This window comes from Pseudorca crassidens, chromosome 9, assembly GCF_039906515.1.
Source record: "Pseudorca crassidens isolate mPseCra1 chromosome 9, mPseCra1.hap1, whole genome shotgun sequence".
Classification (NCBI taxonomy): Eukaryota; Metazoa; Chordata; class Mammalia; order Artiodactyla; family Delphinidae; genus Pseudorca; species Pseudorca crassidens.
Window position 1 is genome coordinate 5,542,549 of NC_090304.1, and position 63,320 is coordinate 5,605,868.

At 56.5% G+C, this 63,320-nt stretch overlaps 6 protein-coding genes across 6 annotated transcripts; 4 read left to right on the forward strand and 2 right to left on the reverse strand.

The window, feature by feature from the left end:
• Positions 1-5,243: 5,243 nt before the first annotated feature.
• On the forward strand, positions 5,244-8,005 carry ALDH3B2 (aldehyde dehydrogenase 3 family member B2). The gene is made up of 4 exons (XM_067751031.1): positions 5,244-5,770; positions 6,474-7,105; positions 7,138-7,201; positions 7,438-8,005. The coding sequence occupies exons 1-4, from the start codon at positions 5,374-5,376 to the stop codon at positions 7,620-7,622; spliced, it is 1,278 nt and encodes a 425-aa protein (XP_067607132.1). The 5' UTR covers positions 5,244-5,373; the 3' UTR covers positions 7,623-8,005.
• Positions 8,006-12,146: 4,141 nt separating this feature from the next.
• ACY3 (aminoacylase 3) lies at positions 12,147-15,129 on the forward strand. The gene is given in 5 exon segments (XM_067751036.1): positions 12,147-12,245; positions 13,041-13,252; positions 14,214-14,264; positions 14,266-14,293; positions 14,863-15,129. Coding segments are annotated over 5 exon segments (657 nt in total).
• A 9,351-nt stretch (positions 15,130-24,480) lies between these two features.
• Positions 24,481-26,603, forward strand: NUDT8 (nudix hydrolase 8). The gene is made up of 4 exons (XM_067748077.1): positions 24,481-24,770; positions 25,410-25,542; positions 26,116-26,193; positions 26,294-26,603. Exons 1-4 carry the CDS (start codon positions 24,577-24,579, stop codon positions 26,519-26,521), a joined length of 633 nt encoding a protein of 210 aa, XP_067604178.1. The 5' UTR covers positions 24,481-24,576; the 3' UTR covers positions 26,522-26,603.
• A 71-nt stretch (positions 26,604-26,674) lies between these two features.
• On the forward strand, positions 26,675-32,667 carry LOC137229888 (double C2-like domain-containing protein gamma). The gene is given in 15 exon segments (XM_067748078.1): positions 26,675-26,731; positions 28,439-28,527; positions 28,625-28,884; positions 28,887-29,000; positions 29,163-29,181; positions 29,397-29,457; positions 29,532-29,603; positions 29,821-29,878; positions 29,881-29,923; positions 30,011-30,146; positions 30,236-30,289; positions 31,650-31,801; positions 31,909-31,990; positions 32,173-32,269; positions 32,347-32,667. Coding segments are annotated over 14 exon segments (1,410 nt in total). The 5' UTR covers positions 26,675-26,731; positions 28,439-28,507; the 3' UTR covers positions 32,589-32,667.
• A 341-nt stretch (positions 32,668-33,008) lies between these two features.
• Positions 33,009-38,487, reverse strand: NDUFV1 (NADH:ubiquinone oxidoreductase core subunit V1). Its single transcript, XM_067748076.1, has 10 exons — positions 38,324-38,487; positions 37,139-37,221; positions 36,895-37,065; positions 36,005-36,188; positions 34,970-35,159; positions 34,320-34,532; positions 34,010-34,176; positions 33,618-33,699; positions 33,264-33,409; positions 33,009-33,159 (listed from the first exon to the last, which is right to left on the reverse strand). The coding sequence occupies exons 1-10, from the start codon at positions 38,393-38,395 to the stop codon at positions 33,073-33,075; spliced, it is 1,395 nt and encodes a 464-aa protein (XP_067604177.1). The 5' UTR covers positions 38,396-38,487; the 3' UTR covers positions 33,009-33,072.
• Positions 38,488-51,060: 12,573 nt separating this feature from the next.
• On the reverse strand, positions 51,061-53,890 carry LOC137229889 (glutathione S-transferase P). Its single transcript, XM_067748079.1, has 7 exons — positions 53,763-53,890; positions 53,533-53,568; positions 53,131-53,231; positions 52,935-53,022; positions 52,453-52,556; positions 51,508-51,615; positions 51,061-51,329 (listed from the first exon to the last, which is right to left on the reverse strand). Coding segments are annotated over exons 1-7 (627 nt in total). The 5' UTR covers positions 53,764-53,890; the 3' UTR covers positions 51,061-51,140.
• Positions 53,891-63,320: the final 9,430 nt, after the last annotated feature.

Genomic DNA, 63,320 nt, shown 5'->3' on the forward strand with positions numbered 1-63,320 from the left:
GCCGAGGAGCGCCAGCAGCCACAGAAGCCAAAGGGGCCAGGGAGGACCCTCCCCTGGAGCCTGCAGAGGGGGTGCAGCCCTGGCAGCACCTGGATTTCGGACTTCTGTCCTCCGGGACTGGGAGACAGTAACCCCGCCGTTTCCAGCCTCCACGGTTGCGGCCGTTTGTTAGGGCAGCCGCAGGAAACTCATCCGACGGGTTTGCAAAGCGTCTTACAATCGTTTTATTCTGCGTTTCGCAATTGCTCTGGAGGTTTTTGGACATATTTTCATTGGCTTGCGGGTTATTCAGGCTGCTTACCGGTTCCATTCAGTTTAGTTTGTTTCGTTTTTTTGTTTGTTTGTTTGTTTTTTGGCCGCGAGGTGAGGCTTTCGGGATCTCCCCGACCAGGGACTGAACCCACGCCCTCGGCAGTGAAAGCGCAGAGTCCTAACCGCTGGACCGCCAGGGGATTCCCTAGTTTGTTTTAACAGGTTTACTGAGATACAATTCACCCCTTTGAAGTGCATAATCCGATGGTTCCAGGGAGGTGGGCCTCGTCGGTCTCTAGCCCCCGCGCCCTGCTCTTAGACTGGACTTGCCAGCCCTGGCTTCCCTTCTGGTGTCTTGTGTGGCTCCCGCTGGCCTGGTTCCAGTCACAGCCAGGGATGATGCCCACGATGCCAGGGGGTTCTCACGCTCTGCCTGGAACAGCTCTCCACAGCCCTTGGCCGCGGGTGTTTTGGTCCCTTGGGACAGGCTGGGGGTTGCTGGGGGGACAGGGTCAGACCATACATGAGGGATAGCGGTGGGGCCTGAGCCCCTTCTGCTGCTTCCCAGAACCTAGCAGGTGCTCAAGAAAGGCTCGTGGAAACATTAGTAGCCAACACTTAAGAGCGCCCGATTTTGCGCCAGGAGCTATGAAATGTCTTGTCTATTCTTTCATCTTCTCATGTGATCCTCTCAAGAACCACGACAATTAAGTGCAAATGTTACCCCAGGGAGGCTCAGGGAGGTTAAGTAACTTGCCTAGGGTCACACAGTAAACAGAAGAATAAGGGAAAAAAGGAATGAGGTGTGCCGCCCTGCAGCCACAGGTTCCCCAGCCTGTCCAGGCTCTCTCTGCAGCTGCCAGGGCCCCTCCCTCTGCCCCAAGGATGCCAGTCGGGCACATTAGGAGCATGCAAATGAAGGAGCCCTGCAGGGTGGGGATGGGGGCATAGACTTGAGGACCTGGTGCAGGGGCTTCGGTGGGCCGCTGAGGGTGCAGGCTGAGGGCGTCCTGGAGGAGGCTGCCAGGGTCCCACTGATATTTTCATCCTGTAACCTTTCTCCTTATCAGGTAACTTTCTGCCAGGCCCTCCCCAGTGATCACAGAGCAGCCTGGAGTTGCCAGACCTGTTCCCAGGCCAGCTGTGCCAGGTCAGGTGAGGCAGCTGCCAGAGGTGCCGATGTATAAACCAGGAGGAGGCCAGACTAGCTGGAGCTTCGGTGAGGTCAGCCCGGGTGCCACGCCACTGCCAGACGTGGGCCCGCGACATCTGGTGGGGGGCTGCGCAGGCTCCTGGGAGGATTGGCCGTCAGCAGAGGCAGGGGTGAGATGGGCCAGGAGCAGAGTCAGCACATGTGAAGGCAGCATGTCAGGCAGAGAGCAAAGGCTCAGCAAAAGGGTCCAGGGTCGGAGCCCACACCTGCGGGGTACCTGGGGTCCCGGGGTGAGGGCCAGCAGCACGAGGTGCGGGGAGATGAATGGGATGTGAGTCCACAGGGTGGGGGGCCATGGTCCTGGGGCCTGGCTCAGCACAGGGAGGTGGGTGCTGCCCTGCCCCAGCTGTGTACGTGACCTCCGGCCCGTCATGCTGTCTAAACCTCACTCCCCCCGCCCCCCCCCACAACCCCTGTGACAACCAGGAGTACCCTCGGAGGAACCCTCCATCCCTGGCCTCTGCTGGCCTGGCCCCGGGGGTAGAGGCAGACCCTGTCCTCCCTCGAGAGGCTCCCCAGGCTGGGGGAGGAGGTGGCGTGTGGACAGACGGGGGCCAGCCAGGCGTGGCCCGGGCTGTGATTGGGACGTGCCGGGGAGTTGGGACGAGGGAAGCTTCTTGGGAGGTTGTAGAAGCAACACTCACTGTTCATTTCTGATTCTGGAAGCATTGGATGCTCACTGTAGAAAATTTGGAAGCTGCAGAAAGATGCTGAGAAGTCAAAAAAAAGTGCAGGGCCACATTGATGCTGGTGGGGAGGTGCTGCAGGGCCACCAGACCTGGGACTGAAGCCACCACGTAGCAGCTGTGAGGAGGGCAAATCGGATCACCTCTCAGAGCCTCGGGTTGCTCTTCCTTAAAACGAGGTAACAAAAAGACCTTTGAGGCTTAAATGAGACGATGCACGCTGAGCACTGGGCCCCAGGCGCCAGCTCTGCTTCCCCTCCCGCCTGTGTTCTCGTGCCCACAGAATAGGTCCCAAATCCCTATGTGAAGGTCCTGTCAGGCTGCTGACCTGCCCAGTTGCATCTTGTTTCTCTAAATCTGCTCCCACAGGGCCTTTGCATGTGCCGGCCCCTCTGTCCCGACGCCTGCCCTCCGAGGGCCCTGCCCTGCCCCTTTCCCACTGCAGTCGGGGCCTCTGCCGGGTCTCCAGCCGGCCTCTCCCAGGGCCTGCGGCACCAATTCATTTATTTGTTTTTGTTTTGTTTTGTTTTTAGTATTTATTTATTTGGCTGCGCCAGGTCTTAGTTGCTGCACGCGGAATCTTTTAGTGGCAGCATGAGGGATCTAATTCCCTGACCAAGGAGCGAACCCGGCCCCCTGCACTGGTAGCACAGAGTCTTAACCACTGGACCACCAAGGAAACCCCACCAGCTCATGTTTATAATTGTCTTGTTTTCAGTGTCATTATTGTTCCATGTCTAGACCGTGAGCTCTGCACAGGCTGGCTAGGTCTGCCGTGGTCACCTCTGTGGCCCAGGTCCAGCCAGGCCCTGCCTGGTCAGCAGCCAGGGTCCCTAGTCAGCCCCACCTCAACGAGCACCTGGGATAAGGAGCAAGGGCCAGCCGTCCCGCTCCAGGGCCCCTGGGTATGCGGCCAACCTCAGCCCCATTCAGCCGTCTGCCTCCTCATTTGACTGGGCAATGGTGGGGCTGGGATTCGGCCATGCACAAGCTAAGCCTGAGGCTGTCCCCAGGCACTCCAGGTGTGCACAGTGAGGACACAGACAGTGACAGTGGAGAAAGTCAGGGAACCCCTGCCCTGCTTGCCTCACCTGGGAAACGTATGATTGAGCTGGGGCCAGGGTCCCTCGACAGACCTCAGGACACCTGGATGCCATAGCTCACCCCAGACTCCTCCACTCTGGGCCTTGATTCAGCCCTAGAGAGGCTCTAGGGAGCCATGGACAAAGTCAGAGCAGGGCTGATCGGACCACGAGCCACTTGACCCCAGCCCGGAAAGCCAGGTGAGAGAGGTGATGCTGGCACTGCAGGCAGAGCTCTGGGTCAGCCCTGCAACTTGCAGGCCTGAAGGGGCTCCAGGCAACCCTGGACTGAGGGTGGGCGCTGCCAGTGGTCAGAGTTGGGCCCAAAGCAGCCCCAGCCAGGCCCAGCTCCTCCAGGACGCACTCGGGAGGAAACGGCCCCCTGCCCCTCTCGGCCCGGAGCCGGGGCCTAGAACTGACTTCCCTCTGCCCCTCTGCAATCTGGGGCAGGGGTCTAGGTGGGGCCACCCCTGGGCCCGGCTGTGGGTGGGCACAGCTTGGGGCCCATTCCAGCCCAAGACATGGTGGACAAGTCCTTACTGAACACCTACTGTGGGCCACGTCCTCCCCCAGGCCGTGGGATGGGGGGAGGGGATGGACAGTGCCGGGAATGAGGGCCTCACTGCCAGGCGGAGGGAGGTCGTTCTGCAGGTGTTGCCCAGGAACGTGCCCAGTCTCTGTTCCTATCTCCCCATATTCCTCAGCTTGGGTGGCCCCCTGAGCCGGGCACCAGTGCTTTCCCCGTCTTATGGTTCCTAAGAATAATAAGCTCAGCGGCCAGGCCTGTGCTGTACACGCCCATGGAGGAGTGCTGTCCCCACTTCCCAGATGAGGAGCCTGAGGTTCAGACAGGAGGAGGGGGAGGTGCCGATGGGGCCCCCGGCCCACAGGGTGCCCACGGGGGACGTTGAGACCCATCTCACTCCATGGCCAACGCTCTGAGGCAGAGGTCCTGGGCTCAGGGCCTGTGGGATGCTGCTGGACTCTGAGGGCGACTCACGTCCACACACAGAGAAAGAGAGACAAACAGACAGACAGACAGAGACGCAGAGGCACAGGCAATGGTACGGTTTCGTGGCCTCAGCTGGGGTGCTCAGAGCACTTCCTTGCTCAAGGTCCAGGCAGTTCCCCCCCAGAGGCCCTGCTGGGCTCCTTCTTCCCACCCCCATACCCCATCCCTCTCCACTCTCAGCCCCACTGGGGCTCCCTTGGACGTCAGGCCAAAGCCCAGATGGGCTCCAAGGCCGCAGTCAGCCCTGCCGCAGGCCTTCCCATGGACGCCCCGCCAGGGTGAGCCCACGGGCCAGGCAGGGGCAATTCCAGGGCAGCTCGGCCCAGGCCCAGGGAGAGTCGCTGACTTTCTCGGGACCTCTGTCTCCTTGTGGGGACTCCACTGCACAGGCAGCTCGAGGACTCTGGGGGAGTGGGCTTTGGGGTGATCCTCGGTGGGGCCTCATTGTCCCAAACCCCGGCTCATGCCGCTGGACTCGGCCTTCATCCGGAAGGAGCCCTTGGGCCCGGGGCTCATCATCGCCCCCTGGAACTACCCCCGTATCTACCCCTGGTGCCCCTGGTGGGCGCCCTCGCGGCAGGTGATAGAGAGCCTCCTCCTTCCTGCCCCCTGCCAGTCCCCCCAGCCTCGTGGCCTCACAGCCACCCACAGAGACAGGAAAGAGGGGCACCAGGTGGCTAAGAAGGCCTGGTTCCCATCTGGCCCACCATCCTCAGGCTGTGTGACCTTGGGGCCGGCAGGGCAACTCTCTGTACCATATTCTTCCCCTGAAGGTGGAGTAAGGCCGGCACCTGCCCTGCAGGTGTGAGGACTGAATGGAGACGGGGAGTGGCTACAACTGGCCACACCCTCTCCCCACCCCGCCCCACCCCACCCCCTCGCCCCGCCCCGCCCTGCCCCACCACCCCTCTCCCCGCCCCGCCCCGCCCCTCAGGGAACTGCGTGCTGCTGGTGGCCAGTGGGGTGAAGCGTCCCAGGTGGCAATCAACCCAGGCAGGAGGGCCTGGCACGGTGGGATCCGGGGGCAGCAGGGCAGGGGGCATAACCCAGTGGGTGAGCCAGGACGGGCTGGGAAGGTGGTGCCTGAACCATCTGGCCAAGGGCAGTTGAGGCTTGGGGTCAACTCTCATGTCCCCAGGGGGCCCCCGAGTAGGCAAGGTCGTCATGGCTGCTGCCACCAAGCACCTGACACCCGTCACACTGGAGCTGGGGGGCAAGAACCCCTGCTACGTGGACGACAACTGCGACCCCCAGACCGTGGCCAACCGCGTGGCCTTCTTCCACTATTTCAACTCCGGCCAGACCTGCGTGGCCCCCGACTATATCCTGTGCAGCCCCGAAACGCAGGCTCGACTGCTGCCCGCCCTGCAGAGTGCCATCACCCGTTTCTATGGCGAAGACCCCCAGAGCTCCCCAGACCTGGGCCGCATCATCAGTGAGAAGAATTTCCAGCGGCTCCGGGGCCTGCTGAGCTGTGGCCACGTGGCCATCGGGGGCCAGACTGATGAAAGCGATCGCTACATCGGTGAGTCCCGCCCTCCCTGCCACTGTGCCCCACTCCCAGCCCACCCCAGCTAAGGCCCCCCCACGCTGGGGGCCACAGCTGGGCCCCGAGTCTGGGCCCAGCCTGTAACCTCGGGCCCTGAGGCTCCCCGACCCCACTGCTAGAGCCCAGCCTGGTCCACGGCTCTGGTGCCACGATTCTGTGACGCCAGTGTTCCGCGTTGCCGTGTCTGAGCCTGTGACCCCACGACTCAGCCCTCTGGCCCAGGCTCTGGATTCTCCAAGCTCAGACCCCGGAGTTCTAGGGCTCAGGTTCCAAACTTCAGCCCCAAGATCTGCTGCTCCACGGGGCCATGACCCCAGGTCCTATGAGCCCACGATTCCTGGTTCTGAATTTCAACAGCCCGTCCTGAGCACCCGCTACGCTGTGAACAAAGCAGCCCCAGTCTCCCGGGCCGAACGGCTCAGAGGGTGACGCTGCTCCCCCGCAGGCTGGGACCCGGGACCTCAGGTCCGGTCACCCTCTGACTGTAAGACCAAGGCTGAGGGGCTCTCTGGGCCCCACGGGCCCCGGTCAGGCTGGGGAGCCCCTCAAGGTCACTTCCCGGGGGCTGTGGGGAGATCACCTTCCCCAGAACGTCCCTGAGCCTGGAGCCCTGGGTCCCTGGGCCCTGCCTGCCCGAGGCCCCAGCCCTGGGGCTGAGCCGTGCCCTGTGCCCGGGCAGCTCCCACGGTGCTGGTGGGCGTGCAGGAGACGGAGCCGATGATGCAGGAGGAGATCTTCGGGCCCATCCTGCCCATCATGAACGTGAGGAGCCTGGACGAGGCCGTCGAGTTCATCCGCCGTCGGGAGAAGCCCCTGGCCCTGTACGCCTTCTCCAACAGCAGCCAGGTGGGGCTGGACAGAGGTGGGAGCAACAGAGGGGCCCAAAAGGGTGAGACCGGTCACCTCCCCTTTCCCGGCCCACTTGTGAGGGTTAGGGCAGCAGGTGCCTCCTGTGTGACTATAATCCAGGCCACTGGACAACGGCTCCCTGCACACAGGTGCCTGGCAGAGACGGGGGGCAGCGTCAAGAAGCTGGCAACACGTGGCTGGCCAACTGTCTGCCCTGGCCGGGGCAGCTCCCGCCCGGACGACGAGGTGCCCTCTCTATCTGTCCTGCCCCGGGGCGGCCCTCTTGTCCTCAGTCGTGCAAAAGTTCTGTGTGGGCGAGCAGAGCCCCTGAAGGGGGAGGGGGCAGAGCCAAGGTGGGACGCGGCAGGCAGAGCCAGGCTGGCCGCCATGGAGCCTGTGCACTGCTGCTGCTGTGACTCTGGGTGCCGCTTCTCAGGGCCACGGACTCCCCTCTGTGAGCTCAGAGGGGCGACACTCACCGGATCAGCAGCGGCCCCTTTGGAGGCAAGGAGGGCTTCATCCACCCGACTCTGCCGTCCCTGCCACTAGGGGGAGTCGTTGAGCCCTGCCCTCCTTCACCCTCCAGCCCCAACTCCCAGGGAAGCTCAGGTTGGCACCCCAGACCCAGGAAGGCCCAGTTTTGCCTTCCCTCACTGTTGATCCAGGCCCCAGGCCTCTCAAGGCCTCAGTTTCCTTACCTGCAAAATGGCTCTTAGAATGGCCTGGCTTTCCCTGAGCTCCCTGCTGGGCGGTGGGCTGCTGCTGAACGGGCCCTCACTTCCGTGCCCATGCACACAACCGCGGAATGGGCAGCTACCACAGCAAGTTCTCCTTCAACGCCTTCTCCCACCACCGCGCCTGCCTGCTCTCCCCCTCGGGCCTGGAGAAGCTCAAGGACATCCGCTACTCGCCCTTTTCTGCCTGCACACAGCAGCTGTTCAGCTGGGCCTTGGGCAACCAGCGCTGCCTCCTTCTGTGAGCACCCTGTCCATCTCCAGTGCCCCATCCCCACGACCCCCCTGTCCTGCTGTTGCCCAGGTGCTCAGTGGCCCCCCAAAGGCTGGTGTCCTGTCCAGGAACACAAAGATCCTGCTCCTGGGGCTTTGTCTGAACAGACCCCTGGCTGGGCAGGACCTCTGGGACATTAGTCCAGCCCCTTTCAGGGCCAAAGTCCTCTCTGCAGCCTCCTGACAGATTTGTTGACCCTCTGCTTGAACATATCTGATGACAGAGAACTTACCCCCAAGGTTGGGCAGCTCTGGTGGTTAGAAAAGACTCCCTCACGTCAGATCTAAAAATAAGCTCCCAAAATACAGAGTGATTTCTAACAGCTCCAGTCACACCTGGTTTGGGGAGCTGGGTTTGTCTCACCTGAAGTGATCTGATCTTGAACTCAGGTCTGGCCAGTCGCTGGTGTTGGCCTGAAGTGCGTTATTTACAAGGACTCTGATGGTGTGTGTGGAATCTATAGGAAGGAGTGCGATGGTTGATTAGTGATGTCTGCTATGGGCACAGGAGGGGGTTGTGCTCATGCTGGCCACATCCTCATTCCTGCTCTAATCTCCCAGAGAGAGGTCAGGGCGGGCAGAATCTAAATCTGGTCTCTTCATCTGACACATGGGAAAACAGATTTAGAGCCAGGATAGGGCTGAACTGAGTTTATAGGGTAAAGCAGGGCAGAGCTGAGTGACAGTGGGATTTATGGTCTCGTGGCCCTCATCTGGCTCACACAGAACCCTACCCGTCCCTGCAGTAGCTCCGTCACCTAGAAAGCTTGGGTTTGCGTCAGTCCATGGCCATATGGTTACTGGGTGCCTTTGGGCATGTCCCTTAACTTCTCTGAGCCTTATCTTGTAGAATGGGGTTCCCACCTGCCTCTTACAGTTGGTGTGAGTGTTAAATGTGATCATATGTGTCTGGGGCCCAGGGGCCCCCACCCCAGACATAGTAGAGTCCAGACTCTCATGTAAGTTAAGCCAGCATTGGGCAGAGGCCCTGGCTGCAGAGGTGCCCCTGGCCACACACCTCCCAGAGCTTCCCAGGGCTCTGTCACAGTCACAGTTTTTGTGACAGCAGCCTCTGCTTGTCCAGCAGTCATGGCATGCTGCTGTCCCCAGGCTTGGGGGTGGTCCCAGGGTCCCTTAGATGCTGGTTCCACCCTGGGAACAGGCCACAGTCCAGAGTGGGTCATTAAGAAAAACAACAATATGGGGTGATTCCTCCTCCCACCCCCACCCCAGGACACTAGGCCAGCAAGAAGGAGTGGGCAGGGTGGTCCTGGGGTCATAAAGGAACACCTGATATGAGGGCGCCGTGAAAGGCTGACAGGAGGGGGTGAGCAGAGGCCAAAGGGGGACTCAGAACCCGGTCAGGATGGTAGAGGGACAGGCAGGGGCTCCAAAGCCCCTGGACAGGGACTTCCCTGGCAGTCCAGTGGTCAAGACTCCATGCTTCCACTGCAAGGGGCGCGGGTTTGATCCCTGGTTGGGGAACTAAGATTCCGCATGTCGCGGTGTGGCCAAAACCAACAGTAGCGGCAACAACAAAAAACAAAGTGGCCCTTGGGTGTGGCTCCCAGGTCACGTGGCTCTCCTGAGCCAAGACTTACAATTTTGTGGGATGGTTCAGGTTCTGACCCTGCTCTGGGCCTCAGTTTCCTCAACTGCAGTGAAGAAGCTGGACCTTTGGATACTCACGATGCCTCTGCCCTCCATCAGGCCAGGGTCTGCTGCGCATGTGTCCGTTCTCCAAGCTTGCACCTGCCCCTTTGCTCCCTTACTCCTCACAGCTGCCCGGACCCAGGAGGGAGCCTCATTCCCATTTCACAGGCAGGAGCCAAGGCCCAGAGAGGGCACTGACTCCCCAAGTCACACAGCTTGTCAGGGAGGGGTGTCAGAGCCAGTGGGGGCTGGGGGCCCCCTCTACTTCCTGGGGCTCAGAGGTGTGACTCAGCAGGCCCACCTCCAGACTGTTCTCACTGCTGTGGCTCGCACACACGTTGGTACACGCAGCACAGACATGAATACACAGATCCTCAGACACCAGCGCACACACACACGAGCTTGCACACTCGGTTGGGATTGGGGGCTGCTGTTCCTGGGAGATTACTTAAAGAAACTAAAAATAGAGCTACCATGTGATGTAGCAATCCCACTCCTGGGCATATAGCTGGAGAAAACTTTAATTCAAACAAACATATGCACCCCAATGTTTGTAGTGGTATTATTTACAATAGCCAAGACGTGGAAGCAACCTAAATGTCCAACGACAGATGAATGGATAAGGAATGTACAATGTAATGTACAAATGTACAATGGAATATTACTCAGCCATAAAAAGAATGAAATAATGCCATTTGCAGCGACATGGATGGACCTAGAGATTATCCCATGAGGTGAAGTAAGTCAGAGAAAGACAAATATTATATGATATCACGTATATGTGGAATCTAAAAATTAGTACAAATGAACTTATTTACAAAACAGAAGCAGATTCACAGACATAGAAAACAAATTTATGGGGACTTCCCTGGTGGTCCAATGTTTAAGACTCTGTACTCCCAACGCAGAGGGCCCGAGTTCGATCCCTGGTTGGGGAACTAAATCCTGCATGTATGCCGCAACTAAGAGTTCGCATGCCGCAACTAAGACCCGGCACAGCATAAATAAATAAATAAATTTAAAACAAAAACTAAAAAAACACACAAATTTATGGTCACCAAAGAGGAAGTGGGGGAGGGATAAATTAGGAGTATGGGATTAACATATACATACTACCATATATAAAATAAAAACAAGGTCCTATTGTATAGCACAGGGAACTATATTCAATACCTTGTAATAACCTATAATGAAGAATTAATTTAAAAAATTAAAATAATTTTAAAATATATATATATAAAACAACATTGTAAATCAACTATACTTCAATTTAAAAAATAAATTAATTAAAAAATATATATGTATACCTTCTAAGAGGGCGACGCTAGACCCCAGCCAGGGGAAGTGAAACTTTCCAGGACCCCCTAAGGCTGTCCTCCCCAGAGCTGGGGCCCCACCACCTCCTGGCAGGAAGCATTCTGGTCTCCAGCAACCCCCCAGATAGCCAGGGCTGGTGCTCAGACCCTTCCTTCCTTCCCAAGAGGCCCAGCACCCAGAGAACAGCAGAATCCTGGCAGCCTGGGGGGGCCTCTCAAAGACTGCGGCTTCTGCCTTAGGAAGCAGGGCCTCGAGGCCCCTACCCTGAGCGAAGCGGGGAGCAGGGACCAGGAGGGAGGCAGACACCCCACTGACTCGCTCCACCACCCCTGGCCAGGGGGTCGGCCGAGTCGCTCAACCTCCCAGAGCCCAGGTCCAGCCCCACGAACAGAGCGAATGGTAGCTGCCCTCCGTTTGCGGCGCCAGGGCCGTTGCCCATGAAGATTCAGTGACCCCACTCCCCCCAGCTACCCTACTGAGGTACCAGCAGGCCTGACAGGTCCCACAGCTCCACCTATGGGGGTGAGCAGGAGAGCAGGAAAGTGCAGGTGAGCCCAGCCCTCACGAGGAGTTGCCTGTGATCTGAGCAGCTGCAAAGAGGGCTGGCCTGGAGGGAGCCCCAGCTGCTGGGCCCGGTTCTGGAGCTGGGCTGACACCTCCTGGGAGGACTTAGCCTGGTCGTGAAGAAGGCCTGGGACCAGATGCCTGGAGGAGGCCCAGCTTCAGGGCCCCAGTGCTGGCACGCAGGAGGCACTGGTGACCTGACGGTCACTGCCCAGCAGTGCCTCTCTACTCAGGGACCACTGGACCACCCTCGGCTCCTGGGGAAAGGACAGGACTTGGGGCCACGTGCGGGGGACTTAGCCTTCATCCTTACCCCCTTGTCCCTTGAGAGCAGCAAGAGGAGAGTGGGCTCAGATTGGACACCTCCCAGGTTCCAATTCCAGTTCTGCCTCTAGTGCCCTGGGTACCCTTGGGCATCCTGTCTGAGCCTCAGTTTCCACATCTATAAAATGGATCTGAGGGTCATTTCCAAAACAAAGCAAGTTGAATCATTTGAGTCATACCTGTCCCTGAAAACGATCAAAAACAATGAAATATTTAGAAATTGTTTAAACCACCAAAGAGCTGTAAAGCTGGGACCCCACAGCTCATAGCCCTTTAGGGTAAAGCGTGACCCAGGAGTGACCCTGGTCCTCTGAGGGCCGCAGGGACAGAAGCATGTTGCTGAAGGGATGGAGGGAGGGGGATATTCCTCATCTGGGTGGCCACCAAGGCACCATCTCAACAGGCAACTTGTGGTGGCCTGGTCTGGTGGTGGCCCATGGCTCAGCCAGTGGTGGATTCCAGACCTGCCCTTCCTTGGCTGGACACCTGGGCAATGAACGGTCTGCACTTGGCAGCCCTCCAGGGCTCTCTCTGGGGGAGTAGTCTTCACCTCAGGCTTTAAAGAGTCCCTACAAGCAATTTCCCAAAGCCTTGTGCAGCCCCCCAGCGGGAGTCCCAGCTGGCCCCAGGAGGCGGGAATGCTGAGATTCCCAGAGGAGGGACCAAGGGCAAGAGCAGGGGCGTGGCCACAGGACCTGGATTCAGTGGACCACGGCAGCAGCAAGCAACAGTGTGAGGTAGAGGCAGGCAGGGAGACCCCAGCACTACTGACCTCAGGGTGGACCTCAGCCCATCACCCACTCCTGCCCCCTGCTCTCTACCAACTCAGCACAGACACTTCCTGCCCAGGGATCTCCTGGCCCATAAATACCCATCGTTCCAGGAGGTGCACACCCCAGCCCTGGTGGCCCAGGCAGCTGAGACCTGCACTGACAGGTAACCACCCCTTCTTCCCTAAGGCCCCTGCACCCGCTCAGAGGAGCATGGGGGAGGGGCAGGAAGGAACAGGAGTCGCCTGGAACCCGACACTCCACAGCCAGCTCCTGTGACACCGTCCACTTCCCCTGCTGTGCCCGGTTTCCCCATCTATAAAATGGGAGCACAGCCCTCTTGCTATAGGGAGTGTGCCTTGGTGAATCCATCTTCCCAAGTCTGGGCCCCTTTTCTCAACTTGGGAGAAAGAAACCCTTCTCTCCAAAGGGAGCAGAGAAATGATCTCCTCAGAGAAAGGCAGGGGAGGGCAATGCTTACCCTCAAGGGAAGGGTGCCAATGGAGGGACTGCAGGCACCAGGAGGGACCAACCTGGGCCACTGGAGGTGCAGGTGGGACACCGCTGAGCTAACATCCAACCACGGCTTTGGACAAGCAACCGCCCCGCCTGGCTTGTGCTCCTCAGGCCTCAGGGAGCTCACCACCACCAGCCCAGCTCTAAGCACTGGGCATTGTGCTGGTGCCAGGGTTGCCTAAGCAGGTCCACCCACCAGGTGCGCCACCCCACACGGCGACGTGCTGGCTGCTGGTGCCCTGAGAGGCCCTGCACCACGTGGCAGTGACCAGGGCCACTCACGGCAATGAGACAGCTAGCGCCTACCTGGCCCGGCACTGGCTGCGGGTCCCAGGGGAGGGGCAGAGACTCAGCTTCTCCACCATGCCTGTGCTGCTGGCCAACCCGGTGGCCTCAGCCGCCTGCTGCCGCTACGTGGGCCATGACCTCAGTCATGCCTTCACCGGGTCCTTCCTCAGGTGAGCACCCTGCGCTGCTGCTACAGCTCCCGCTGGGGAGCTGCACAAGGCTTTGGGAAATTGCTTGTAGGGACTCTAAAGCCTGAGATGAAGACTACTCCCCCAGAGACAGCCCTGGAGGGCTGCGAAGTGCAGGGCTGCCAAGGGCCCCCACCTGCTAAGCTGGTCCAGTCCCTCCACCCGGCAGCAGGCACCCTTCTGCCTGTGATGCCCATTCCTCCCTTTTCAGTTTAGAGAAATTCAGATTGATGTCACCTTCTGCAGGAAGCCCCTCCGGATCCCAGGCTGAGACGGGGCCTCTTCTGGGTTCCCCAGACCCGGGGCTTGCCTCAGATCAGCCCCCCACAGGCTGCGTTTACGCAACCACTGTTTATACCTTCCTTCAGTGGATACTGGCCGAGCCCCACCTCTGAGCCCCATCTCAGGCCAGCTCGGGTGAGACAATGGGGTGTAGGACTGAGGCGCTGTCCTCAGCTTACTAAGGACAGAGAAAGGACTCAGCGACCACAAACCAGGAGGCTAAAGGCAGGGCTGGGGGCTACACGAAGCATCTAACTTGGTCAAGGGCAGTCAGGGAAGGCTTCCGGAAGGAGGCAGGATCTCAGCCAAGCCCCAAAGGGTGAGTATAAGTTAACCAGGTGGAGAGGAGAGGAGTTCCAGGGAAGGGCCCAGCAGGTAGGAGGCCTGAAGGTGAGACCAGCACAGTGCTTGGAGGTGTGGCCGGCGTGAGAGCTGATGAGGCGGGTGGGCAGGGCCAGGCCGAGGGTTTGGGGCCGTGCGAGGGGGCAGGCATCCACATGAGCCCCTGAGCTGCTCTGTCCCTCCTGCAGGGTCTCAGGGGCTTCACTCCTGTCGGCGGCGCAAGGCTGCCCTCCCCCGCACCACTCACACACTCTGACCCTCTGATCACTGACGGAGACTGTCAGGGGCTGACACTACATCTTCGCCCCTGAAATGCCAGGGCCAGAGACCTGAACCAGCTGCTGGGGCCCAAGGCCTCGGGCCGGGCTTCTACTTATCCCAGACCTTCACAACACCACGGCCTCCCCTGGAAGGCACCTACGTTTATGCCACGCACCTGCGCCACCACCCATCTTCCTTGTGGATGCTGAATAAGAGACATTTTGAGTGATTTCTCCCACAATTTAAAAATTTATTTAATAAACTTTTATATTATATTCACTATGTGTCAGGCACTGTTTTAAGCACTATTAGCTGTTTAATTTAGACTTCAGGATAATAGGAGGAGATAGAATAATCCCTATTTTACAGATGGGGAAGCTGAGGAACAGAGAGGTTAAGTGACTTGCTCAAGGTCACACAGCTAGCAAGGCTTTGGACGCAGGCTTCACTATCTGTGCCCGTAACCACTAGGGTACACTTCCACAATGACAAGTGCCTTTCTAAGGTGACTGGTGTCTCCATTTCTAGACACAGAGCCAGTTGGCATCTCAGCAGACACCCTGTTGCATTGATCGAGGAAGTGAAGGAGCAAGTGGGCGGGGCCATAAGTGAGCAGCATCTCTTAGGCAGTCCCTGCTGGGGTGGCCCGCACTGAGGCCAGGGCAGAGGTCAGCCCCAGCAACCTTGGTCCTTGGCTCTTCTCCCAGGACTGAGATTTTGAGCCACTGCGGCCTGGCGCACCCATCTTCCAGATGTTCAGCGGTGAGGACGTGCTCTATGAGGGGGAGACCACCATGGACCCTGTGTTCATCAACGAGCTTGCCTACTACGAGGAGGGCATTGCCTTCCTCCAGACTGAGAAGCTCACGTTCTCCGTGCCTGCCCTGCCCGCAGTGGCCTCCACCCCGCCAGGGTCCCTGATCCAGGCCACATCTGCCCGGCATCAGCCCTCCCTTCTGAACAGGGGGTCGTGAGGCACAATCTTGAGCCCAGGGCCCTCCCTTTGCCACCCACTGTGTACCATGTTTCTTGCCATATCCCCACACCTCCCTGCCTCAGTTTCCCATTCTATAAAATGGAAGATGTCCAGGGGTCCATGGTTCATGTCCTCTCACCTGCACGGCCCCTCTCTGTGACCTCAGGGTCTGGGGCAGGTCTGGCTCAGGGTGGTCTTGGACATTCTGTGTGTACTGGGGCCAGGGGTGGCTGTCTCTGTGCCCACGCTTTTTCATCAGTGCCCAGGGGGAAGATCCCATAGTGTGTGTGTATGTTGGGGGGGACTTGGAGAAGTACTGTCCTGGGGCCAGCAGAGGGGCTTCCAGAGGCCATGACCCAGAGGAGGGCTCCAACCCCTCTGCATTCCCAGGGCCAGAAAGTCGATCTCTGTGTGCCCGTGTGTGTGGGTGTCCAGGCGTGTGCCTGCCCCAGGTGCTCCGTGGTTGTGTGTGTGTGTGGGGGGGGCGTCTGCACACACATGTGTTTCTGAGAGCCTCAGTACCTTGGCCATTCTTCCGGGGGATCCATATGTGGCTGGTGGCACAGCCCAGATGTGCATTTCCAGGTGTGTAATGAGCTCAGGGCTCATGGGGGCTCAGGGGGCGTCAAGGCTGGGGAAGAGGTGCAGCTCGACAAGGCTCTCCCCACCCAGGACAGCCGTCCAGGCACAGGGATGCAGGGAAGAGGTGCAGGTAGGGCAGGTAGGGCAGGCAGAAGTCTCCTGCACCACCCAGGACAGAAGTCAGCGTCGGGGAGGGAGCGGGCACAGGGTCTGCGGCTGGGGTCCCCTCAGTCCTGCCCCAGGCACTCTCTGCAGGGTGTCCACAGCAGGGCTGAACTAGATGGGGTGGGATGATGCCTGGACACAGCCTCACACTTTCCATGCTCCACCCCCGGGGCCCACACCCCACCCCGCCCCGTGTTGAGAGCATCGCTCCTGCCTGACAGTGGGGCTGGTGGAGCCCAGAGCTCCGTCCTCTCCAGGCATCACTCTCTGGGCCCTCTACACCCCCGCCGCCTGGCTCAGCCATCTCCCCGCGGGCACAGCTGCCACGCTGACTTCTGCTATTGAGCAGCGAGATGAGAAGGTGGGAAGGATATGGGGGGCACCAGGGACAGGCTGGCAGGCAAGAGGGATGAGGGGGCAGGGGGCCAGCAGGCGCCCCTGGCAGGAAGGGCGGACTGGCCGGGGAGGAGGCTGTAAAGGGAAGCGTGCCTGTGTGCATGGTGTGTATGTGTTTGTGTGTGTGTGTGTAAGAGGAGCGTGTGCACATGTGCACAGGAGTGGTGGCAGGTCATCAGGTCTTGAGTTCGTTTATGCATTTGGGCTGACATGTGAGTGTGCCCATGTACGCATGAGCATGTGTGTGTATGGGGCGGGGGTGTCCCAGCACACGGACCAAAGTCATGTGCAAGCACACACACACACGGAGCCAGCAGAACCCCGGACCCCTGGGAGTCCGGGTTGAGGGGGAGCCACTAGGACTGGTGCAGATCCCCCAAACCCCTCCATCACCTGCCTATTTCTCACCTGCCCCACTGTGCATCTTGGGACAGGGTGGCACCTGGGGGCTGCTGGGACCCTCCAACACAGGCGCAGAGAACTCTCCCCCATCTTGCCCAGCAGCAGACTCCAGTGCAGGTGCAGCCTTCTTCCCAAAGCTGGCCGTGGGTCTATGCCAGGGGTCGGCCCATGCTCTCCCCGAGGGAATCCTCCCAGCCTGGCAGGCAGGGACCGGGGGCACAGGGGGTGGAAGCAGCAGGCCTCCCTGAGCTGAAGGGAGGAGAGGTCTGCCCCTGACATGTGACATGTGGCTCTGGGAGGGGCCAGGGTGTCACACTCGAGAGGAGCAGCCCCTCTCTGCCCCCTGTTAGGTATGGCCTCTGCCAACCCCTTGTTCCCAGTGCCAGACTCTGGAGGAGGTGTGGGGGTCCAGCCGCCTTTGGGGACCCCAGTCGAGCATGCCCAGCTCGGTGGGCTCTCATCTAGTGCTCCGGCCTGGGGGCTAGCCTGCGATGCTCCCTCCTGTAGTGGGCTAACCGGGGTCTAGCCTGATGACCCTCCTTGCACCACATGGCAGACACCAGCTTCGGGGAACCCCCCTCCTCTGCCTTCCTGACTGGAGATCTGTGTGTTCCCTGAATGCCCAGCCCCAGACAGGCAGGGGCCGCCTGGGGAAGGTGTCTGGTCAGGACACGCCCCAGAGGCCTCTAACCTGGGCCAGCGTCCCCCACTGTGGGGACTGTGTAGGCACCGTCAACCAGGATGGGGACAGCTTACTGCCCCCCAGGCTGGGCCAGCCCATCCCAGGCAGAGGTGATTATGCACTTAGTTCAGTTGAGGAAACTGAGGCACGGAGATGTCATGGTCCTGGCAGCGTTGCATAACTCATAGCTCGGGCCGAGCGGTCAGGAGGACCTGGCTTCCTGCCATCCAGTCCTGGGGCTCTGCCTCTGCTGGTACTTGCGGCTGCTGCCCCTTGCCTTTTCTGCTCAAGCTCCCTGGTGATTCCACACCAGCAGCCCCAGGTCAGGTGTCTGGGTCCTGGGGAGAGAGCTTCGCCTCTGCCATTCACCCCTCCATGCTCCTGCCACCACCGCAGCCCCCTGACCTCCCCGAGGCCCTGTCAGCCCCGGCCGCTCCAGTCAACCAGGCGTGGGCCCCTGCAGATCACCCAGCCTGTCCTCGAGATGGGCCCTTACCCTGTGTCTGGGCCCATTGATCAGGAATGGCTGGGGGGCTCCTAGCTGGGGAAGGGAGGAAGCCGGGAGGGGGGACCGGGAGAGGGAGAGGAGGCTTTGCCACGTCACAGACTTCCCACCTGCGCTCCTCCCCCACGGCATCGCGCCTGGAGCTGCACCAGCCCAGCCGGGGGCCTTGCACAGTCCAGTGCGAGGGTGGCTTGGAGAAGGGGCTCTGCACACCCCAGAGCCAGGGTCCTGCCTACAGAGACCAGGTGCCTGGCTTGGGTGGAGAACCAAGACCTGGGCGATCGAGGAGGGAAGGCCAGTCCTGCCAGGAGACTGGGGACTGAGTGAGGGCCCGAGAGCTCAGCCGTGCTGCCGAACGAACCAGGAGACCGGGAGGCACTGACCAGAGGCGGGACACGCAGGGACCCCAGCTGAGCCGCCCTTCTCCAGGAGCCGGAAGTCCGGGCTGTCCCCATGGCAGGTAAGGGGTAGGCGGCCAAGGGAGCCCCATGGGTGGGCTCAGGCTCGGGGGTGAGTGGGGTGGGGGGCAGGGACTGGGCGTGGGGACCAAGGAAACGCCACTGGACCCAGGGCCTGGGCAAGAGCATGGGGCAGGGGCACCCCAGGCTGAGGCCTCAGATCCCCCAGGGCGGGGTCGATGGGCTCACAGCCACCCAAGTGCAAATATAGGGGTGCTGACAGGCAGGGAGACACAGCCATTTCTGGGAAGTGAAAGCCTTATCAGACGTTGGTGAGCGTGGGCCTGGCTCCGCCCCTCTCTGGGCCTCACCCCGTGAGTATCAAGGTTTGGTGGGGGCTGGACAAGGAACCTCTAACTTCCCCTCCAAACCTGACTTCATGCTGGTGGGAAACTGTCAACTCCTGACCCCAAGAGGTGCTGGCTTTTAGAGGAGCTGGGCAGAGGGTTATTGAGGGTGCTCAGGGGTGGCACATTGACTGGGATGGGCAGGGTGTAGGCTTGTAGAAGACTTGGAAGCCAGTAACCAGCCTGTGAAGGCCCCAGGACCAGCAAAGCCATGAGCCTCCCCGACTTGGGACGCATCACCATGGACCCTGGGGGCTGGCATTGGTTACCGGGATGATGTACGTGCTCCAGCAGGACAGCTGGGTGATGGGCAGTTGCCCATGTAATGGCCTGGTCCAGATGGTGGGGGGCATTAGCCCATCTACCCTTCATGCCCCTCATGCCCCAGTGAGACCCACCCACCTCCAGACTACAGAACTCCCAGGGGCTTTAGTGAGGTACCACTTCTCACACGTGGCCCTCAGGGCTGCTAAGGATGGGGCCGCGGGCCCAGAGCCCCACACTCTCACCAGGCACCTACTGTGCACTGACTCTGGCCAGCACATCACACGCTATACCATCCCAGGAACCTCCGTCTACCCATCTATCTATCCGTCTCTGCATCCATCCATCCAACACCAAAATTCTACCTCTGCCCAGAGGATCTCATGGTTTTACCAGGTCCTCAGCCCCTTACGGGGCTGCTAGAAACTGTTTCTCAGGATATTTTTCCTAGCTTTAAAATTGTAATTGTGTTAAAATATACAAAACATAAAAATTATCATTTTAACCATCTTTAAGTGTTCAGTGGCATTAAGTTCATTCATACTGTTGTGCAACCGTCACCACCATCCATCCCCAGAACTTTCTGCATCTTGCAAAACTGAAACTCTGTCCCCATTAAACATTAACTCCCCTTCCCCTCCCCCTGTCCCTAGCAACCACCTTCCTACTTTCTGTCTATGAATTTGACTCCTTTAGGCACCTCTCATGAGTGGAATCACACAGTATTTTTGAGACTGACTTGTTTCACTTAGCATAACATCCTCAAGGCTCATCCACGTTGTAGCCTGTGGCACGATTTCCTTCCTTTTAAAGGCTGAATAATATTCCAGTGTCTGTATAGACACGTTCTGCTTATCCACTCTTCCATCGATGGACACCAGGGTTTCTTCCACATTTTAGCTATTGTGAACGATGCTGCTATGAACACCGATGTACACATATCTGTTCGGGTTCTTGCTCTGGATTCTTCTGGGTTTATACCTAGGAGTGAAACTGCCGGATCATATGGTAATTCTATCTTTAATATTTTGAAGGGCTGTCAGCAGTTTTCCACAGGGTTTACACCATTTGAGATTCCACCAGCAATGCACAAGAGTTCCAATTTCTCCACATCCCCGCCAACACTTGTAATGTTTCATTTCTTGTTTTTGTGATTGTTTTGGATTTTGGTAATCGCCATCCCTGTGGGTGTAAAGCAGTATCTCGTTGTATCGATAGTTAGGTTTTTTTTTTTTAGTCAGAAGGGTGGAGCTGTGGCAAAGTTTTTGGCCAAGACTTGTGCCAGGGCTGCAGATCAAAAGGTGGGCTCCTTAGAAAAACGTGAGGAGGCCAGAGCAGAAGATGTTAGAACCAGCTTCTGGAGGCAGGATTTGGGCCAGTTTGGGGGGTCAGAGATGGGTAAGAGTTGTTCGTGGTAATTCGGGGATCTCCTTCAGCTCAGTATTCCTTAAGCAGCACGAGGCAGCCAGGTCTCCCCAGAGCTGAGAAAGACCCCCCACCCCCATGACCCCACGTGTCACGTCATCCATAACAGATGTCCTTTATGAAGGGCCTACTGGGTGCCAGGCTCGTGTGTGTCCTCACAAATCCTCACATCAGCCCTATAAGGCAGATATTAAGAACCGTTTGTGACAGATGTGGAAACTGAGGCTCTGGGAGGTGAAACAATTTGCTCAAGGCCACTAGGCCTCTTGATGGCTCAAAGATTCCCTGGGGAGCCTGAAAGGTCCTGTCTCTGGTCTCCAGGAGCTTTAAGTGAGCATTAACCTCATGAAGTGATGCCGAGTTGGGGATCCTGTGGGAAAACAGGCCTGGCAGTCAGGGGGAGCTTCCTGGAAGAAGAGGCATCTAGGTGCAGCCTGAAAGATGAAGGCTGGCTGGGTGGAGTGGGGGTGGGTGAGGTGAACAGGGGCCCACACTCTGTCCTCCCTCTCCAACCTTCCTCTCTGCCGGCCTCGGGGTATTTGCCCCCTCGGAGACCTACCCTTTGCCCATGACGAGCTCCAGCTGGAAGTCCCAGCTGGACTCCCTGTTACCATCAGGCCCTTCCACCAGCTCCACAGGGGCCCAAGCCATGGCTGAGCCCACAGAGCAGGGCCCCAAGAACCCACGTGTATCTGATGTGACGGTTCAGCTGGAGATGAAGGCTCCGTGGGAGGAATTCAACCAGCTGGGCACAGAGATGATTGTCACCAAGGTGGGCAGGTATGAGCAGTGGCAGGGGGGGCGGTGGGGCGGTGGCGGGAGTGGGGGGCAGGCCGGAACCACAGTCGAGCTGCTGAGCAGCCCCTCCAGCAGGAGGATGTTCCCCACCTTCCAGGTGAAGATCCTGGGCATGGACACGCTGGCTGACTTCGCCCTGCTCATGGACTTCATGCCTTTGGATGACAAGAGATACAGGTCCGGGCCTGGCTGGGGGTCACAGCTCAGACCTCAGGCACTTGGTCGAGGAAGTAGACCCCCACCAGCACCCTGAGGGAGGCAGGGGCCAGTCGGAGCAGTGTTGGGGGGGGCCCATCCTGGGCAGCAGTGAGCGCACCTGGGAAGGTAGGGTGGGCTAGCCCAGGGCAGCAGGTGCAGCAGGTGAACCCAGGCCAGATGGCACTCTGGAGCCTCCGGTTCTTCATGTGCCGACGGGGCCAGTGCATGGGCAGTAGGAGAGATGCCCCGTCAGTCTCGGCTCCGGGTGGGGGCAGCAGATGAGGTGCCGTGGACTGCAGTCGGGGCGCCCTCGCCACCTCGCTCTGTCCCCAGGTATGCCTTCCATAGCTCGGCCTGGCTGGTGGCGGGCAAGGCGGACCCAACCACGCCTGGCCGCGTGCACTTCCACCCCGACTCGCCGGCCAAGGGCGCACAGTGCATGCGCCAGATTGTGTCCTTCGACAAGCTCATGCTGACCAACAACCTGCTGGACGACAACGGCCATGTGAGGCCTGGGCCACAGTGGGGAGGGGTTGGGCCAGGGCAGGGGACGCTGAGGCCTGATTGTGATGAAGCCCGAGCCAGGGCTGGCTGGGCATTTGGTGCCCGAGTTCACCTGGCCGGGGGTCGGACAGCAGAGACTGCCAGGCGGGTGGGCCAGGCCCACGTAGGTGCAGGAACCCGGCACCACTGACACTGTGTCAAACAGACAAAGATCCCGGCCCTCACGGGGGCTCACCTCCTGGGGTGCCAGGCAGATGGTAAGCAAAGAATCCAGACGGCAGAAGGGTGATAAATGCCAGGAGAGAAAGGAAACAGGGAGCGGGGCTGAGACGGAGGGGGCCGTTGAGTTCAGGGGGCTCAGGAAGCAGCTGAGGCGCTATTTGAAGAGGGGTCTGATGGAAGTGGAGGAGGGAGCCTGTGCGTACAGAAGGAGGAGCCGTTGCAGGCAGACGGAACAGCAAGTGCAAAGGCCCTGAGGCTGGAGAATGCTGGGGAGTTGAGGAAGCTGTGAGGAGACTCCCGTTTGGCTGGGGTGGAGCTCAGAGGGGCAGTGGGAGGGGAAGGGATCCTAGGGGCATCCAGCACTGCTCTGCAGGGCCAGTTGGCTGTGGAGAGGATTCTGGTCTTTACTCTGTGTAGCTCACGAGGGCTCTGAGCTGACTCACTGGGGCTGCTGTGTGCAGGGAGTACAGCCAGGAAGCAGCTGCGGAAATCCAGGAGAAAGATGACGGTGGCCTGGCGGGGTGGAGCCAGTGGGGTGGGAAAGGTGGTCAGATCCCGGATAGTTCCGAGACAGCTGGGGCGTGGGAGTGAGAGACACCAAGCAGCCTGGAACCTCCAACAAAGGGGCCTTTGATACAGAACTGCAGACTCTCAAGTTCAGACCTGGCACCGCCGCTATCAGATGGGGGCAGCGGGCCCTGGAAGAAGGGCTTCGGCCCCAGAGAGGGTTTGCGGCTGTCCCACCCCTTCCGCACCCCCCGCAGATCATTCTCAGCCCTGTGCACCGCTACCAGCTGCGCTTCCACGTGGTCTTCGTGGACCCACGCAAAGACAGCCAGCGCTACATGCAGGAGAACTTCAAGTCCTTCATCTTCACGGAGACCCAGTTCACGGCCGTGACGGCATATCAGAACCACCGGGCGGGTCAGGCCAGAGCTCGTGAGGCAGCTGCCAGCCCACCTCACAGGGGGGAAACTGAGGCGCCAGGCTCTTAGGCCCCACAGGCACACAGACCCCTGCCCTTCTCTCCTTCCTGGACTCAGTGGGCATCTACCCACAGTCCTTCCCCTGCCTTCATGCCCACTGGCTCTGTGGCTCCTGGGCTGAAGGGCCCAGGTCCCGGGGCCTCCAGATTGGGGACGGGGTGGTCCAGCGAGGAGAGGGTGGCTGAGCCCGGGGCCCACAGCCTTTCCCCAGCTCAGGGCTGGCCCATAACTACCCTTTCTCCTCTGCAGAGCACCCAGCTGAAACTCACCAGCAACCCTTTTGCCAAGGGCTTTAGGGAGAGTAACCCGGACTCCTGGTACCGTCTGGCCCCTGACAGCTCCGCCCAGCTGCCCTAACCCACCCCCTCACCCCATCCCTATCCCCAGGCATCTCCTAAGACCTCTGACCCTTCCTTCAGGGTCACGCCCACTGGCTTGTCCCGGGGTCCCACTGTCTGACTCTGACCATGACCCTTGGCCTGGGTTCTCCATCTTGACCCCCTGCCTCATTCCTGCTTGCCCCACCTTCAGGCCTATATCTCCACGGCCCCTGCTCAGAGTCCGGACCCGGAGTCCCAGCAGCCTCCGCCCCTGCCTGCCGAAGGGCTCCACAGAGCAGGCGAAAGGTCAGGCCCCAGGCCCACAGACACAGTGGGACCAGAGCCTGCGTAGTGGACGGGGCCACGGGGCCCCCAGGAAGGGGCTTCCGCATGTTCAGCAAGCTCCCTGGGCATCTGTGTGGACAGAGAGGGGGAGGCAGAGAGAACGGTGCCGGGACGAGGTGCTGAGAGCAGGGGCAGGGACGTCGGGGGGACTTCCTGGAGGAGGTGGTTCCGGAGCTGGGCCTTGGAGGACTGGGAAGGGTTTGGACAGAGGGAGAAGGTGGGGGAGAAATTCCAGGCAGAGGGAAGAGCAAGCACAAAGGCTAAGTGGCGGGCAACTTGGGGTGGGAAGGGCAGGGAAGGGGACGGGAAGGCTGAAGGTGTGAGGGGAGGTCTGGGGCCCACTCACACCATTTCCTCCCGCCCCGTAGACCCCCTAAACGCCGACCCCGAACATCCTGGAGCACTTCCTCTGAGGTCCCGGAACCCCGCGGGCACGGAGAAACGCGGGTCCCGGCGGGGCCTTAACAGCCAGACACCCCGACTCGCGAACCCCGCGGTCAGCACGGCCGTGCCCGGTCGCCGGGCCAGGCGCGACGCCAGCTGCTCTAGGCGTTCGTAAGAAGACACTCTCCAGACCATCCGCTCCGCCCCAGGCCCGCCCCTCTACCGGAAGTCCAGGCTATCTGGTGACGCCCCTTGGCCACGCCCCACAACTCGCGGAGAGGCCCCTTCCCGGCCTGGGCCCGCCCCTTAATCGGGCCCCGCCCCGTGGGCAAGGCCGCTGCCGCTACGGAGCCCCACCCTGCGGGCAGACTCCTCCCACGGCCCGCCCCCCAGATTCCCGAGACACCCTGGAGTGTGCGCTCTGCCCGGTGACCTCGGTTTCCCGGCCGCGCTGGGCCGGACATGCTGCCCGACTGCCTGTCGGCGGAGGGCGAGCGGCGCTGCCGGCGGTTGCTGGCGGGGGCCACGGCCCGGCTCCGCGCGCGACCTGCTGCGGCCGCGGTTCTCGTGCCGCTGTGCTCGGTGCGTGGGGTCCCGGCGCTGCTCTACACGCTGCGGTCCAGCCGCCTGCCCGGGAGGCACAAGGGTGACGTCAGGTACACCGGCCGGGAACTCCTCTCCCTTCTAGGAAGAGGCCGCTGAACCCGGAGACCACAGGGTCGTGGGCAAGGCACTTAGCCTTTCCGAGCCTCGGTTTCCGCCTCTGTAGAATGGGTCTGGGTCTGAGAGCCCGTCAGGCAGAGGGCTATGGCGGGAGTCAGCAACCCACGTCCCTCCGCCCCGAATCTGGCGCCGCAGGTGGTCCTGCCCGGGCGCCGCGCGGATCGCTCGACACCTCGTTCAGATCTGTGTCCCCCTCCAGAAAGGCAAGACTCCGCCCCCTTCCAGCGACTACTGGGAGATTCGTGTCCCCGAGCCGAGGAAGCGCGCGGGGCGGGGTTACCTGGCTTCCCGCCCTGGCCCCGCCCCCGGCGGGAACTGGGGACACCCTAGAGTCAATGTCAGCGCCTCTGGGGCCACCATAAGCAGAGTTTGCATGTCTGAGCCCCAGGGCCTCTCTCCCTTACTCCCGTTGTTCAGGGAAGTAAACGGCCTGGAGAGGTCGTGTGGCTTGCCTAGCCCTCTCTGCAAACTAGGGGCGGAGACGTTATTTAGGTGGGTCACTGCCACAGCCTCCACCCCCACCCCTCCACGGCCCCAGCAGCCCGAGAACCAGGCTCCCTGTGCCTGTTCAGTTTCCCAGGAGGCAAGTGTGACCCCACTGACCGCGACGTGGTGCACACGGCCCTGAGGGAGACCCGCGAGGAGGTGGGCCTGGTTGTGCCTGAGGAGTACGTGTGGGGAGTCCTGAGGCCCGTGCACGACCAGGTAAGCCCGTCAGGCCCTGAAACCACCACCGGCCCTTGCCCCATTCAGCCCCTCTGCTTGCCCTGGGCTAGGAGCAGGGACCCCAGGGACAAGGAGGGTGGTCATGGACTGTGGCAGTCACGGAGTACGGTGGGGACACCTGCCTGGCAGTTGTGTTCCACCCTCACACAGCCCGTCAGGAAGGGGCCAGGGGTATTTTATCCCCTTTCACGAGGGATACTGAGGCTCAGGTCCTGGGGTGGAGGTGGCTCCAGGGTGAATCAGCTCTGCTCTGCTCCGTGGACAAAGGTTGGGGAGGGCTTTGCAGGGTAGGCAGGGACTGAATGACCACTGGGAGATTTTAGGGTAGTAAAAATAAGGAAAAGCGAAGGCCCAGAGGCCTGAATGGGTCCAGTGTGTTTGGGGGGCCTGAGTCAGTCAGCGTGGCTGGAGCGAGTCCAAGGGCAGGGGCCGGGTGGACCTGGCCTGCACTGCTAAAGGCCCCTGGAGTCTTCCTCTCAGGCTCCCTGCCCCAGCCCCAAAGCCCTGTCGAGGGCGTGCCTCCCCTGACTGCCTGTCCTCCTCCTGCCTCAGCGAAAGACCACTGTGGTGCCGGTGCTGGCCGGCGTGGGCCCACTGGATCCCCAGAGCCTCAGGCCCAACCCCGATGAGGTGAGTGGGGAGATGCTGGGGTGGAGTCTGGGTCGTCCAGATGGGCGGAGGCTACAGTGGCCAGTGCTCTGTCTACCCTCTCGCTGCCTCCTGCCCACAGGTGGATGAAGTGTTTGCACTGCCCCTGGCCCATCTGCTACAGGAACAGAACCAGGGCTATACCCACTTCTGCCATGGTGGCCACTTCCGCTACACACTGCCTGTCTTCCTACACGGGCCACACCGGATCTGGGGGCTCACGGCCGTCATCACTGAGTTCACCCTGCAGCTGCTGGCACCTGGCGTCTACCAGCCCTGCCTGGCCAGCCCTGAGCTGCCCAGGGGCTGATGACCTGGCCCTGAGCAGCCCCTGCCTTTGCCCTGCCACGCCAGCTCCACTCCAGGACTGAATAAAGAGCCTTTGCCAATTCCGTGGCGACTGCACCTTCTGCACTGGAGCCCTGACCTTGGGCAGACCCCATGGGACAGCTGGCCTCCTGGCTAGGGTGCCTCTGGATAATCACCCTGTTACTTGCTGTGCCCACTCACTGTGTGCCAGGTGCCTGGAGTCTTTTTTCTCATTTCACTCTCACCACAACCCTGTGAGATGGGGCCAACGCTGTCCCTGGCTGGTGAGATTGAGGCTCAGGGAGGGTAGACACCTTGCCCAAGGTCACCCCGGTTTGGGATTTGAACCAGGCCCTCTCTGACTCCAGAGACCAAACTCCTAGCCACTACCCTGTACGAGCTCCTGTTCCATCTTCCGTGCCTGGCTGACCATGTGCTGGGCAGTAGGCATCCAGAAAGGAGCCCTGCCTGCTACTGCAAACCTCTAACATGCCAAGCTCCCACCATGTGCCAGGTGCTATGCTGGGGTCCCATCTGTGCACCGGCCAGATGCTACTCTGCCCTCTGGGGGTGCTCAGTCTGTGGGAGATCTGAGACCAGGTCACACAGATAATCATGTGATTGTACATTAATTACTCACAGATATGTAATGGAATTATGTATCAATCATGTAAATCTCTGTGAGAGAGTTGAAGGGGTGGGCAGTCTAACCTTGACACGGTAGACTGGGCAGTATTAGGCAGGACAAGTGATAGAAAACCCCACCCACTAGCTGACTTTGCCAAAGGAAGAATGGTGATTACAAACTCCAGAGATAGACCAGCTTCAGGTATAGCTGGATCCAGGAGCTCAGGGACTCTTCTTTCCACTGTATTGGCCTCACTCTTAGGAGCATTCTCTACTCCACAGGGGTGAGAGGTGAGGAGAGGGCAACAGCTCTAGGATGGCACGGTACCAGCATCCCATCAACAGAAAACAGCTTCTCTTTCTGGGCCAGTCTATCCCAGAATTGTACTTTATTGGCCTGCTTCGGGTCACATGCCCTTCCCTGAAGCTGTCACGTGGCTGCTGGATTTGGAATTCATTGATTGGCAGGGTCTGGGGCACAGGCCTGGGGAGCAGGGTGAACCTCCTAGAGTGAGAGTAGGGAAGGTGTGGCCCCCAAAGGACCCCTGGGGAAAGACGGAAGGTTGAGCAGGTAAAGGCAGCCACGTTCCCCTGCAGAGAGTGACCTTGAGACCATAGGTAAGCGGGAGCAGGCCAGGCCAAAGGGCAAGGGAGGAAAGTCGGGGCACAAGGAGCAGCATGTGCACACAGCTTGGGGTGTTCTAGGAAACCAAGAGGGGGCGTGGGGACATGGGGGGAGGGGCCCAGCACTCGGGGCCCCAGTGAGCGGCCAAGGGGACCAGCCTCAGTGATGGGTTAGGATTTTATTCCAGGCTGGCAGAGGGGGAGAGAGGTGCCGAAGTGATCGGATTCAGGTGTTAAGAAGCTTGAGCTCCAAGGGGACCGGGTTGCGGTGGCACCCCCACCCCGTCTCTGCAGAGCCCTCCCCGCCCGCCCATCTCCCCTCCCCCCAGCCTGCCCTCCACACCCCTCCCCCTTCCCACACGCCTCCCCACACGCTCTCCCCCAACCCCTCTGTCTCACCTACCCCTTCCTCCCCACACTCCCCTCCCATTGCCCCTCATACCCCTTGTATCACCTCTGGCTCTCCAGCCTCACCTGGGAGCAGGGCCACGTGATGGCGGTAAAAATAACTCTCCGGCTGTGTGTGAATTGGGGAGGGGTTGGGGGAGAAGGAGGGAGGCTGGGCCCCAGCACTAGGGAAGGGGCCCTTGGGGTGGAGGGCAGGGAGCTGCTGGTCTCCTGGGCCCCAGAGAAGCGTTCTGAGTCCCACCCCTTCCCCCGTCCCCAGGGCCACACTCTGGCTCTCTGGGTCACCTCCGTCAGGCGCACACCCAGCACCGGCAGCGACCCAAACCAGATGGAGGAGCTCTCAGAGCGGTAAGTAGCCCAGCCGGCCTACCTGCCAGCCCACGGGATCCCCCTCCCGGCTGGAGGACCCCACCCTGCCGACCTTGAACTTACACTCTGTCCTCAGGTCCCAGCTGCTGCCCAGGACCCCCCCGCCCCCCGCCAACACCCTCAGTGATGCCTCCTCGCCCTGTCTGGTTGGCCTGATGCGGTGCCCTCATCTCCGGTGCTCAGGGGCTCCTCTGAGTGCCGCCTCCATGTCCAGGCCCCCATGGCGGGCACGGCGACTGGGGGCGGTGAGCGTGCAGGAACACGTGGCTATTGACGTGAGCCTGGGCCCCATCCGGCCCATCCACCTCATTTCCGACTGCTTCCCGCACTTCTACCCCTTACTGAGCCCACCCTGCACACCTGAGACCTACACCCTCCAGTGACCCCCACCATCCACTCTGCACCCCAGTCCCAGCCGGACCCAGAGCCAGAGGGAGACTCAGACAACAGCAGTGAGTGGGCGCGGGGGACAAGGGGGACCCTCTGGGCCCAGCCCAGCCAGGATGGGGTCTGGGGCATCCCCAGGCTTCCGACCTGGGGAAGGGCAGGGCAGGAGGCATGGCACCGGGGCGGAGGTTGATGTAGAAGCTGACCTGCCGGCCACCTGCCCTTAGCCACCCTCGGCACCCTCAAGTTCACGCTTCTTTTTTTTTTTTTTTGCAGTACGCAGGCCTCTCACTGCCGTGGCCTCTCCTGTTGCGGAGCACAGGCTCCGGACGCGCAGGCTCAGCGGCCATGGCTCATGGGCCCAGCCGCTCCGTGGCATGTGGGATCTTCCCGGACCGGGGCACGAACCCGTGTCCCCTGCATCGGCAGGTGGACTCTCAACCACTGCACCACCAGGGAAGCCCCACGCTTCTTTTTGACACAGACAGTAGCACACTGCACTGCACAGCTCACCGTGCCAAGGTGAGGATGGGGCGGCATCCCTGGGTTCCAGGTGTGGGCCCCCGGCCTGTCCCACATCCACTGTCTCTTCCCAGGGCCTTAAGCCACTGGCCTCGGGCTCCGTGGACACCTATGTCAAAGCCAACCTGCTGCCTGGGGCCAGCAAGGTGAGGGTGAGACACAGGCCCCTACTGCTGTCCCTTGGCCGCACACCCAGCCTGCAACACCCACCTGGCCTGCCATGCCCCTCTTCCCCAAGGCCTCGACCTCAGACAGGGAGCCCACCGTTGCTGGGATGTGCAACTAGAGGCTATATGAGGGAGGGGGACCAGGCTGGGGCCCTGGGGCCCAACAAGGCTCTGACCCTCCCTGCTCAGCCCCCAGGCCAGCCAGCTACGGACACGCATGGTTCGGGGCACAAGGGGGCCTGTCTGGGAGGAGGCACTCATGGCTTCACCCTCCAGGACACCCGGCGCAACACCCTGTGGTGAGGATAGGGCCTGGGCCACAAGGGGGCAGGGCCGAGGTGGGGGTGAGGGCTTGCCTGGCCAGGTCTGACCTGCGTGGCCACCAGGCTGTGCGTCTGGGAGGACCCACAGCTGCAGCAACGGCGGCGGGCGCCTCCCCTGCGGGAGCGGCGGGTGCCCCTGGGGAAGCTGGTGCCCAACCAAGCCAGGAGCTTCGATGTGTGTCTGGAGAGGCGGAGGCTGGTGAGTGGGCTGGTGCACAGGGTGGGGCGTGCAGGGAGGGAGACCTGGGCAGTGTGCAGCCAAGGGGACCAGGCTCTCTGCTCTTTCAGACCAAGAGGCCCAAGAGCCTGGACACAGCACGTGGCATGTCTCTGTATGAAGAGGTGGGTGGGACGGCGGATTCCAGCGAGGACTGGGGGGGCAGGTCTGGGCTGGCCCAGGCTGAAGTGTGTCAGGCAGGGATTGATGTGGGCCGGACAGGGGTCCAGGCCCAGGCAGGCTTGGAGAAACTGAGGCCATCTCGCTCACCGGCCCTGTGAGCGCTCATAGTCTCAGGGAACACCCAGGCCCCAGGGGCTGGGCAGAGGGTGACTTCCCCTGCCAGGGCAGCCCAGGGGAGCTGTGGGGCACTGGCACAAGCCCTCAGGGGGCAGAGACACAGGCCAGCTTGAGGCAGAGGCTGGAGCCAGTGGGATTTGTCCCTGGCCTGAGCTGGGAGGGCAGGTCAAGGTCCGGGAGAGAATGGATATGGTGGGGCTGCACGGCTGCTAGGTCTGCCCGAGGCAGTGTGGGTACCACACTTCTGGGGCTGGTAGTCATAGACACAGGCCCTTGGCAGGAGGCAGCGATGGTGACCGCAGGGGATTTGCAATAGGAAACCAAAGACCTGGGCAGAACCCCTGCAGCCCAGCAGGCCCCCGGCACCTCCAAGGCTGAGGCAGGGCCCTCCGCAGCTCCTCCGGGCCAGAGGGCCAGGTGCTGCTGCCCCGCCCCCTAGTGGAGCCGCATGTTGCTGCGACTGTCAGTCAGTCAAGGCGAAGCTGCGGAGCCCTACTGGGTGGGGCAGGGACCCGCCACAAGCACTTCCTGGCCCAGACCCCACACAGCAGCCCCTTGGCTCACGGAGCACTCCGTTACTGAGAGCTGAACGCCAGCAAGGTGGCTGGGCTTTCGGCAAATCAAATCCCTCGTTAAGTGTGGGAGAAGCACATTCTCTCCAAGGCATCCTCGCAAGTCCTTTGGAAGCACCAGGGGCCAAGTGTGGCAAAGGATGTTCAGAATCTGGCCGCTTGGGCTGCGGGGTGTGAGGAGGGTGGGCTTTGTAGCCGAACAGACCTGTATGTCCTTGGGTAGAGAACAGCCTCTTGGAGCTGCTTCTGTGGCACCAGGCTTACCCAGCGGGAGAGTGGTGATGGGTACCTAATGACAGGCCACCTAGGAAGCTCCTAGCATGTTTGTGGCCCTTAGGGACATCAGTTCCCTTCCCTTCCATGACAAAGATGCCCCGAACTGGCCAGTCACGTGGCCTGGCGTCCCCTTCTCAGGCCCTGGATAGAGCTGAGCTGGAAGTTTCCTTCCAGGGCACTAAGCCAGTGATTGTTTTTGTAAATTGAATCATGAAATCAAACCACTGGCCCCTGACTTCTCTGCAGCCAGTTTGCATTCTCGTGTCCAGGCCAGCACTGGTGGGTGGTGGGCTACGGGCCACACGGGAGCTGACCCCAAGCCTACCCCCTGCCCGAGGTGGAGGCTGAGGTAGCCGGGGAGGAGCGTGGGCGCGTCCTGCTGTCACTGTGCTACAGCTCTCAGCGGGGCAGCCTGCTGGTGGGTGTGCTGCGCTGTGCCCCCCTCGCCCCCATGGATGCCAACGGCTACTCGGACCCCTTCGTCCGCCTGTGAGTGTGAAAAGGGGTGGACAGGTGGACAGTGAGGGTTCCTCTGAGCCGCTCGGGGCTCAGCTCTCCAGGGCCACACCTAAGCTGACCCCGTTCTTCCCGATCAGTTACCTGCATCCGAATGGAGGGAAGAAATCGAAATATAAGACCAGTGTTCAGAAGAAGACCCTGAACCCTGAGTTCAACAAGGTAGGCCAGGGCTGGGGGGAGGCAGTCCTGGCTGCTGGGGGCGGGAGGAGGGGGGTCAACATCCTGCTTCCGAGAGCACAGGCCCCAGCTACCCTGAGCCATTCACCTGTCTGAGTCTGTTTCTGAGGCTGTGAAGGACCCAAGGCTGCCTCCCTCCTGCCTTTCTGCCCCCTTCCCTGCAAGAATTCTTCTGCACAGGCCCACGGGAGGAGCTGGTGCAGAAGACACTGCTGGTGTCTGTGTGGGATTATGACCTGGGCACAGCTGACGACTTCACTGGTGAGTGGGAATGTCGGGGAGCTGGGGGGTGGGCCCAATGGACTCCCACACGGCTCCTGACCTGTCCCCCAACCCAGGCGGGGTGCAGCTGAGTAGCCAGGCCAGCGGGGAGCACCAGCAGCACTGGCGCGAAGGGCTGGGCCGCACTGACCACCAGCTGGAGCCGTGGCACCCGCTGGACGGTGCGCGCTCCAGCTCAGCGAGTAGCGGGGGCGCCCGGCCTGGCCCTGCTCACCGCCCGTCCCCGAGACTGACCCGCGGCCGCCTCCATGGAGCTGCGAGGACCTGGGGCTGCCTCACCCACCATGTCCACCCCTAATCAATTGCTTTCTTCCTTCCCCCCTTTCAAATTCACCCCACTGCCAAATCATGAAGCAAGAATAAACCTCTCCTCCAAACCAGACCGGACAGCCGGTTCTTTCCCTGCCCATCGCCTCACAGGGCAGACTGGGCCCTGTCCTCCTTGCTCCCATCCTCCAGAGGCCTTCACTGGGCCAGGCCCAGGTCTGCACCCCAGGCCACAGTTTCCCCCTCCCCACCCGTTTCTTGCACTGAGGGGTCAATGCTCAGGATGGTCTATGACAGACTGACGCACAGGAGGCCAAGTGTAAATTCACAACGAAACCTTGTGCTGACCTATCCCTCCCAAACCTCCACCTCCGTCTGGGAAACAAGCCTCCAGGAATAATGGGCCGCAGAGGCAGAGTGAAGAGCAAGGCCACAGAGAAGACGCACCGAGTGGGCAGCACTTGCTTTATTGTCCAGCCGTCCAGGCAGATGGATGCCGGCCCAGCGCGGCGGGCTCAGGAAGCGGCTTGCCTGGCCTGGTGCTGCTGGGCGAACCGCTGCATCCGCTCCTCGAGCTCCGGCCGGAAGTGTCGGATCAGGCCCTGGGGGTGAGGGTCAGGGTGCTGGGTGCAGCAGGGCCTGAAAATCCCCCAACACCCGGGCTCTCAGCACCGCCCCCAGCACCATGCAGCAGGGCAGCGAGTACCTGCACGGGCCAGGCAGCTCCGTCGCCCAGGGCACAAATGGTGTGGCCCTCTATCTGCTTGCTGATCTCCCACAGGGAGTCGATCTCAGCCGGCCGGGCGTCCCCCTTCACAAAGCGGGCCATCACCTTGTTCATCCAGTCCACACCTGGGCCGTGGCAGCAAGAGAGGGCCTGGTGATCTCCCTAAGCTGGGGTGCGGGGGGATGGAACTCGAGGGGTGCGGGCCACAGGGAGGGTGGGGCTCAGAGCAGCCACAGCAGGCTGGGAAGCAGCAGCTGTTTATTCAGGGTCCAGTGCCTGGCCCAGGCCTGGCGCGAGCCACAGAGAAAGCCCCAGCCTGCCCAGCGCGCTTACCCTCGCGGCATGGGGTGCACTGGCCACAGCTCTCGTGCTTGTAGAACTCAATGAGGCGGGCGATGGCTTTCACGATATCCGTCTGGGGAGACAAGGGACAGTGAGGAGGCACCCAAGGCCTGAGCCTCAGCGCCCCCCGGCGGCACACCCTCCTGATTCCAGCGGCACTCTGGCTGTCTCCTCCCCCTGCCGTGGGCATCCCGCCCCGCCCAGGCTCCACGGGCGTGTCCCCCAGAGAAGCCTTGCTCCCCACCTCTCCCACCTCACTGTATCTCAGGTGACACGAACCAGGACCCAAGAGCTGGCAGGAGTTCTCCGAGAGGCCCCGGAAGGGTTACTAACCGGGCTGGCATAAGGCAGGGACTGGGTGGGGAGCATGGGCCAACCCTTACCGAGCGGTCCATGACGATCACAGCAGCCGTGCCCAGGCCTGTCTGCGCCTGCACCAGCGCGTCGAAGTCCATCAGCACCGTCTCACACACGGACTTGGGGATCAGTGGGGTGGACGAGCCGCCAGGAATCACAGCAAGGAGGTTGTCCCAGCCACCCGTGACACCCCCTGGGGGCCCAGTCAGTCCCCAAAAGGATGGATGGTCAGGGCTGGGGCCGGCACACCTGCCTAGCCCTGAGCCCAGGACCTCTGCTAGCCCCAGCCCCAGCTCCTGAGGCTCTCCCACCCTGCTGGCTGGCCCCAGGCCTCACCGGCGTGCTTTTCAATCAGTTCCTTCAGCGGTACAGACATCTCCTCCTCCACGGTGCAAGGGTGGTTGACGTGGCCAGAGATGTTGAACAGCTTGGTGCCTGAGTTGCGTTCGCGGCCAAAGCTGGCAAACCACGCACCCCCTCGGCGGCAGATGGTAGGGGACACGGCCACTGTCTCCACGTTGGCCACGGTTGTAGGGCAGCCGAACACTCCTGTGGGGGCAATGGGATGAGAAATCGGTGGCTTCCAGTGGGTGGGGACAGGTTGCGGCGGGTTTCCTGGCAATAGGGTATGTCCAGGGTCCTGCTCCGGTGGCAGAGAGCCCTGCTTTCACCCCTTGTTATTCTCGTCCCCCACCGGACCCCAGATTCCAGCAGGAGCTGCGCTGCCTTTTCACCATCCTGCCCCGAGTTCCCGGAAGGTTCGAGAGGACTTGGGTATCTGACATGGGAGCTGAGGCAGGATGAGGGACTGCAGGTGGCACTGGTGGAGCCTCTATGTTGTTCCCACCCTGCTCTCTGTGTCAGGCGCCCAGTGCAGAAGGGACTCAGAAATTCCCTAAGAATGACCAGTGGGGACCTGAAAACAGATCCTGGACTCCACAGGACACAGGACAAGGCCCAGGATCGGGCCAGGTGCCAGGTCTTACCCACGTCTGCAGGGAAGGGAGGCTTTAGGCGGGGCTTGCCCTGCTTGCCCTCGATGGACTCGATGAGCGCTGTCTCCTCCCCGCAAATGTAGGCCCCAGCCCCACGCACCACAAACACGTCGAAATCATAGCCGGAGCCGCAGGCATTCTTGCCAATCAGACCAGCCTCGTAGGCCTCTCGGATGGCTACCTGTGGGACAGGGGTGTGAGGACACGGTCCCCAAGGGCCCAGGAACACTGTGTGTGGGAGGGAGGGGCACTGGCCCAGTGAGCCCATCACCGAAGTCCAGAGCAAAAGCTCCCTCTGGACACAAGCAGAGGACGCTGTGGGAGGGGGTGGGGGTTTTTACGATGCATGTGCTACTTCTGTAATAACATTTAACAAATTCTCCAACTATATGTATTTTTAAAGACTTTAGGACAATAATGAAAATTTCAGCAAGTAGTTTCTCCAGGTGGTGGATCTGTGGGAGAGTTTCCTTTTGTGTGTGTGTGGTTTCCTATCTTCATAATGAACGAGTACTGCTTCTGAGTAGAAGAAAAGACCCTGGAGGCTTATTTTTAAATATGTAATAATAATAACAATAACACTTACACATAATGCTACCATGTGCCAGGTTATTACTCCCACATCCTTCATCACTGTTGTGTAGCAGCCTAATAGAAAGGTGAGGCTTTGGCCCTGGACCGATTACTACAGGCATCACTGAGCTGAGAATTACTGAAATGACCCCTTGACCCTCCAGGAAAAATGCCCATATGGGAGTTCTCCAGCCTACCCCTGCCCCAGGAGCCATGGAGCCCTGGAAAGAGTCATGGAGCCCAAGCAGAAGCTCTGGAACATACAGAAAGAGACAGAGGCATCGGGGGCCACGTCCCATTCAGGACACAAGGCATGCAGGAGTGATCACCACTCTCCTAGTGCGACCCCAGACAGATCAGGAGCTAAAATCTAAGAACAACTCTGCCTAGGATTGGGGCATGTAAGTGCACACTGAGCACCTTCTCCTCTGTTGACGCCCCACCTCTGCCCACCTGTAGATTGGACGCCTCATTGTAGAATTCCCCGCGGATGTAGATGTAGGCGGCACGGGCACCCATGGCCCGGCCCCCCACTAGGCAGCCTTCCACCAGTTTGTGGGGATCGTGGCGCATGATCTCCCGGTCCTTGCAGGTGCCCGGCTCCCCCTCATCCGCGTTCACCACCAGATACTTGGGCCTGTGGGGGCCAGCAGGTCAGTCAGGCTACAGGGCCACCAGGGTTGGGCCTTCAACCACATGCCACCCCACTCCACCCAGGGAAGCCTCCTCTGACAGCCAATCCCTCTTTGTCCTCCTGACATGTTCCCAGGGGCTCTGCTTGCTCACCACCGATGACAGGGAGCTCACTGCCTATTCCGTATTTGGGTGGGTATGACCACAGGAAAAATCTTTGCTTTCCCAAGAGCCCCAATCTGCTTTTGGTCACAAAGAGCATTCCGTGAACCTCCACCGTATCTCTGGAGCCAAAAGGAGGCAAAATAGCTGACATTCAGCCTTTGCTTTCTAGGGTCCAACCACAGTGCAGGCCAAAAGCTGTACGAACATTATCTCTTTCATCCCTGCACGATATAATATCCACTTATAGAACAGAAACCTGAGGTTCGGAAAGGCCAGGAGACTGCCCAAAGATATATGACTAAAAGGCAGAGCTAAGCATTGACCAGTTAAGTCTGACTGAGTCAAAGTTTTGTGTCGATTCTGCTTCCCCCCCAGTCTCCCCTGAGGAAGACCAGAGAGAACTGGATCCCACCTACCTGAGCTCTGGTTATGTTTTCCCATTTCATTCACTCTTAGTTTCCAAGGAAACAGCCCAAAGGCCCAGGTAAGCCACAGCCACCCCCAAGGTCTCTCCTGAAACCCCATTTCTGCCTGCCTACACACACCTGCCATCTGAGGGCTTATTCATGAAGCTCCACTTAAGGCCAGTTGGGAAGCCAGCACCTCCACGGCCCCGCAAGCCCGACGTCTTGACCTCACCCAGGATCCAGTCAGGCCCCTTCAGCAGAATCTCCTTTGTCTTGTACCAGTCACCTCGACTCTGGGCACCTTTCAGCCTGGACAGAGTGGGGAAGGCAGTAAGGGGGAGGCCCTGCCTCGGGAACCACCAGCCTAAGGGCACCATCTCACCTCCAGTCATGGCGGCCATACAGGTTGGTGAAGATCCGGTCTTCATCCTTCAGCGAGCCAAATGAGGTTTTCTTGGGTGCTGTCTGGGGACACAGAGGGTCAGCAGGCCCAGCAGGGCTCTGAGGTCATGAGGGGCCAGGCCAGAACGTACAGAGTTTTGAGTCCCCCTGATTGGAGAGGGCTGGGCTGGGAGGAGGGCAGGGGCCTAAGCCTCAGAACCCTTCATAGCATCATAGCTGCCATCACCACTTAGTAAGCACTTCCTGTTAGCAGGCACGAAACTAAGTTTTCTATATCCAAGACCCCATTTCATCCTCATAACCTTGAGACAGGAACGATTTCCTCCATTGTACAGAAGAGGAAACTGAGGCTCAGAGCAAACTGAGCTTATGAAAGGCACACAGCCCAAAGGAGCAGATGGAATCTAAGCTCAGGTGTGTCCGTGGCCAAAGCCCACACCTGAACTGTGCACAGCACATACTACACCCCTGAGCCCAGTGTGATGCTATGTCCATTTACTTGTCTGGCTGTGCTGCTGGACCCAAACTTGGTTAGGCCAAAGCCTTGTGTTACTAAACTCTGCTGGCGACAAAATGCACTTTCGGAAGGAAAAGAAATGCCTCACTGCGGCTGGGACACAAGATGACGGAGGGAGACCCGCTCAGGATAAAACTGTTGAGGAGAGATGGGTCTGGAATTCCACGTGACCCAGTGAGGAGCACCTCAGCTGAGGGCTAAGGGGACCTGGCTTCCAGACACCCAACCCCTTAAAAGCCAATATGGGGATCGGAGCGCTGAACGAAGAATGAGGAGGCGCACGGCCCTCTCCAAAGCTATTGTCTGCATCTGTAAAATGGGTCAGTGGCCCCTTCACGCCCTACAAAGCTGTGGCGGGAAAGGAATGAGATAAGGACGCTTTGCCACCTGCAAAATTTTCCGTTAAGTCGTGCGGCTGTTAAATAAGAGAAGCCAAGGGGCCGGAGGGCTGGGGGCGGGGTGAGTCAGCCTCCCGTTTGGACCCGTTCCCCTTCTACACCCAAGCCGGATCGGCAACCTTCCTGCTGCACTGGGGAGATGAGAATGTTCTCCAGAAGGCACTACAGACCCAAGGGATGGAGCGCGCACAGGCGCGGTAGCGAGAGCCGGCCCGCGAGCACCCCTGGCCCGAGTCAGGTCAGGCCTCACCGTATCGCCGCTGAATCGCACAGACACCCGTGCGGGGAGAGACCCGCCGAGCAGCCGCCGTGCCGCCAGCATCGCGGAGGCCAAGCCGGTCAGCTCCAGCTGTCACCTTCACGGCTCTGAAGCTGAGGAACCGGCGCGACCTAGACGCTAGACGGCGCACAGGAAGAACGTCACGCGCCCTGGCACCGGCGACGCGCCCAAACTTCCCTGCACCGCTCCCGCCCCGCCCTTGGCCCCGCCTCCTCGTAGGAGGGCGGAGAGGCCGGAAATGCCCTGTCTGGCGCTGAGGCTGCTAGGAGATGCAGTCCCACGGGCTTTCGGACCTCCTTTCTACCTTCGCGGGATTGGTATTTACTCTCTTGCTCGCCTGCGCTGCTCCATCACATTAGCTCGTGGACCCTCAGCCTTTCAATCCCCAAGTAAACAAACCTCGCATGTCACCTTCTGCTGGTTCTGGTGTTTTCTGCAAGTTCCGCATTTCGCGTGCTCTTGTTGTATGCACAAGCGTATAGGGGAAGGAGGAGAAATCAGATCGGTGACAGCCCGACCCTCATGACCGCCTTGTAATTATTCTGTCCCCGTCCAAGCCCTCCCAGACTATGATTTTCCCCTCACCCACTACGGGCACCCCTGGGCTCAGAAAAGGATTGCTCATTAGCCGCAGGGAACCGGGGCAGACTGGGGGTTGTTGGCGGAGGTCTCCCCAGAGGAGGTGTGTCTAGAATCCTAGGTTGGGGTGAGGCCAAGAGGGTGGAGATAGTCAGTGGGTGGCACATCCTCTTGCTGTAGTGCTGCTACACTCTCCCAGCCATTCCTTCCTCAGCCCCTGTCAGGAGAGGTTGGCACCTGATGCTCCCGCACAAAATCCTGGAGCGGCTCCTACTGCCTCGGCAACCTGGCATTTAAGGACTCAGCCGCTATCGTGCAGGTCGTCAGGCCCAGGCCACATCATGCCCACTCTCCACAGGACCTCTTCCTCTTGGGGTTTTAGGGCATTTCTGCCCACTCCCTCCCCACCCCGCAATGCTCCCGTGACCTGAGGAGGATCTCTGTTCTTTGCCTTCTCTTGAAGTCTTGGAAGCCTGATTAACTCTTGTTAATCAGTTTGTCAGTTCTCTGGAACCCTTTGGCTCTGAGTCCCATGATAAGCATGTCCGTTTTGGTCTGCCCTCCCCAGCTCCTCTATTCTCTTGTCCTGTAATCATCCTTCCCTGTCTCTCGAGAGATGTGCCATTTACAAAGAAATATGCCCTTATTTTCTCATATATTCCCCACAGTAGCCCTGGATAGTGTTAACTCCATTTTCTACATGAAAAAAATTGAGGCCCATGGAGGTTTCATCTCTTGTCCATGGGTATGAAGCTGCTGAGTGGTAGAGCTAGAATCAAACCCAGGCCTTTCTTCTTTCCCAAAGTGCCCCAGACACAGCACACATATGACAGTCATTGCAGGATGTCAGTGGTGTTTCCAAAAGAGGCGGCAAGAGCCTGGGCACCTTGTCTGAGGGCTCACAGATGGGTAGGGCAGTACCAGGTCCAGGGCCCAGCAGTCCTGACTCCCAGCCCCAGGCCCCCTCTCCTGGGCAGGGAAAGAGATTGCCCAGACAGAGCTGGGGATTACACAGCTAATCCGGAGTTCAGACCCGAGTCCATGGATCCCTCCCTTTGGGGTGGCAGAAGGGGGGCAAGATGGAGCCAGAGGGTGGATTCTCTCCTCATCCCTATCTAACGGGGTCAAAAGGGAACACAAGGCCATGGGGAGAAGGCAGCCGGGTGATGCTGTGGATGGGAGATGCTGGGCATGGGCCCGTGGGAAACTAAGAGTGAGGGGCAGGAGCTCCAGTTCGTCCAGTGCCAGGCTCTGTGCCAAGCACTTGCCATGTGTTATCTTCTTAATCCTCCCACAACCCAGGGCATGGGAATGATGAGCCCCCATTTTCAGAAGAGGACAGAGTATATTAGCCACGCTGAGTTGCCTGCCCAAGACGGCACAGCTGCCAGAACTCGGCCTGAGGTCTCCTGACCCTCAGTCCCCCACTCAGTCCCCACCCATCTAGAGCACCCACTTGCCAGGCTCCACTCAGTATCACCTCCTCCAGGAAGCCCTCTTCCAAGGCATCCCAGACCCTGGCTCTCACCTGTCTCATCCTATGCCACTGTCCATGTCTGTCTCCCCTACCAGCCTCCAGGCCAGAAGCTGGGAGGCATCCAGGATGCCTCCCTGTCCCCATATCCACTGCAACCTGCCAACTCTGCCTTCTGAGCACACCCTGTTCCTGTGCCTTTAGGCCCCACCCCATGGCAGTGACCCATCAGCTTTCACCTGGAATTTTGCAAAGCCTCCTTGAGGTCCCCCAGCCTCAAGTCTCGGCCCCCGCAATCACTTCTTTGCACCATGGAACGAGCAGGATTGTTGTAAACTTCGGATCCATTTTGCCCCTCTCCTGCCTGAGACCCTTCGTGGTTCCCTCATGTCCTCAGGGCAAAGCCCAAGTCCCCGGGCCTGGCACTCAAGGCCCGTGCTGACCTCTCCAGCTCCAGCTCAGATTTTCTCCAGGGCATCTCTTCCAGTTTTGTTAAAATGAGCTGTGCCCCTTCCCATCTTTTCCTATACATTGCAGGAGTTTTCTGAGGGTAAAAGTTATCATCTCCTGAAGTGTCACTAGAACCCACCGTAAGGCCGTCTGAAACTGAGGGCTCTGCTTAGGAGTGATCTGATCACCATTTCCATTTCTTTTAGGGCTGTTTGTTTATTTCCGTGAGCCAATTTTGGACACCTATACTTTATTTTCGTTTATTAAATATTATTTATTTATTTGGCTGCTCGGGTCTTAGTTGCGGCACGCGGGATCTTTGTTGTGGAATGCGGGATCTTTCATTGCAGCACGTGGGCTTCTCTCTAGCTGTGGTGCGCGGGCTCAGTAGTTGCAGAGTGCGGGCTTAGTTGCCCCAAGGCATGTGGGATCTTAGTTCCCCAACCAGGGAGCCTGCGCATCCAGAGCCTGTGCTCCACAGCGGGAGAAGCCACAACAGTGAGAGGCCCGCGTAACGCAAAATAAATAAATAAAAAGAGAGTCTGTCCTGTTTACATTTATTGGTATTGCCATTGGAACATATATCTGCCATATTATATTGTGTTTTCTATTTAGCATTCTTTCTCTTTATTTCTTTTTCCTCTATTTTCCGGACTTCTACTGAATTAACTGAGTTTTCTTTGTGCTATTCCCTTCTTCCCCAGTATTGGTTTGAAAGTTATACATTTTATTTCTATTTTTAGTGGTTTCCCTTACATTTTTTTCCTTCCTTTTTTCAAAAAAATTATTTATTTTTGGCTGCGTTGGGTCTTCCTTGCTGCGTGCGGGCTTTCTCTAGTTGCGGCGAGCAGGGGCTACTCTTCATTGCGGTGCACGGGCTTCTCATTGCGGTGGCTTCTCTTGTTGTGGAGCACAGGCTCTGGGCGTGCGGGCTTCAGTAGTTGTGGTGTACAGGCTTGGTTGCTCCGCGGCATGTGAGATCTTCCCGGACCAGGGCTTGAACCTGTGTCTCCTGCAGTGGCAGGCGGATTCTTAACCACTGCGCCACCAGGGAAGTCCCCTCCCTTACATTTTTAACAGTCATGCCAAAATTTCTTTTTCCAGCAAAAGCTAGTTCATATGTCTATCCTCCTGCTGGATATGAAACAAAACCAGGTATACTGCTTCCCTCTGTACTTACTTACTTACTTACTTCCCTCTGTACTTACTTCCATCCCCAATTCTGCACTCCTGATTTCTGGGTTGGTCCTGTTTGTGACCCGGCAGGGAGGGCATTTCTGGCCCCCTGCCTCACGCTCCTGGTGGAGACCTGGCCTCAGTCACGGAAGGCTCTCAACCTTGCTCTCCAGCCCTGGCCCCAAGCCTGTGCATTTGGTTTGGCTGTGTTCCTGCTTCCTGGCTAAGTCACAAGGCTTCAGCTCCCGCCCCAGGCTGTGGGTTTCTTCCTATTTCTTTCCTTCAAAGAGAGCCTTATTTCAAGTCTACACAGAATTCCCCTTTTCATTTCTATGTGGTTGGAATGTCATTATTAACGCTTTTTATCCTTCTCTGATTTTGATGTGTTTGAGAAGGACAGGGTGCATTTCAGGTTCTACTCTAATATCTTGAACTGGAAATCTCTCTCTTTTTTTTTTTCCATTAATTTAAATTCGAGAAAGTAAAGTCGATCAGTCATGGCTGGTGAGGTACACACAGGACAATGTGACTGCCTTTGGATCAAGCAACACACTTAACGATGCATGTGACCCAGCCTCCTTCCCTGCTCTCCAGGGCAGGGCGCCCTCACATGCTCTGCAGACTCTCGTCCTGGTGTGAGAACCACTCCCTGTCAGGCTGCCAGTGTCTCGGGGTCCTTCTGTGGCTCATACTGGTCCTGAAGCACTGGGCAGCATCTGCAGTCTCCAACACGGAGGACCTGTGAAGTCTCCGTTGGGCACAGGTCCCAGGGACCGGTGCAGTCCGCTCAGCCCACCCACCCTGGCACCTCCCTGGTAGCAGATCCAGGTCTGCTGGATCTAGTAGATCAGGTCTAGGTATATGGACTGTCTCCATGTTGGTCCTTTGCCCATCCCCAAGTTGTCCCTTGGCGTTCTGCCTACACCCCCTTTGTCCCTTAACACAAAAGCTCTAGTCTCTTCTTTGCCCCGTGTAGCCCTTGACGGCTACTTGGGAGGACAGATACCAGGAAGAGCTTACACACCGCTTGACTAATCCCAAGCTGTTAGAAATGTGAGACTCAAGGTTCAGTTTTTAGAAACGCCAGGCCCTCCCTTATAAATCAGCAAAAAGAAAAACCAGTTGAGTGTTTATTAGAGACAGGTTGAGCTATTCATCTTCTGGTACATGTTCTTCTTACCGTGACCACTTTGCACCTTCCAAAGACAATTTCCTCCCAATACACAAAACTCAGAGCCACAAAGGACACGTGGAGGGGCACCGCTTCGGCAATGGGTCATGACGCCATAGCCAGTATTTACGGCTGCCTCCGTCCTTCCAGAATCCCACATTCCCTTTGCCTCTAGCCAGTACTGCAGCTGCTGAGGGGACTTTACCAGGTGGGTGACTTAATGCCATAAAGATGTCACATCTTTCCAAGTTAATTTACAAACTCCAATCAAAATCCCATCAAGGCCTTTCATGGAACTGGGAAAACTGATTCTAACATGGATATAGAAGAACAAAGGGCCAAGAAGGGCCAAACCAATTTTGAAGACGAACGAGAGGCTTGGGGGGAATCTGCCCTGCCAGAGAGCAAGATTAATTATAAAGCTAGAGTAATCGAGACCAGAGGACCAACGCTTCCGATTTATGGTGCTTCTTTATCATAATTTGCTAGAAGTTCTGCAATTCTGGTTTTGATTTCTTTTTTGACATGCCATTTTTTTTCTTTTTTTTTTTGGGGGGGGCTCACACACTGCGGCATGTGGGATCTTAATTCCCCAACCAGGGATCGAACCCATGTCCCCGGAAGTGGCAGCGTGGCGTCCTAACCATTGGACTACCAGGGAAGTCCCATGCCATTTTAAGAGAGATGTATAAATACACTTATAAATATAAATATTATAACTGTAAACATTACAGTCTCTTTGTTTCCTGGGTTTTGCTATTTTTCATTTTATTGCCTTATAATGAGAGACTGTTGTCTGTACTGTTCCTCTCTCTCCCTCTGGAATGTTCTAAAACTTTCTCTGAACCATGACATATGGTTACTATAGTAAATGTCCCATGAGCAATTGAAAGGACAGTGCCTTCTCTGTTTTCTTATTTCAGAGTTGGACATTTGTTGTTTCCAGTTGCCTAAGTCCCTGTCTTCCCATCAGCTTTTGCTTTGTGAACGTCAGGGTATGTTATTTGGTGCATAGAAGCTCATAACTGTAATCACTCCAGGTGTCTCCTACATACATGAGAGATGGAGTGTGTGTTTGGTTTTTTATGGTCTTTGTGGCTTTGGTTTTTTGTTTTTTGGGGTTTTTTTTGGCTGTGTTGGGTCTTCGTTGCTGCACGGGCTTTCTCTAGTTGCGGCGAGTGGGGGCTACTCTATGTTGCAGTGCGCAAGCTTCTCATCGCGGTGGCTTCTCTCGTTGCGGAGCACGGGCTCTAGGCGCGCAGGCTTTGGTAGTTGCCGCACGCAGGCTCAGTAGTTGAGGCGCACAGGCTTAGTTGCTCCGCGGCATGTGGGATGTTCCCGGACCAGGGATTGAACCCGTGTCCCCTGCACTGTCAGGCGGATTCTTAACCACTGTGCCACCAGGAAGGCCCCCTTTGGGGGGATCCTGAAAGATTAGTGGGAACACCATCTCCAACATTATAAACCACTGGTCCTCCCTCCCCCGTCAGATGTTGCAAATATATTTCCTTTGAGTTTATCATCTATCTGATAATCTGATAAATAGTAACCATCATTGTACAAGAGAAATCCTCAGTCTTGATGTAGTCAAGTTCATTCATTTGGGGGCCTTGTTTAAGGAATTTATCCCCAGTCCAAGGTCATAAAGAAATCTCTTACTTTTTTCCTGTTATTATTTTATTTTTCTCGTTCACATATAGGTGAACCCTATGGCAGGGTTTCTAAATCTTGACACTATGGACATTTGGGCCTCTTCAGTTCTTTGCTGTGAGTGGCTGTCCTGTGCATTGTGGCATCCCTAAGTGCCAGCAGCGCCCCATAAGTTGTGACAACAGAAATATCTCCAGATGTGGCCAAGCATAATCTGGGGGACAAAATCACCCCCAGCTGAGAACAACTGATCTATCTGGAGTTTATTGTTGTAAATGGCGTGAGATGAGAATCCAGTCGTTTTTCTCAATACGGTGAATCAGTTTTACTAACACTAAATAACTCTTCAAACTTATTCAGTATTTGTGACGTCACTGCTATCACACATCAAGTTCCTGTGTATGTATAGATCTGATGTTGTATGTGGTAGGGACTGACTAGATATGACAAACTTATTTCCTCCTCCTGGGCAGAGAGCCCCCTTGTATCTGGATGGGGCAGAAGTGAAGAGTGTCATTTCCAGGGCTGGGCAGCTGGGAGCAGGTGTGTCTTCATCACTGCTCCTTCCCTCCCTCCCTCCCTCCCTTTTTCTCCCCATCTCTGGTCTCTCCACATGGGCTCTCTCTGTGGCAGCCTCAGGGTGGCTGGACCTTTTGCACAATGACTGAAGCAAGTGTCTCGAGAGAAACTGCAAAGCTGTGTGACCTTCTCAAACTTAGCCTGGGAAGCCCCATCGTGTGGCTTCCACTGTTTTCTCTTCACTGAGGCAGCAGCAAAGTCCTGCCCAGCTTCCACGGGAGGCCATAGAGATGCCGGAGCGTCAAAGTATTTGTGGACATGTTTCATCACCACCACAAGATATCTGACGCGATTTCAAATTCTTTATCCCTCGTGTGTGGTGTTTTTCTCTCTCCGGAAGGTTGCAGGGTCTTCATTTTCCTCCTGGGGGCTCTGGAATTTCACGATCTGCTTTTGTATCAGTCTTTGGTCCTTCTTCATTCAATGTGCTGGGCACTCATTGTGCCTTTCAACGTGAAAGCTCATCTTCTTCAGTCCTGAGAAAATGTATTATTCATTTGATAATCTGCTCCCTACGATTTTTTTTTTTTTTTTTTTTTGCTGTATGCGGGCCTCTCACCGCTGTGGCCTCTCCCGTTGCGGAGCACAGGCTCCGGACGCACGGGCTCAGCGGCCATAGCTCACGGGCCCAGCCACTCCACGGCATGTGGGATTCTCCCGGACCGGGGCACGAATCGTGTCCCCTGCATCGGCAGGCGGATTCTCAACCACTGTGCCACCAGGGAAGCCCTCCCTACGATTTTTTTCTACCCTCTTCTCTCCCTCTCTCTAGACTTCCTCGAATAATACTCTGTTTTTCTCATCTTTCCATGCTTTTATCTTTTTGTTCCATTTTCATATGTATTTTTCAACTTTACCTTCTGAGATTTTTCTTTTCCTTTTCTGATAAATTTATTTTATTTCTTTATTTTTGGCTGCGTTGGATCTTCGTTGCTGTGCGCGGGCTTTCTCTAGTTGAGGCGAGCAGGGGCTACTCTTTGTTGCGGAGCCCGGGCTCTAGGCGGGCGGGCTTCAGTAGTGGTGGCTCGCGGGCTCTAGCGTGCAGGCTCAGTAGTTGTGGCACACGGGCTTAGTTGCTCATCGTCAAGTGGGATCTTCCCGGACCAGGGCTCGAACCCGTGTCCTCTGCAATGGCAGGCGGATTTTTAACCACTGCACCACCAGGGAAGCCCCGGAGATTTTTCATTTCTGCTCTCATATTTTTAATCTTTCCGGGAAACGCTCTTTTTAATAGCCTCCTTTTATCCTCCAGATGTAATAACTTTTCTTATCTCCCTGAAGATGCTGATTAAAGTTTATTTGAAGTTTTCTCATGCACAGCCGGCACAGTGTCTATCTTCTCTGAGTTCCTTTGCCCCCTCCTGTTTATTATTGTTTCTCTCTTTTACGTTAGAGATTTCCCTCAAATATCTGGCAATCGTTTGTTGTCCGTTGATATTTGTCGTGTTAGGAGCGAGCAGGAAGTTTGACGGAAGCTCTGGGTGACTGAGGGGACTGTAAACTTCGTGGCAGGTTTGCTGGCTACAGACCCTGTCATTGGATCAGTTTCCACTGCTCGCGGAGGCCTCCGATGCTCTCCCAGCCGGGTACGGACCTCTCTGCGCATGCTCCAGAAGCTGGGCGGGAGGGCACGCTGCTAGCCCCGCCCACTGCATGTGGCCAAGGGCGGGAGGCCAGGCCAGGCCTGTGCAGCGTCAGGCCTACGCCCGGCGGCCTGGATTCCTGATAGAGAGTGATGCCACCAAGTTTGTTCTGCAGCAATAGGTGCCTGGAAACCCACCGAGTAGGCACAGGGTCGGCTGGGGTAGGAGGAAGCAGCGAGCCTTCTAGAGGTCAGCACCCCCGTTTGGAGCTTTCCTTGTTCTGCAGCAGGGTCATCCCACTGGCCACCCTAAGGCCCTCCCTTAATCCTTTATGCCAACAAACTCAATGCCAGCTCCTACCTCCCCCGCTCCCCCCGCCCCCCCCCCCCCCCCCCGCCCCGCATCTTGCCCCTTCCAAGTTCCTGAGCACTGGCCTCTGCCCAGGACTTTGGACGCTGACCTTGGCCTTCTCTCTTTCCTGGCAAAGTGGGCAGTGAGAGGTGCCACTCAAAGTTCTTCCCTGGGGAGAACTTCCTTCTCCAGGGCCTTTCAGGGCTGCCCACCTCGGCCGGAGGCAGCAGCCCTGCTGCACAGAGCCCTGGGGAAGCCCAGCTCCTGGTTAGCCCCCAGGGCCCTCCAGGCCAGGTGCGGCAGGTGCAGGCACATTGGCAACGGGAACCACGAACTCCTGCAGTTTCCCGAGTCCCTCACGTGTCCTGGAAGCAGTGCTGTTTGGCACACCATCTCTGACTCGCTGTTCTCATGGGCAACTCAGACTGATCCTCTGGTGCCCCCCGAGTGTTCAGTCTCCTCCAGGGCCCAGAAATGAGCCAGGGACCGTTCCTCAAAGGAGAATGTGTGGGCTCCTGCTTTCCCCCTACAGGATTTCTCCACTCAAGGTAAATGCCTGAGGAAAAGCCTTCCAGTTGCTGTAGCTGGGGTCGCCTCTCTGCAAGAGGAGACTGAACACATAACGGACAATGGCCAGACCGTGTATGGATAAAGATCTGACCCACGACCTGCAGCAACCTGCCTGGAAACCAATCTCTTACCTACAGTAACCGGACAGGAAGCCAGCCCATTATAGGTCAGACTTGTAGGAAGTCAGACTGCTATCTCTAGGAACAATCCAGGAAGCCAACGATAACCCTTGCAAATAACCACCCCAAATGTCCAGGACTTGATTAATAAGTGGCAGCTTCCTTCATTTTTATCCCCTTTTCCAACTTAGGACCAACCAGAGGAAGCCAAACCTGCTCCCCTAAGCAGTGACACACAATGCCCCCACTTCCAGTCAGCCCGCCTACAGCTCCCCGGGCCGACAGCCTCCATTCAGGGCACAGCTGAAGTCTCCCTTTTCCCCCGTAAAGCTTCCTCACTCCTCTGCCTGCCTTTGAGCCAGCCTTTGGCAGTGGCCGGTTCCCTTGCTGGAGCCGGCTCTGAGTATACAGCTTGCTGTCATCTGCTGGTCTCTATTTTCACAGAGGGCAGCTAGAACCAGCTACGAGGGAAGTGGAGTTTCCAAAAGAGAGGTGAGGGCGGTGCTGAGGTCAGGAGATGGTGGAGTGCAGAAGGTCTCTATCAGTCCGTGGGGGCGGGCCTTCGGGATGCAGTGGACTAGATGTGCAAGTGCAGTGTGCTCCCAGGCAGAAGGAGCAGGCCCGGCCCAGCTCTGAAACCATCCTTTGCTCTCCCCAGTGGCCAAAGTCACCTAGCCATCGTCTCCAGGTCCAGGTGCTGTCTCCAGGAGAATCTGTCCCACTTTGGCCCTGCAGCCAAATGTCCAGGCCAAGGAGGGGGCTGGGCCCTTTAGTCTCTCTCTGATCACCTCCCCCAGCTTGGGTGTCTTCCTCCACTCCCAGATGAAGACATTTTCTCAGTTCCCCATCACTGACAGCTCTCAGGGGCTGGTCTGGGAGAGCCAGAGGGGCCTACTGTTGGCGTGGGGAGAATACCCCAGAGTCATAGCCCCCTCCCCTCGCCTGATCACCTTCAGAGGCAGGACAAAATTGGGAGGTGACTGGATTCCCTTAGCCTGAGCTGAGAATAAAGGACAGATCAGACAGGATGGGTCAGGTTATGCTGCAATGACAACTGTAAAGTGCCGGCAGTGCAAAACCACAAGGCCGCGCCCAGCCACACCACGTGTCCCGCTCCACGCTGTCCTTGGAAGTGACTCACCCGCTCTGCCCACAGTCCAGCACGACCAGAACGTGCTATATGGCCCCTCCCAACTGCAGAGGGGTCCGGAAAGTGCCATTTTCCCAAATATCATCGGTGAGCAATAGAAAAAAGTCTCTTGCAGAGGGCTGCACTCTGTTGGCTCGGCCCCGTGCTCCCAAAGGGCCGGATCCAGGCCTCCTTGCTCTTTTTCACAGTGCAAAATCCACTGTGTGTGTGCCCCTAGTGTACGGGGGCAGTCTCCTGCTGATGGACACCTGTTCTCTTTTCAACCTGCTGTGATCACAAGCAACATGATAACCTTGCTGCTGCCTCTATTCACTCTTCGGCAAGTTAAACGTTCTGTGACTCCTCATTCATAAACAGGGATGAGAGCACCTACTCAAGGGTGGTGAGGACTAAGGAAGGTAATATACTAAAGCATTTAGTATAATGCCTGGCATCGAAGGTACTCCATTAGCTTTAGCAATTATTATCCTTATTTGCAAGGGCAGCTATAGATGGTTCGGGGATACATACTTCTTAGTTTTTGTTTTTTGGGGTTTTTTTTGCGGTACGCGGGCCTCTCACTGCTGTGGCCTCTCCCGTTGCGGAGCACAGGCTCCGGACGCGCAGGCTCAGCGGCCATGGCTCACGGGCCCAGCCGCTCCGCGGCATGTGGGATCTTCCCGGACCGGGGCACGAATCCGCGTCCCCTGCATTGGCAGGCGGACTCCCAACCACTGCGCCACCAGGGAAGCCCCGCCTCTTAGTTTTGATCCACACTTCCTGAAGCCAGCATCCCCCATAGGCAATGTCTGTTCCAGCCTCTAACCCATTTCCCCAGCCACCTGCCCAATAGCACTGCTCTCAGCTGTTCTGTCCTCCTGGGATCCTCCGAGGGTGTTCAGGCATGAACTGAATCATGGCTGCCCTGATGCTGGAGCCATGATTGCTCCGACACCATGAATGGCCCCTAAACTGGGGCTCTCTATGTGGGATGGGTGCAGGTACCCCTCTGCCAACCCACCAGCCCTGCAGCATGCAGGCAGGACACCTTAGTCACTGCAGAGCTGTTTCCCTCTGGGCCCTCAAATAACATTTCCTGGAAGTCTCACCTACTTTGAGTTCTCTCAGCAATGAGAGAGGTTGACTTACTGAGAGGTTCCCCACTTTGGGCAGGAGGCTCTGATGCTGGGCAAGGCTCCCCAGAGAAGGGTCTGCTCCTCCAGGCTGCACCAAGGGGCCCTCCCACAGGCCCTCCCCTCCAGCCATCCGTGGGAGCCCCGAGAGCCACAACCTGTTTGCACCCCAATGCCTCCCCACTGTGGACACGCCACAGCCAGCTCACCTAGGCTGGATCATTCTCTTTGCCCAGCTAACAAAGATGGTGAGAGAAGGCAGGAGGCGAGCCACCCGGACCGCCCAGTGTTGTTCCCGTGCCCACAACGCACAAGGAAGAAAGGAGAGCCCCATCTGAGCAGAAGTGACTGACCCTCCCACCGACCCAGCCGGGGCTGTTCTGAGCGGCTCAGCTCCTCCCCACGCCCCTGCTCGGCCAAGGGCCCCTCAGCTCCTGCAGTCCTGGATGGAGGCCCTCTGGCAGGTGGCCTGCTGAGAGCAGAAAGCATGTTTATTTAAGTGAGCCTGTTCTCTGTAGACTGTGGGGATCTCCAGGGCAGGGACCATGGTTGATTACTCTTCCTGTTTCTTTGGTTTTTTTTCTTTGTTTCTGGAGTTCAGTAAACACAGAGCTGGTTGAGGGCTCCAGGAAGACACTCTGTGTTTTAGGATTCAAGTATCCTGTCCAGCTGCCTGTCCCTCCCCCAGGCGTGAGAGGATCAGGGAGTCCCCTCCCCAGAGAACTCAATGCTCACAGCACTGCTTCTCTCTTGGAAACTTTATTGGTCCTAGGGAAAGGGAAGCAGGCAGCTCCCTGCCTCTTGCTGCAAGTGCCACAAGCCCTCACTGTTTCCTGTTGCCATTGATGGGGCGGTTCACGTGCTCCGGGGAGGCCAGGAAGGCCTGCAGCTTGGGCCGGGCGCTGAGGCGGGCCACGTAGGCCGAGAGCAGGGGGAAGGAGTCCAGGCAGCCGGGGGCCAGGACCTGGTGAATCCGAAGCAGGTCCAGCAGGTTGTAGTCGGCGAAGGAGATCTGCAGGGCAGAGCGGGGCAAGGGCTCGGTGGGTGTGGAAGGTGCGAGACAGGGAGCCCGAGCCGGTCCCCTGGTCTGCCCAGCTTTGCTGAACCAATGGCTCACGTGCTCGCTCTGCACCGGTTTGCCATCTGTAAGAAGAGGGTGGTGCGGAAGGGGCGGGACAGGGCCAGCTCACCTGGTTGCCCACGATGAAGGCCTGGCCGCCCTGGCTCTGGGACAGCAGGGTCTCAAAAGGCTTCAGGTGCTGGGGCAGTGCCTTCACATAGTCCTCCTTGCCCGCCTCCTGCCAGAGAGATGCCACCGCACATCATCCTCCTGACCCTCACACTGCTGCTCGCCCTGCCTCTGCCCCTGCCCTGAGACGTCGCCTACTGTCTGCCCCGTCTCAGCGAATCGCCACTCACCCAGCCCCCGCCCCTCCTCTCCTCACTCCCCACCCCAGGCTATTGCCACATCCTGTCCATTTCAGCTGCTGATCCTTCGCTAGGCCACTCTTGCCACAATCGCTCTCCGGACTGTTGCAAAAGCCTTGTAGGATCTTTCTGGATCTCACAGACACCGCCCTGCTTAGACTCCCCAAAGAGAGCATCCAAGCCAGCTGGTTCAAGGCCTCCAGGACCTGGGCCCGCTGCCCCTCCAGCTCTATCTCCTGCCGCTCTTCTCCCTCCCTCCCTCCCTCTCACACACGTAGGCACACACGCCTTGCCTCTGCTAAACTGGTCCCTAGTCCCTGAATGTGCTCCGTGCCTGATACCTTGTGCACCTGACAGTGCCAGCACCCCTTCTAGAAGCTGACTATAGACCCTCCTCCTCTGCACCTGGTTCCAGAAAGTGCTCCGGACCTCCCCCAGCTGCGGATCAGGGACCACCTCTGGCTGGATGTCTCCTGTCCTCACGCTGTTCTGCCATTGCCTGCTACTTGACTGGGTCCCTCCCCCAGGCAGGGAGGCTGAGTCTTGTGTCCAGCCCATAATGGCTCTTGACATCCCCCCCGCCCCGCAGAGCCAGAAGCAGCCCAAGGGAAGGGTCAGTCAGAGCTGCGTGAGGGGTGTCGTGTAGGGTGAGAAGGAAGCCAGCCCCTTTCTTTGTCCTCAGTGACCATCCCCGTGTCCCTGCTTACGTAGTTTGTGTAGATGAGGGTGACGTATTTGCAGCGAAGGTCCTCCACGCCGTCATTCACCACGTCCACCAGGGCCGCCTCCCGCTGGTCCTTCCCATACAGCCCTGGGGTGGCGGGAGAGCAGACAGCATGACGGGGAGCCTGACTAGCCACTACAACCTGACCCACCAGACAGGCCACGTGGCTGCCTGTGAGCCTCGGCCAGGGAGGAGGGAGGAGGATGTGGAAAAGGACCGTCTGAGTCCATGCTCAGAATTCAGTGGGAGGTGGCCTGCTACAGGGCAAGGATTGCTAGACAGACCCGGGCCTGACCTTAGGGAAGATAGGTAACCTCCACTTGCCTCCACTCCACAGGGTTGCAGGACAATTTGATTTAAGTGGAAGAGGCTCAAGGGGCCAACACTGAGCAGATGCTCAGGAACGCTGACTGATGCCCGCACACCCCTGCCCTGGACTGGGCCACCTGCAGGCTCAGGACTCACCGAGGGAGCGGCCCAGGTGACGCAAGATGGCATTGGACTGGTACAGGGTCAGGTCTCCATCCTGGAACTTGGGGAGCTGCCCGTACAGCTGGGGGAATGCACAGCTCTGTCAGAGGTGCTGAGCTTGGCTGCCCCCCACCCTAGTTTTGCCCCCCAGTGCCCAGCCCCTGACCCGGGATACGACAGAAGTACTGACACAGGAGGCCTTGAGTGAAGGCCAGGTCTCCATGGTCACCACCTCTTCCTTCCAGCTCTGGTCCTGGTCGGCCAGCAGCATGCGCATGGCCTCGCAGCGCCCTGGGGAAGGGGAGGACGGGGTGTGGGGATGGGCAGAGACCCCAGCCTCGCAGCGCGCTGGGAAAGAGCCAAGGAGGTGAGGACTCCTCCGATGATCTCCCAGCACACTGCGGGGGGCGGGCCAGGCCCGGGAAGTTGCGTACTCTAGCAACGGGCAGCTCCGGGGCACAGGGAAGGCGGAGCTAGTAGCCACGTGATGGACGGAAAAGGGAGGCTGGGGACTCCCTCAGGTGGGTGAGGGGCGTGGGCTGCTGCAGCCCCCAACCTCTGCCTCCCCTCCCTCCCGGTCACAGGTCCCTACCTCGAACAGGGAAGTAGACGATGGTGTAGGGCGGCACTGCAGGATGCAGAGAAAAGTCTGTTAGCGTCTGGGAGAGGCGTGTTACGGGGGAGAAGGCGCCCGCTCGTCCTCCCTGGGGTTGCATCCCCTGTTCTGGGCGCTGTAGGCCCCCCCGAGAGCCCCAACTGCTCCCCAAAACACTGGGAGCCCCCTCGGAATCCCCCAGGGAGTTGCAGGCGGCGGGGACTCACTGATGGCGACGCGAACCTCTGCAGCGGCAGCAGCTACAGAACCCCGGCGCCCGCGGTGTCGGCCCCGAGCCTTATACGGGTGGGCGCGCCCCGCCCCGCCCCGCCCCGGCCCACCCCACCGTGCTGAGTCACCGCGCTGGCCGCTCCTCCGCCCCCCGCCCCGCCCCTCAACCACGCCGCGCAGCCAGTCCCAGACGGTTGCATCCGATTGCCGAACGTCCAGCCTGGGCAGATGGGCTCACAGCTAGGGCTGGGTTCCAGAACCTTCCAGAGGCCTGAGAGGGAGCGCAGTCCAGCCCCTTCCCCTGCTGGGGTCACAGACCCCAGAGACACAAACCCTTGCATGTAGACACTTGTTCCCAGGTGCTGTACAAAGACGGACACACCCCCTGGGCCCAGATGCTGTACAAAGACGGACACACCCCCTGTGCACGTACGTGCAAACACTCAACTCACACCCCAAGTTGGGTTTTCAGACCCATCCGCCGTTTGGAGGCCACCTTCGGGTTCTTGTATGAGTCACGTACCCCGCTGCTCCCTTCTTACCTTTTCTCTCTAAATTACCTCATTTCTTCAACTCAGGTGCGCTTACCTTCACGGAAACCTGTTTCACCCCCTACGTGGAAGCGGGCGCCACCTGCGACAAGTCGGATGGTAAAAATCACGACAGGAGGACGATGTGGTTTCTGAAATCTATCTAGACAATGGGACACTGGACCCTCCGTTTTCAAAAGTATCACTGGCATGATAACACTAAGTTGATCACTTGTCCTTCAGTTCCATCAGGATTGAGGGCAATTTTAAAGGATTCCAGGACGAGCACCAACGCTGTTGAACCCCATCTGTCCACCGGGCAACCCCTTTCTGGGGGTTCAGGCCCTACTCTGGGTCCCCCCATGGCAGTGATGGAGAAGGCTTCAGTGAGGGTTGTCCAGGCGGTATTTCATAAAGACTCCTCCTCCTCCCCCAATGCTGACTGAGCCGGCTGAGACTGCGGGGGAGCCAGGCCCCAGGTGGGGCCTGGGCTGGGCCCTGGGCAAGTTCTCCAAACACATCCAGGTGGAAGCTTCTGGACTTGGTGACTGCGTGGGGAAGGAAGCCTCCAGGGAGACCGAGATGGGGACCCGGGAGGAGAGGCAGTCACTGGGAGGACATCGTATGTCCCGTGTTGGACCTAGTGAGTCCAGGCGTCTGTGGGATTGGCAGGGAGGAGGGGGCGTCCAGAGGCAGAAAGAAAACCCAGGCAGGAGTTCGGCGGAGTCAGGAGATCCACACTCCAGCTCAAGGACTAGTGCCCTTCTCCTTTCTTCACTTTTGACATCTCTTACACCGCCCAGCCCTTCCCACCCCAGCAGTGATTCTTCAGGGGCGATGCAAAGCTTGAAAAACACCGTCAATTGATAACTTTCTAAGTGGATAATGAAACGATCATTTCCTGACTGCACCCTCTGGGACTGGTGCAGGCAAAGGCGGTACAGGCAAGGACAGGCACTGTTCTGAGGCTGACGGTTCTGGACGCAGGGAGGGCTGGGCCAAGCCGGCAGCAAGTGCCTGGGCCTTAGAACAGGCTCCAGGTTCCCGCCCAGGGCCCAGGACTTAGAGTCTCTGCCCCTCCCCCATTCACAAACCTCTTCCCTCAGGTCCCGCCAACACCCTTTTTATCCCTTAACACACAAACCCCTTTTCCTCTTTTTCTTCCAGAAGAGCTTCCTTTGCTCCTTTGACCTGAGCTAAAAGCAACCTGAAATTTGCCTTCCCCAGTTCTGAACGTCTGGTATTCAATGAGCTACCTAGAGCCAAGAACAAAATAAAGCAAAGAAACAGTTGCAATTTTATATCAAAAATATAACCTGAACAGTTCCCTTCCTGCTACATTCTCTCTTTGCAGCAAATTCCACAGCCTTGACAAAGACAACACGCCCCCGTCTCCAAAGACACACTCACACAACCCTTTCACACCCCGTCACACACATTCAAACACACCTGCACACACACACGCAAAATGCTAGGAACTGAAGTCTCACCAGGCAGCACTGAGGCCTTCTCCTCTGAGCTCTCCAGGGCCTAACAGGGACAGCCAGACCTCAGCGTCTTCCTGTGTAGACAGGGTGCTAGGTCTGGGCAATTGAAGGGGAGGGGAGGGGAGGGGAGGGGAGGGGAGGGGGGGAAGTGGAGGAGGGGGCGGTGGCCCTGACGGGTGCTCCCCTCCCCCACCCGTCCTGCTGTGGCCGCAGCTCCAGGTCTCTGTCCCTTTCCCATCGCTCTGAGTAGACATTAGCCCAACTCAACCTCCCTGATGGCCCTGGGTGTGCAGGAGCATTTGCCTACTCACACCCTCCATCCCTGTGCCCTGTGGACCATCAGAGACCTCCAGGGTTCATCATAGCTTGTCTTGTCCCTCTGTCCTCCCACAGCAAGTTTGCAGGGCAGTCCTGGACTGTTCCTGCATGCTGGACCACGGCACAGGGTGTGTGTGTGTGTGTGTGTGTGTGTGTAGCATGCATGCTCCTCAGATTCTAGTCCGTTGTCATTGCTAGTCCGTGCTGGTCCTGCCCTCACCATTTGTTTAGTTAGTTAGTTAGTTCTATGTTCCCTTTATCCCCACATTCCATTCTCACTTCCTGTGGGAATAGTGGGACTGCTGCATCCCAGGTATGTGAACACTTGGGTTGCATAAGTAGCGCCAGGTGGCCTTCCCCAACGGCTGCACCAGCCTACTCCACAGCCCAGTTACCCTTCCAACTCACTCCAGCCCCACATGCCCCCAAGACGTGGCATTAGCAGCTTTGGAATGTTCACCAGTCGAATTGGTATAAAGTTGTTCTAAATGGCGTCTCTCATTACTAAGATTTTGCATCAGCTCTTCATGTGCTCCTTGGATTTTGTTTTCCTCTTCTGGGAATTGCCTCTTCATATCTTGACCATTTTCTAGTTGATTTGCTGCCTACTTCCTGTTGATTTGCAGGAGTTCTTTGCTTATTCGAGATTTTAATGTTTTGGCTTCAAACATTACAAATACCTTCTCCGATTCTGTCCACCCTCTCTCTTTACTTCGTCCTAGGTGTCTTTCATCAAACAGTGTCGTCAAATTCATCAGGAGGCTTTTGGTGGGGAGGGGGCGGTGGAGTGGTTGTGTTTTGTGCTTTCGAAACTTTGTTTAAAAGTCTTTTATTACTGGGAACTTCCCTGGTGGCTCAGTGGTTAAGAATCCACCTGCCAATGCAGGGGACACAGGTTCTAGCCCTGGTCTGAGAAGATCCCACATGCTGCGGGCAACCAAGCCCGTGCGCCACAACTACTGAGCCTGAGCCCTAGAGCCCGTGAGCCACAACTACTGAGCCCACGTGCCACAGCTACTGAAGCCCACGCACCTAGAGCCCGTGCTCCACAACAAGAGAAGCCACCACAATGAGAAGCCCACGCACCGCAACGAAGGGTAGTCTCCGCTCACCACAACTAGAGAAAAGCCTGTGCACAGCAATGAAGACCCAACGCAGCCAAAAATAAATTTTAAAAAAAGTCTTTTATTACTGCATGTTTTAATGATAGGAGAGAATATATGGAACATTTGTATCTATGTAACTTATAAGAGGCAATATTTTCTAGTTAGGTAGCATAGCTTGGGGATTAATAATAAAAACAAAAAGTCTTTAATTACTGCCCTGAATCACAACAAATGGCTCCTATGTTGTCTTTTATTAACTTTTTCAAGTTACTTTCACATTCACACCATTAATCCACCTAGAGGCCACCTTGCACGTGCTGTCAGGTAGGAATCCACTTCCCCAACATCATCTACTGAACATTTTGACCTACATGTTAAGCTCCTGAAGGTATTGAGTCTGCCCGTCAGTTCTCTATTCTCTTCCATGTCTGTCTGTTCCTATGCCAGTACCATAATTGTTTTTTATCACTACGGTCTTATAAATGTGGTCGGGAAAAATCACACCCTCCTTCCTCCTCCCCCCCCTCCCCCTTCCCCTCTCCCTCCTCCTCCTCCTCTTCCTCTTCCTCCTTCTTTGAAGTTTTTCTTAGCTGTTTATGGGTCTTTATTCATCGCTAAAAATGCTACTGTGAATTTATCAAATTTCTCCAAAAACTCCAACTGGAATTTTGATTAGGACTGCATCACATTTACAGATGAATTTGGAGAGAACTCACACCTTTATAACTTTGTCATCTCACCCTACATTATGATCTATTTGTCTACTTATTCAGATTCTCTTCTATATCCTTTATTAAAATTTTCTACCAAGAGGTTTTACATATTCTTATATGTTACAGATACTTTGTATCTAGCAACGTATCTAAGATCCATTTCTTAATTGGGTATTAGAGATGCAGAGAAATTCTAGAAATACTATTGATTTTGTAGGTTTCTATCTAGCAATGTTGCTGAAATCTTATTGATTCTAATAGTCTGTTGCTTCCAAAGGGCCTTCTAAATGAATGCTCACATCATATGCAAATAATGAGAATTCTGCTTCTGATCTTTCTTTTTTTTTTTGCGGTACGCGGGCCTCTCACTGTTGTGGCCTCTCCCGTTGCAGAGCACAGGCTCCGGACACGCAGGCTCAGCGGCCATGGCTCACGGGCCCAGCCGCTCCGCGGCATGTGGGATCTTCCCGGACCGGGACACGAACCCGTGCCCCCCGCAATGGCAGGGGGACTCTCAACCACTGTGCCACCAGGGAAGCCCTCAATATGATGCATTTTGATAAATACATGTACTCATGTAACCACCAGCCAATCAGGTTACAGAACATGCCCACCACCTCGGGAGTCCCCTGGGCCCCTTCCACTTCACCCTCACACTCTGTAGACAATGGTGCTTTGTTTTCTGTCACCATAGATTAGTTTTGGCTCTTCTTGAACTTCACCTAAAGGCAGTCAATCAGTAAGTATCTAGTTTCCTTCACACAACATAACATTTATAATTTTTTTATATGAAGAGATGCTTTACACTTAGTTAAGTTTATCCTTTTGAGTACACAGTTTTATGAACTGGACAAAAGCCATCATTACAATGAAAATATAGAACATTTTTCGTGTACTCTTTTGCCATCCATACGTCTTTGTTGAAGTGTCTGTTCAAATCTTTTGCTCATTTTTACTTTGTTTGTTTTCTTATTACTGACTTTTGAGAATTCTCATATACTCTGGATATGAGTCCTTATCAGGTATAGGTTTGCAGATGTTTTCTCCCCATTTATAGTTTTCCTTTTCATTTTCTTAACAGAGGCTTTTTTTTAATTTTGAAGTTTTTTATTTTGATGAAGTAAAATTTAGCAATTTTTTCTTTTATGGATCATGTTTTTTGGTGTTGTATCTTAGGAATCTTTGCCTAACACAGAAAGATTTATGTTACGCTTTCTTCAAGAAATTTTATAGTTTGAGGTTTTATACTTATGTCTGTGATCCATTCTGAATTTTATAAATGATGTAAAGTAGAGGTTGAAGTTCATTTTTTTGCATATGTACAATTGTTGATGTCCAGTTGTTCCAGCACCATTTGTTGAAAAGACTATCCTTTCTTCATTGACTTGCCTTTGTAACTTTACCAAAAATCACTTGACCATATATGTGTGGGTCCAGTTCTGGACCCTCTATTCTGTTCTGTTCATCTATATATCAGTCCTTTCACCAATACCACACTATATTTATTTCTGTAGTTTTATAACTGCTTGAAATCAGGAAATGTGAGTCCTCTAACTTTGTTCTTTTTCAAACTTGTTCAGGCTATTCTAGTTCCTTTGCTTTTCCATATAAATTTTAGAATCAGTTTGGGATTATTGTTGAGATTATATTTAATCTCTAATTCAATTTAGGGAAAGCTGACATTTTAACAATATTGGTACATCACTTCATTTATTTAGATCTTGTTTAATTTCTCTCAGCAATGTTTTGTAGTTTCATAGCACATGTCCTGCATAAAATTTGTTAAATTTATCTCTATTTAATGTTTTTGGATGCTACTGTGAATGATATATTTCAAATCTTATTTTCCAATTTTTTTGCTAGTATATACAAACACAATAAATTTTTTTATATTGACTTTGTATTATGTTACCTTGTAAAATTCACTTTTTAAATTAGTAGCTTTTTTAAAAAATAAATTTATTTATTTTTACTTTTGGCTGCGTTGGGTCTTTGTTGCTGCGTGCAGGCTTTCTCTAGTTGTGGCAAGTGGGGGCTACTCTTCACCGTGGTGCACAGGCTTCTCATTGTTGCGGAGCACGGGCTCTAGGTGCGCGGGCTTCGGTAGTTGTAGCACACGGGCTCAGTAGTTGTGGCTCGCGGGCTCTAGAGCACAGGCTCAGTAGTTGTGGCACATGGGCTTAGTTGCTCTGTGGCATGTGGGATCTTCCCGGACCAGGGCTCGAACCAATGTCCCCTGAATTGGCAGGTGGATTCTTAACCACTCCACCACCAGGGAAGCCCTAAAATTAGTAGCTTTCTTAAGCTTTTTTAAAATTTGGAATTTTTTAAATTTCCTTTTATAATCTTAGTTACTAGCATATAGACTTACAATTGTTTTTTGTATATAGACCCTATAATCTGTGATCTTGCTATACTCATTTATTAGTTCAGGTTTTTTTATAGATGTTGTAGGGTTTTCCATATTGTGTCATCTGTGAATGAAGACAGCTTTACTTTTTATTTTAAATGTGTATAGAATAAACTACATATATATACACGAATCTCCTTTCTTTTTCCTAGGTATTCTGAAAAACTACATTTCCCAGACTCCACTGCAGTTAGGTTGAGGCCATGTGACTGGGTTCTGGATAATAGAATGTGGGCAAAAGTGATGTATGCCACTTTAGGCATGGCTATAAATTGTCCCACACAATCATTCTTTTTTTTTTTTCTTTTTTTTCCCACACAATCATTCTTGTTACTTGTCACTTTCTTTATTCTTTGGTTTGGTGATTGATAGGACCCCAAAAAAGCCCCCCCAAAACAGTAGAACCACAGATGGAAAAAGCTTGGATCCCTGAGTCACTGCCTGGAGTAGAACACCCCAGAATTGCAGCTCAATCTACATTAGACTGTGATGTGAGGGAGAAAGAAACGTTTATTTTGTTAAGCCAAAGAGATTTCAGTGTTTGTTTGTTACCATCGATTAGCTTACCTTGACAAATACTGAGAGTATCTTTAGACAACTATTATTAAATATTTAAAAGAAAATCTAACTTGATGTTATGTTTCAATTGGTGAATATAACCTACTTACATTTATTGTAATTCCTGTTGAGTTAGGATTTAGTTTTGCCATCTTATTTTCTTTTCCTTGATATTTTTAAACACATTTTCCTTTTGTTCTTATGATAGTTGCTCTTAACCTAAGAGACTTGGTAGGAGGAAGATATAAATATTGATAAGTTTAGGAAATCAGTAAGGGTATATAAAAGTATCAACATCTATACCTTCCCTACACCAAGACTCTTAGTCCTCCTTTCCCCCATAATGTTGATATTACCTAGAACTTTAATTCTGGGTTATAATGGATATATGACCTCTTTTTCTTTTCTTTGTCCCTAGCTTTTTAAAAAGATGACAAAAAAACTTTATAAAGTTATTCAGTCATCCTTGGTTCCACATGCCCTGCAACATCTCTTGTATGTTTCTTTTCTTACTTAAGCACTTCCTCCCAAAGCATTTTCACTATGAAACTTCATGTAGCAAACCCTCTGAGGCCTTGCATGCCTGAGCATGTTGCCATTACACCCTCATATTTACATACTAATTTGGCTGGACATAAAAGTCCAAGTTCAATTTTTTTCCTTTAACATTTAAAAAATATTGTTATTTAGTCTACCTGCATCCATTGTTTCTACTGAGAAGTCTATGTCAAATGGAATCACGTTCTTTTGCAAATGATCTCTTTCTTCTCTCTGGAAGCTTTTATAATTTTCTTTTTTCACCTCAGATATCCTTTAATTTCACTCTAATTGTCTAGGTTTGGCGCTCTTGGTTTCCAAACTAGCTCTCTGGTTTGGCGTACTCAGCTCTTTTAGCTTGATGTTGATCAACTTTCTTTTCTTTAATTCTGAGAAATGTATCTTCATTATTTCTTCCAAGATTTCCTCCCCTCCATCTGTTTTTTCTTGGCTGCACTGTGTGGCATGAAGGATCTTAGTTCCCCAACCAGGGATCGAACCCTCAAACCCATGCCCCCTGTAGTGGGAGCGTGAAGTCTTAACCACTGGACCACCAGGGAAGACCCTCCTCATCATCATCTTTATTTTTCTCTCCTTCTGGGACTTGTACTTTCTGGATAATTGTCCTTCTATTCTATCATCTGTATTCCTTCACTGTCATTTATATTTTTTCCTTTTTAGCTTTTCAGAGAGAATGCTCTACCTGATCTCTCCCTCATCATTTCATCCTTCATCATATGATTTACCCCATCTTTTATGGCTTTTCTCAATGATTGTTTTTATATATAATAATATTTCTCTTTGTTTCTTTTTGCCATTTCCTCTTTCATAATGCCAGTAACTTTTCTTATATCCTTGTATATTTTTATTATGTGTATTCTCTGTCTGTGTGGTCCACTAATTCTGCTTCAAATGATCTATTTGTCTTCTGGGATGTCTCCTCCAGGGCTTGTGAGATCATGTCCCCTGGTGGAATTTGTCATTTTGTCTGGTAATATGCCAGCCTATGGTTTCAAGGAGAGCAAAGGAGATGAGCCCCAGGCACCACCAGACCACAGCCAACTTCCTTTCCTTTGCTATCATCTGAGGTCAGAGCTTCCCTTCAGATCCTTGGGGAAGCACATTGATAGGGGTGGCTTCCAGGTTCTAATGAGCGCCCCCCGGGGGGCTTGTGGGGAAGCATGGAAGGGAGAAAGCCCAAGGCCAGAAGGGTCCACTCTTCTCCCCAAAGCCTCACCCAGCAAGAGTTTTGCAGCCCTGATATAACCCTGGTGAAGCCTGCACTAAAACTGGGGTAAGGCACTGACAACCCTGATAACTCCAGGAGTGGTGAGAACAAAGTGCACACTGCTCCCCTTGGATATCTTTTTTTTTTTTTTTTCGGTACGCGGGCCTCTCACTGTTGTGGCCTCTCCCGTTGCGGAGCACAGGCTCCAGACACGTAGGCTCAGCGGCCATGGCTCACGGGTCCAGCCGCTCCGCGGCATGTGGGAATCTTCCCAGACCCGTGTCCCCCGCATCGGCAGGCGGACTCTCAACCACTGCGCCACCAGGGAAGCCCTGGATATCTTTTTATTGCCCCTCCAGCCACACTTAGCCCCTGCTCCCACCCTACACATGCACACACACTTACACACATGCATACACATGAATACACACCCACACACATGCATCTATATGAATACACGCACATGCACACACACGCCCTGTACACAGACACACACAAGTTCAAAACAGCTATCATTCTCCTGAAGGGGGTACGGCTCACTTGTTTTGTTTAATTTTGTTTTTTCCTGAAATTCTCACTCCTCTTTGAAGTTTCTTCAGGATTCGTATCAGAGAGGGAGCGCACAGCATGTGCTCCTTCACCATCTAAACCAAAGTTTGGCCCACTA

Coding starts and splice junctions, on each gene's coding strand:
- ALDH3B2 (XM_067751031.1), top strand. CDS start 5,374: ATGTCCCCAGGGGGCCCCCGAGTAGGCAAGGTCGTCATGGCTGCTGCC. Junction 5,771..6,473: donor TGAAAGCGATCGCTACATCG/GTGAGTCCCGCC, acceptor GTGCCCGGGCAG/CTCCCACGGTGCTGGTGGGC. Junction 7,202..7,437: donor CCTGCCACTAGGGGGAGTCG/TTGAGCCCTGCC, acceptor GTGCCCATGCAC/ACAACCGCGGAATGGGCAGC.
- NUDT8 (XM_067748077.1), top strand. CDS start 24,577: ATGCTGCCCGACTGCCTGTCGGCGGAGGGCGAGCGGCGCTGCCGGCGG. Junction 25,543..26,115: donor TGAGGCCCGTGCACGACCAG/GTAAGCCCGTCA, acceptor CTCCTGCCTCAG/CGAAAGACCACTGTGGTGCC. Junction 26,194..26,293: donor TCAGGCCCAACCCCGATGAG/GTGAGTGGGGAG, acceptor TCCTGCCCACAG/GTGGATGAAGTGTTTGCACT.
- NDUFV1 (XM_067748076.1), bottom strand. CDS start 38,395: ATGCTGGCGGCACGGCGGCTGCTCGGCGGGTCTCTCCCCGCACGGGTG. Junction 37,066..37,138: donor TATGGCCGCCATGACTGGAG/GTGAGATGGTGC, acceptor CACTCTGTCCAG/GCTGAAAGGTGCCCAGAGTC. Junction 34,533..34,969: donor TCCCTTCCCTGCAGACGTGG/GTAAGACCTGGC, acceptor TTGCCCCCACAG/GAGTGTTCGGCTGCCCTACA.
- LOC137229889 (XM_067748079.1), bottom strand. Junction 52,557..52,934: donor TCACCTGGGCCGCTCCCTCG/GTGAGTCCTGAG, acceptor CCGCCACCCCAG/GGCTGTATGGGAAGGACCAG. Junction 51,330..51,507: donor CCTTCATCGTGGGCAACCAG/GTGAGCTGGCCC, acceptor TCTGCCCTGCAG/ATCTCCTTCGCCGACTACAA.